Source organism: Spinacia oleracea, chromosome 3 (assembly GCF_020520425.1).
Source record: "Spinacia oleracea cultivar Varoflay chromosome 3, BTI_SOV_V1, whole genome shotgun sequence".
NCBI lineage: Eukaryota > Viridiplantae > Streptophyta > Magnoliopsida > Caryophyllales > Amaranthaceae > Spinacia > Spinacia oleracea.
In genome coordinates this window covers 17,893,844-17,965,932 of record NC_079489.1, presented here as the reverse complement: position 1 = coordinate 17,965,932, position 72,089 = coordinate 17,893,844, and the positions used below count along the sequence as shown (strand labels likewise).

Genomic DNA, 72,089 nt, shown 5'->3' with positions numbered 1-72,089 from the left:
ATGTTGTCGCACTTGTTGGTGACAAAAGTGATAACATCCCAGGTTGGTTTGGAATGTTCTAGAGTCTTCTCATAACGTCATGAATGGATTTGTTTTTAGTTTGGAGGTTGATTTGTAATGAGATTCTTAAATTTTGAGTACTTCTAATACAGGGGTAACTGGAATAGGGGAAGTCAATGCTGTTCAGTTGATAACAGAATTTGGTTCTTTGGAAGAATTGTTGTCTAATGTTGATAAAATGCAACAAGGCCATATAAAAGAGGTACAAGTTCTCTTGACTGCTATGATAAAGGCAAGTAAATCTGATATATGTATGTTGATTGGCTAGTTTAAAGCAGAATGCAGGAGGTGATTAGACTGCTTCTGGCAGCATTCATTCATCCATACGTGGACATTGTATTTGCTCTTCCTGTATAAGACAAAATAATATTCTTGATTTAATCATAGATATATCGTGTAATTACTGGTTTGATGAGTTCTTGAGGGAGGTGGCGTGTGGAGGTATCAAAAGACAATATGTAGATAATCTTGGGTGGTGGAATCAGAGACTGTGTAAAACATTAATTCTGGAAAAAGAAAATCAAAACTGCTACTAGTGTCTTGTTAATCGTTGTTTGAAGTTCCATCCACTAATAGGATATGAAAGTAAGGAAGTCGGTGATCAAGGAACTATTTTGGGGTGTTTCAAATCAAGTGTAGGATGAAAGAAGACATCTAGAATATGAATCTGCAAATACTTTTGCCATTGGTGTGTAGTTAAGACAATTTTTTGCAAATCCTTCACGAGACAAGATTTTTTAGGAGATGGATAATCTTTCTCATCTGCTTCTGTCACTTGCTTATTTTGTTTCTTTAGTAGTCATTCTTTATAGTTATTAGACTCCAATGCATTCCTATGTTGGTGCTGTTCCCATGTTCTGCGTCTGTAAGGTTTTTATGTTGTTGCGGAGGAGGATAGTTTATGCTTTGTTTCTTTAGTAGTGGCTGGGACACAACGAGAACCTTCATGGTTTTATGTGTGTTGACAAAAAATTGAGGACGGAACTTGGAAAGGATAAGAGGAAATCAGACAAAACTATTTTAAGAATTATGTATGGTGTTTAGAATGCTGTAGTTTCAGAGAGTCAAGTAATATCATCCTCAGTTGAAAATCATATTTTAAAATCCCTTTTGGTCTCACTCGTGGAAATGTTTAGCAGGGATTAGATTAGAGAACTGGTGCCCTGGTGTATTCAGTAGGTACTTATTTAATAATCTAGATGGCGGTGCACACAGATGATGTTTAGACGGTCCGCTATAAAGACTATTGGTCCCTTTATTGAATTTGTGTACTGAAAGCTAATGTATGCAGGCCTCTAAAATCAACAGATGTGAAATGTAACTCTGTGCTGGTTTGTGCTGTATATATATTAGTGAGTCAGTGAGCCTATTGATGGATACAAGGATGTCTTGTTTTTTCTTTTTCTTCTTCTGAGTTCTGATATTGAAGGCGTATAATGAAGGGCTTGTTTTCCTTGATATTGATTGTATTTTACTTGGTTTCTATTCATGCATCTTTAAGTATTCATTTCATTCCTGTTTTGACTGTGCAGGCACTGATATCAAGTGCTGATCTCGCTCGGTTGAGTAAAAATTTGGTAATTCTTTTCATCCAAGCTTTCTTTATATTGAATAGCTCCATGTGTGGGGATAATCTTCGTTCTCAACTGATGATAAATTTCTCCCTTCTATCTTGTTCAGAGAACTAATGGGAAATAACACTTTGTACATGCCGTATAACTTAGATTGTTTCTTCTTTTGGATGTCCTTTACTTTTTGTTTACAAACCTTCTGTTATCGCAAGTGTAAGGATATGTATACTTTGACCCCTTCCGCTCAAGGTGGGAGCTTCTTTAGAGGCATTTACGGCAATGTTCTGTTGCATGCATTAAATTTTACATTTTTCTGTTCTGACAACTTTATATATTAAAACACTGTTTTTGGGGCATGTATATATGTATAATTTAATGCCAGTGTCTTAGCATGAATGCCGATTTCTGCTGAGTTACTTTTAATCTTTCTGAATAAGGAAAATCTAGAAAAACTCGTGAAAGTATGATTTGAATTATATGCATATGATGATTTTCCTCTATTGACATAAGTTTCGTCTTGCAGGCAATGCTGCGTTCTGATCTTCCTGAGTACCTTGTTCCATTTGCTACCTCTGATCTGATATTTCAAAAGCCAGAGGTTTGTATAACATCATCAATGAGGTTATCTGTTTTGCAACTATAGCTGTCTTTAGCAAACTAAACTCTGTCAAGTAGTTGCTAATTGAATCATAATTGGTGCATCTAATTGATGGTTAGATTGACCTCGGTGAACACCTGTATGTGTTAAATTTGCAGAATGCATCTGGGAAATATCAGGTTTAACATGTAGGGAGGATTTGCTAGCACTTGAATGATTTCTTTGTTTAGTACTGATTTTTACTGTATAACATCGCCACGTATGAGTTTAAGCTTGTTAGATTTGTTTATTTCTGAGAAGAAATTAGCTGTTTAGTCATGGTTGAGTGTCCTAATATTTATTGCATAAATACAGGATGATGGTGAGAAATTTACAACCCTGTTAAATGCAATCAGTGCTTATGCTGAAGGTTTTTCAGCAGATCCTATCATCAGAAGGGCGTTCTACTTGTGGAAGAAGCTGGAGAACCAGTAACCAAAATATCTGTTTGTTTCAAGTTTTTGCAAAGTTGAGAAGTTGCAGATACATGATTTCAAGAATGATCATAGTTTACAGATTTTTTTGGCAAATTCAAATGGAACTTTTCTTTGTAAATACACATCTAATCAAATATTCTCACTATTATCAGTGTGCAGTGTAAATACATCATTGTATGACCTGCTGAACATTTACTTAATTTGAACCCTCAAGATTTGAGGACTTTTTAGGAAGATGTGGGCGCAGCTTTCGGATATGAATCTCTGTTTTTTAACCGGAAGGAAAACCCATGCAGTGATTAACTTCTTGCTTTCAAGCATGTTTCATGATGTTTTATCAAGCTCTCAGAGACTTGCTAGTTTGTTGCAAAGAAATAACTACTGAGTTTTGTTAAGTGATAACCATTAGTCTACTAGCCTTAATACACACAACCTTAATACTAATCATTAGTCTATTACCTTTCAAAATAAAAATAAAAATAAAAATCATAAGTCTACTAACCTTAATAAACACAACATAATGAAAGGAAGAAGAAGAGGCTAGAGAAGCTATATCATGGACTATGTGCTGGATACGAATATCAGCTGAACAAGGATTTCTAAGCGCATCGATCGCCTCTTGACAGTCAGTCTTCATAATAATGTTGGTAGCATGGTGAAAATCCCCTTTCAGGCCTTCATATATTGCAATACACTAGGCTTGTAAGGGGGCAATGAAGCACACACTCGCTTCCACCCTTGGATATGAGATTCTATATGACGTTCACCCTTCCAAGCTATCGCCACACCCCATTCCTTTCCCCTCCTCTTCCTGATCTTCTTCCAACCTGCATCAACCAGAGACACAAACGTACCTTGAGAAGGAACACCCGTTGCCCACACAAAAGGCTCCGGGACACCATTACTCACGCTCGAACTTGCCGCCACCAACTATTTTATCTTACTTGTCAATTACAATCGCCAAATATAAAGTAACACAATTGATCAATTGCACATACGAAGCTGCAAATATCATAAATCGACCTTTTAAATTTAAAATACAAATATATGCTTTCCAATTAAGACAACAAAATCAACAATAAGATGGGTTATAGATCTGAAGAGTGAAGTATTGACGGCTGCTCCACAACAACAAAGAGTGTGAGGGGTTTGAGTATTTGATAATGAGTTTGTGGGCTTACAAACACGCATTGGACCTTTGAAAGAAATGAGAAAAGAAAGTGAAAGTTTGATATTTTGACTAATATTGAAATATGTGTCAACCACGTATCCAGTCCGTGTCCCGTGTCCAAATATTTTAAAAAAGCCGGACACTTAATTTCGGGTGTCGTACACATATTTTTACATGTGCATGGAGTATCTGTGTCCAATACATATCCAACATGGGACGCGTGTCCGTACTTTCTTAGTTTATCGTCCTTCACACGTCTCCAGTGTAAAATACGAAGAGATAATATAAACTAAAGCGAACATGTCATATAAGCCGCATAAACTCAGTTTTCGGCTACTTTTCTGGAAGAACTAGTAATATACAAATTCCTTTATACTTTCGCCCGGAGGAACCAGTAATATATAGCCACCAAATGGCCAATATGGGCGGTCACCTTTCGAATTCTTCCATTATCCAGTTTTCAAATACCACCATGAACTCACCCAACCTTGATCTTACTTCAACCCAGAAAAAGAGTAATAATGGAGAGAAAACCACAATACCCCCGACTAAGAAAACAAAGAGCATCCAGGCGATCATCTCGAACTCGCCAACTAGAAAATACACTCCCACCAATCCTTCGCACCTCATCACCACCATCTCCACCACCATTTCCCAGCCCTCCACCTTCCCCTCTGCATGCGGAGACTCCACCAAGTTCACCACCACCAGCTCCATGTTTCAACAAAACCCTCCAACAGTAGATGGTGAGCAGCTTGAGGAGGTCTCTAACACCATATCCCCTTCACAAACCACAACCTGCTCAAACATCACATCTGGATCCTTCGACTAACCCAATGTCGGGGAGACTAATGCAGAACCCTCTCCTATGGGCGTCGCTCGAAACTCCACCAACTCCCCAGAAGATAGCCTTGATGCACAACTCACTCCTTCAGCTGCAAGAATACCAGAATTTGCAGTCTGAACTTTTACCAGGCTCACTCCAATCTCCCTCTCCCTTCACCACCATTCCCGTCTCCAATACCCTTATTTCCTCTTCTACCTCCACCAAGAAACTTAACAAGCTTTGCTTTGTCAAAGACAATATAGCTCGATTTAGAGCTGCTATCAAACCATACGACAATATACACAATAGTAAAAAGTGTGGTGGGACTTCAACTGTAATTCAGGATTTGGGGCGGCGGGAAGAAGGAGATTCAGGCGAGGCTTCGGTCGATAACAATGAAGGATATCTTCCAGCTGGACCAAATGAAGAATTGGAAGGACTGAGAGAGTTTCTGTCCATGGATTCCTGTCAATGAGCTAAAAGAAACATGTTACTCTCCAATTCCCTTTCCAGATATTAATATGAAATTAGTATTGTGGAATGTTAGAGGATCCTCTAAGAATGATTTCATTCTTTATGCTTGGGATATAATTAGCAATCACAAGCCATCTATTTTCATCATTCTCGAAACAAAAAATGGTGAGGATAAAAGCCTCTATTGTGGCGAAATATTTAAGTTTTGATAAATTTCTGGGTGTCCCTGCTGAAGGCCGCAGGGGAGGGGTTTGGATGTTCTACAAGCCAAATTCTGGCTCATTGATTTTACATACATACTGAAAAAACTCCAAATTACTTTCACGCTCTTTTTAAGCTAAACCCTTCACAACCTGAAGTTCATATCACTAGTATTTATGCACCAAGTACAACTACCAAAAGATATGAACTTTGATCTCCTTCTACCCCTTGGTTGGTTTTGGGAGATTTGAATGAGGTGACTAATCAATCTGAGAATTGGGGGAAAAAAGATATGAAATTCAACAATGCGTTGATCTTAACATGCTTGCCGATGTTGCCTCCTTGGTTGATTTGGGCTTCCATGGAAATCCTTACACTTTGACCAATGCTAGTTTTCTGTTTTTGCTAAGCTATGGCAGATTGGCAGCACTTTTGTGTACCTCCATGACCATTAGCTTCTTTTGCTAATTTTTGTATGATACTCCGTCTTTTCTAGGTCCTAGTCCTAATATATACATCTCCTATTTTGTGTTTAAAAAAAGTAATATATACAGAGTACGAATTACAAAGCATTATTTCCTCCACAGACTTGTTTTAATCTTTAGATAAATATAATACTCAAACTACAATTATGAATATCAACCCATTGATTCAAGTTCAATAATTAAGGAAATTTGCAATAGTATTTCAATTGAATACTACCTCAAACATCTTGAGGTTCTAGAGCCATAATCACCTGACGCTAAATAATCTGATAGAAATCTTTATCAAGATTAACTCAAATAGAATAAAAATCCGACTTGACTCAGCCAATTTAAGAATAGGGGAATGCCATTATCTAAACAAGGAACATGATGGCTTGTCATTAGAGATGACTAGTGGGTGGGGTCCGACCCAGCCCACTATGATACAACCCATAATGTGTCATGTGGGTCGGATTCACGTATGACCCACGACACAACCCACCCAACCCGGATATTTTTCTTGATGTGTCGTGGGGTCGACTTTTTTTTAACACAACCCATTTCGACCCACTCCGGCCATCGGACCTGACACAACCCACCACGGTACACCCGACCCATCCTACCCAACAAACAAACCCAACCCACCTAACCATGTGACCCATCAGACCCACCACCCTAATTTAAACTATTTTGTATGTTTAAAATGCTAATAAATTTTAATTTTATTGTTTAAATGTACATTAACTATATTTGTATGAGTATGGAATAACATAAAACTTAATTAATTTAAGTTCATATAAAATTATAACTTATTGACGCCTAACTGCTTAAGTAATCATCCAAACCCACCTAACCCAAATAAGCTTATAAAACTCGTTTAAACCCACCTAACCCACCTGACAAATCGGAGTCACACCAAGCCCCAAAATATGTCGTGACCCACCAAACACATCGGACCCACTTGACCCGCACAACCCACCACGACCCACGACTCACGTAACCCACCCCATCATGTATTGTGTCCATATTTTCCGATACAACCCACGACTCGACCCACCTTAAATTAACTGAGGTGGATCGTGTGTCAATTATCCCCGACCCACGATCCACGACTCACCAACCCACCCATGACCCATCCAAGCCACCATATCGACCATATCTGATAGGGATGTCAATGACATCCGAATCCGAATGAAGTCCGACCCGATCCGGACGAAAATATCCGATCCGAATTCGAGAAAAAAAAGTCTGTACCGGAATCTGATTAAAAACATCCGAATCCGAATGGATATGGATAGGATATGGAGTATGCAGAGACTCCGACCCGAATCCGAATCCGACCAGAGTCCGAATCTGAGTCAAAATCCGGCTCGAAATTATTTCAAAGTGTATTATTTTTCGTACATAACTTTTTTTTAAAGGAATTTCCCGATTTAATCAAATATATTTAATTAAAGCGCATATATTTGTAATTAATTAATTTATTAGAAACTCATTAGATTTTGGTAAATGAGAAATATGATTTCTAATTTATTTTAAAATTAAGAAGTACAAGTTCTATGTAAGTAAGGATTTGGATATGGATATGGATTCGGATTTTTATATGGATTCGAATTAGGATATGGATGCAATTGTGGAGTCCGAATTTTAAATGGATATGGATATGGATATGGATGCAATTTTGGAGTCCGGAATTTAAATGGATATGGATATGGATATGGATGTCATTATAGAGTCTGAATTTTAAATGGATCGGATTTGAAGTTTACTACATCTGACCCGAATCCGATCCATTGCCATCCCTAATCTCTGATCGTCATTGTGAAAGTATGAAGTAAAACGTCACGTGGAAAGCACGTGAATGAAAAGCTCATCATATAAATACCCTGACCTAAGCCAATCGACGGAGACCTTCACTCCCTGTTTTTCTCTTTCTCCGGTCTCCCACAGTCAATCTTTCAAGACATTTCCACCGCAGCACCGCCGCGATGCCGCCGGCGCAACCTCGCAATCGAGCCTCCTCAGCCACAACACCCTCCTCTTCCGCATCCTCTGTCAAGGTACTCTTCTCTTCCCACACTCTTCTCCGAATTTCGCTCTCACACCAATGCCACATCTTCTTGATCTAGAAATCATCGAATAATTGTACAAAAATCTAAATTTGCAATTTTCGTATTTGAGTGGTGAATCATGTATTTCGTTGTTTGAATTTCGAATTTACAGTCCCCATTAAATTCGGACTCGTTTTTGAATGAATTGACGTCCATGTTCGAGCGAAGTACCGAGAAGGGTTCAGTTTGGGTTACTCTCAAGCGATGTATGTCCTCCTTTTCTTGTCCTTTCGTTTTTTTGAGTAAAAATTTGGTGTATTGTAGTTTGATTTTGATGCCGCTTTATGTGATTATAGCCTCCATGAAATCCAAGGTGCAGAGGAATAAGCTGAGTACGGCTGGGGAAGCTATTGATTACCGATGCCTGATTCGAGCAACCGATGGCAAGAAAACAATTTCAACCACGGTACAATTTCACAAGTTTCTGTTGTTTTAAATTGTTTTATCTATTGTGATGCCCTTGGAATTTGATAATTTTGAATGGACAGTATGTTGGAATTTGTTAATTACAGTGTTGGGTGTTATAGTGTTAAATTGCTTGTGAGGATATTTGTGCTGATCAATTACAGATACTATGGAACTGTGTGGTGGCGGTGGAATTTCGGTAGTGTAGGTATAACTAGCTAAGTTACGTGGATTCAATTGTGGTCTTGCAATCGTTTCCAATTTCAATATAGGAATTAGGATTATTATTGGAGGGTTGATTCTTTTTTACTTCAACTGAAATAGAAATGACATTGCTTGATCTTCTGTTTAGATATCTTTGGAGTTCATTTGATTTTTCTTAAATTCTTCATTTCATCCTCATTTCCTTTAGTTTCATGACGGTTTCTAGCAGTAGTAAATAGAGACCGTGATACTCCATATATAATCCCTAAACAACATGGCTAAAGGAAAATCGTAGATTATGTCAACAAAGAGTCTTGATGAAGTGCTTCATATTGTTTTCCTTTGCAAGAAGACTTAACTGCAAAGTGAAAAATTCCCTTGCTCATAGTTTTTTTGGGTCTAATGATCTGAGGACAATATCATTGGTAGATTTGGATGTTTGGAGGTTCTGATTTTGGTGACGTATCCTTCTCTTTTCCAGTAAGTTTGTTAATAATTTAAATGTAAATTATCAATGACCCAATGCCGTTATTTAAGGATGGTTCACCAGTAACCAATGAAGCCTTTACTTGGCATACTGGACTAAGGTTTATGGTTCCAATTTTACTTCAAACTAACTTTGGCGACACCGTATGTCCCACATCCTGCTGTGAAAGCAAGGTTTTCAATCTGCTTTGTTTCAAGGTTTGATTTGGTAAATTTTCGACAATGCAATAAAGATACCTTTATTTATGTTGGATGAGGGCCAAAAGCCTGAAATGTGTTTGACCCATTTTGTACAAGAAGTAAATGGGGAAAAACTTGGATAAAGGGAGAGGTATGAAGAGGTTTGACACTTGTTTTGCCTTAATAGTTAATACCCCATTGTATAGGTTAGCTTAATATTCATTGCTGATGATTTATGGTAAGGTAGCATTGAAGCTTCTATGTGCTTATTTCTTTGACTTGTTGCCTTGGCCTTTTGACTGGACATGTTTCTTTTTCCGAAGCTAGTTTTCTTGACATAGTGTGAACCAAAAAACCCTAAAGTTTCACTAGGACTAAAGCTTTAACATGTTATACACATATACAATTAACAGTACACTGTAATGCTGCATCATCACTTTATTGTGCATTTGTGCACTTAGAATGCATCATCATTCATTGTGCATTTGTGCACTTAAAATTACTATTTTAATTGTATCAGTTTATTACAAATTACTTCTTGGATTTTTTAATAACATACTCCTAGTTTTTAGTCATAGGTGTCATTTTCTTAATTTGTAAATTTAATACAAATCATAGACAGTAAGGTCAAAACATACTTTCTAGCCCGATTTACTTGGCACGTGTATCTAGCTGTATGATACGGCACAAACAGAGCCACTGGGTTGTACCCGAGCAAGACCCCGACACGAATTGAAGGCATGTTTGCCTTATCATCAATGTGTCTTTACTATTTTGAGTGTCTTAGTTCATTGTAAGGATGTTGCCCTTATGACACTTGATTTAATGAGAATATTTTCACCAATTAAAAGCAAGATTTGAAACTTTTTCAGTTGCGTTAGAAGATTTTGGTTGTTATACTTCATGTGGAGGTTTATACCACTTTAAAGGTACTCCAATAGATCTACTTTCATTAGTTTATCGTACCAAATACTTTTCACCTAAGGGTTCACATTGAGCCACTGACAGAAACTTGGTCAAGCAGCCTTAAATTGATGTATATACTTTCAGCTGAAAGCTACTGTGCTAATAATCCTTTTTGTGGGGATAAGGAATCAAGAAATACACATTTAGGGTTTACAATAAGGACTAGGGAATTTTTTTTTAAGATGTATGATTTCAACCAGCTTCTTATAATAATTGGATTGTAGGTGCAATCAAGTTTATAGTTGGGATGCAAATATTAGCTTATTGGGGATTTTGGCTTGGAGCTAGTGATATATGTTCTATAAACTTTAAAAGGATCACTAAAAGTGGCTAAAATTGAAATGTATATTCTGCTGTGGTATCCAGTTTACAGTTGGGATGTCAAGGTTAGCTTATGGGGAACTTTTCATTCATTTTCATCGACTTTACGAGATGCTCTCCTGGCTATTTTTGCTATAATTAAAGGATATCCCAGTAATGTTTGTGAATTGTAGCTCGGAGGCATAACACTTCTACTGAGCTTGGTAATCAGTTTGTCTCTTTCATATAGAAAATGAAATGGAATGTGGAAACGGTCTTCAATAACCATTCTTGGGCCTTTGATCATATCATGCCTTAGAAATACATTTGAGATAGTGTACAAAGTGGAGACAAGGGAAGGTTCTTCTACGAGGTGGGCAAGTCTTATTTGTGGTTCAACATCTGTTTAATGACAGAGGCACACCTTATGGATAGTTAATCAGACTTGTATGTCAAAAGCTGTGGTGCTACTGTCCTAGTCTCCTAGAGAAGCAGTTCACCCAGTGAAGTTGATGGGTCATTTTGGAAAGTATCCATTTGTTTTCGATGGCTAAAAGTAGAACTATAAATTAATGTTTGGCTTTCTCGTACAAGGTCTGCAGGTATAAAAAAATATCTTTCACAATTTAGGTAAGTTTTTAGATGTTATATGGATAGTTACTTTGCCAAGAGTATCTGTTTAGCAATGTCAAGTGCAGGCATCTTTCATTATGATAATCTAGTAGTACGAGGAAATGCGTGGTCATAGGATTTTGTGCCTTTTGGTCTCACAAACCTTCACAGTCACCAAGCCCAATACTGAAGTGTTTTTGGCTGTGTGTGCTATTCACAATCTCACTGATGACAATTAGAGGGCATATTGTATGTCTTAGTGAAATGTAAGTGCTTGGTGAGATGTAAGATGTTATTCTTGTGATTGAACCCTTCTTCATGGTCTTTATTTCTTTTTGCTTCAGTTCCATGTTGATTGTAATTGTTAAATGATGGATGTACGACAATCAAGTGAACTTGGTTTCTTTGTGCTGCTTTTTCTCCAACTGTAGTATGAGGAGCAGTGAATTTTAGGAGCAAGACAAACATTGTCTTTGCAGTTTTAGTGAATGAAAGATGTATGCTGGACGCATTACGCTCTGAAATATTGCTGGTTTCAAAGTTAAACTAGTGTAATTGCTTTTTGACCCTGGGCCCCTTCAAATGATTATGTTTGCAATATCTCAATACGTTTATATTTCGACGATTTTGTTGGATCTTGTAATGTCTAGCACATTATGATTTCTCTATTTCTCATATTGGCTGCTCTTAGTAATAAAAAAACTCGTAGTCCTTGCAGTATTTACGCATTGCTATGTGGATTTCTAGTCGCCTATGCTATATTTATGCATCAACCTTTGTCACTGTTGCTGGATGAAATATGAAATCAACATGTACCTCTCGAATGGAGAATGGGACAGTTTAGGGGGAAATTCCCTACAGTGTTTTATGTGTATGACATCTGTTAATCTAAGAAAACGGGTATATCAAGTTCCAAATTAACATGGATTTTATATCAAATGCCAGACTCACTTCCAAATTAACATGGATTTTATATCAAGTTTGGCATACATTTGTTCAGCAATTCTTTTTGTAATATGGATAGTCCTGTGATGTGCAAATCTTTTGGGTTTGTCCGTCGCTTAATTATAAACGTTTAACTATGGCAACGAATTTTTATGGTGCTTTGTTGTTAGAGAAGTTTCGGTGTCTGAGTTCTGCAAGTGCTTTTGAATTTGAGAGGATATTTCTTGTTAAAAGACCTGTAAAGCCTTCTTGCATAATTCATGAATGTGTTGATTAATTTTTCAACTTTGATTTTCGATTAGATGGGTCCCAAAGAACACCAGCGTTTTCAAGCTTCATATGCAACCATTCTGAAAGCACACATGACTTCTCTAAAGAAACGGGAAAGGAAGGACAAACGAAAGGCTGCTGATTTAGACAAGAAAGCAGGAGGTACGAAGAAGGTGGCTTCTTCTAAGTGATTTTCTTGCTCTTTTGGATACGTCTGGGTTTTGCTTCCCCTAATTTACAGCTCGAAATTTTTGATAAGAGAAGATATGTTAATTATTTCTGGAATTTGCTCCATCCCTTTAAATCATGTATACCTTATTTTGGTGAGCTAGATCGAGTTTGTTTTTAATGACATGGGGTTAAAGTCTGACATCTTTTCGAGTCATCTTAACATGCTTGCAAGTTGAGTTTTGATTATGATAACTTTATCGTTTCGTTAATTTCTTTTAAGGCTAAATCATATGGCTAACCTAAATCATTTTCCTTCTCAGAACGATGAAAGAAACTCAACACTCGTTTAGCATATTGCTAATCTTTGCCATTTTGAATTCATTGTTAGCTTTTCAATTTGCGCGATTTAGGCTCGTTTCTAGAACTAGTTACAGATAAAGAAGAATGAAATATCTGCATAGGAATTGAAATTAGGCATATTCTTTGGAAGATGATAAATTTACCCAATTTCTTGACTAGTGTGAAGCGTATTCGAAGGAATATGTGTGTTTATACCTTTGCTCGTAGGGAAGAAAAGTTAAATTTGACAATTTAGTTTTAGGTTGTTTTCGTGCAGGAATTGTTCAGAAAGAGAAGAATCTATAAAGGGTCCTTGATTTTGACTGCATGTTTCTAAAATGTAACAGATTTTGGTTTTTGTTTAGACTATCTTCTTTGCATTTTGTGCTGAAATAGAAAAATAGACCCAGATTTAAGCAACGTAGCAGCCTAAGTAACGTGTTTGCATTCTTATTATTTCTTAGCAGCCCAATTATTCAAAATCGCTTATACAGATGCAACCTTCATGATAACATTGTACTGGGATTTGGTTATGTTTCAGTAGCCTAGTAGCTATATATTCCCTGTAAATTTTCCGATTACTGATGTTTTAAATAGTTTCTACCGAAGAAAAATGTGAGAGGATAACAATGTCACGCGGGGTTACTGCTGTAACGTAACAGGGAGAAAAGACTCACCATGAATTATTACTTTATTATTGATGAATGACGAAAAGGTTAGTGTCGTGTCATGTTCTTCGTTCAGCTCAATGTATGTGAATGTGACACTCCACAGTTCTTCCTTGAAAAAGAAGGGACTCGTAAGAAAGAATTCGTCAATCTAAACAGCTGTTAGGCAAACGTAGACTATCCTGATTTAATGAGTCAAAGATTAGTAAACATCTATTAATTTATATTAAAACAGACATTAGGAATGACACATGTCATTTCCTAGTGTAAAATTTCCTAGTGTAAAATATTTCCGCCTAAAACATTTTCCTAAAACAAATATTACATACTATATGTTATTTTTATTCTCTACCATTTTATGAAATATCTATGTATGTAAAAATTATTAGTTTATAAATTATGGAAATAATAGATACCACGTAATAATAACTTTGATAAATACTTTTTGATAATGTTTTAGTCAAATCAATATATTAATAATAGAAAATAAAGTTACTGGATATGTCGGTCAAATTAGCTTTACACATATATAATATGCATATTAGATGAATAAATTTAAATAACTTATGTTAAAAAAAAATTATAATTATGCAGTAGTGTAGGGATATTTAGTTAAATATTTTGTAAAATAATGATCAAAGATCTAATCCAGTATGATAAATTTATAACATGAGAGAAAAATGAACCACTGCCGTGTTCAATCAACCAGCATCAGGTCAAAAGCGTACCTTTCAAATGAACTCTTAGACTTTTCTACACATAATTCAACTATAAATACCCTTGTGCAATCACTTAATCTTCTCATCATCAAAACAAAACTGCATAACACAAAATGGCATTCCTTTTGAAAAACACCTTGTGTTTGGCTCTAATCATCACTACATTTTCGTTGTTACAAACTAGTTTATTTGCTCAAAACTGCGGGTGTTCTCCTGACATGTGCTGCAGCAATTTTGGGTTCTGTGGCAATGGGGACCCGTATTGCGGTCCTGGTAACTGTCAATCTGGACCTTGTCAGAGCACCCCGACTCCAAGTACGCCAACTACTCCGAGTACTGGTGGTGGTGGTGGTTCATCCGTGTCTGATATTGTGACTCAGGCATTCTTTGATGGGATTATTGGCCAAGCTGATGCATCTTGTCCCGGGAAAAACTTCTATACTCGCGCTTCCTTTCTTAATGCTGTTGGTGCTTTCCCTCAGTTTGCTACCTCAGGCTCCAGCGATGACAACAAGAAGGAAATGGCTGCTTTCTTTGCTCATGTTTCACATGAGACTACCAGTGAGTTGTTCATGTCTTAGTTTAGTTTTATGCAGTTGATTAATTAATTATCCTGAATTTGAAAGTTGAAACAAAACATGGTTTGTTGTTTATAGATTTCTGCCACATAGAGGAGAAGGATGGAAACCTCCAAGACACTTACTGCGATACAGACAACGAAGCACAATACCCTTGTACAGCAGGGAAGCAGTACTACGGCAGAGGACCTCTTCAACTGTCATGGAACTACAATTATGGTGCTGCAGGAATCGCGATTGGATTTGATGGATTAAACAACCCTGAAATGGTGGCTACTGATGTGGATACATCCTTCAAATCTGCAATGTGGTTTTGGATGACTAATGTTCACTCTGTTATGAACCAAGGTTTCGGCGCTACCACCAAAGCCATCAATGGTGCTCTTGAATGCAATGGCCAAAACCAGGATCAAGCTAATGACCGTATTCAGTTTTATCAGAAGTATTGTGCTGATTTTGGAGTTGCTCCTGGTGATAATCTTTCATGCTGATTCGACAAGTGACTCAACTTAGTTTATGATATTATTGATATATTTATCAATGTGTAATGCAGTAATTTGTATAATTACTTGCTGAATAAAACATAAAGATAGCATAATAAGAAATTTCCAAATAGAGGCTTATAGTTTTTGTATTTGATTATCATGGATGTTAATATTTTGAAATTCATACTTCCTCCGTTCCGGAAATATCGCACCATTTGTTTTTTACACTATTCACACTACGACTTTGGCCATTTTTTGTGATTCGTACGTATGGAAATTTTAGTCATGTGGAGTAATGTTAGATTCGTATTGATATATATTTTCTAAATATTAATTTTTTATAATTTTTACTTACACACAATTTGAGGTTTTAAGAGTCAAAGTAATGTTTAAATGAGTAAAAGTCAACCATGGTGCGATATTTCCGGAACAACTTTGTAGAACAGTGGACTTAGGTTTATATTAATCAAGCACGGTCATCTCTTATCATTCAACTCAACTCTACTCTACTCTACTCTAATCTCTCATCATAGATTTTATATCCCTGTGAATATATTATCGGTATTGTAATTGTAGTGTGCAAATATGCCAAGACCTCAGCATCTTCAGCTACTATCCTCAGACGAACATCCCATGTCAGAAGATGTACCTTTTGTTCATCATGTAAATGGTCATACAATGTACCATTTCTTATGAATTCATAAACGAGGAAAGGTACCTCCGTCTCCAAGCAACAATTATATATTGGGCATTAAAGTTTAAATACAATGTTTTTGTAAGGTAGTTTTTCACAAAAAACTCAATTTTATAAGGTAGTTTTTGACAATTGTCTTATTCAAATATATATTGGGCATTAAAGTTTTAATACGAATCCTAACGCTTATAAAAGCAAGGACTTCCCTTTACTATTCATAATGTAATATTGTATTTACCATTCAGCCCTGCTTCGTGGGCTTGTGCGTGAAGCTGGCCGGTTGAGGCCTTGTGCCTTGGCCGGTCATGTTATAACCTTTAGGGTTATAACACTTCACCTCTCACATTATGTTTGTACACACAACTAATTCACGTACATCAGTTTTAACCTAAAAGAGAACCCCTATTCTCTTTTTGCCTCCGTAAATTGTTCTTCCCTAAAAGCTAAAATATCTTGAGTGACGTCTAAGCTATAAATCTCAAGACGGATCTGAACGTGTCGGTGAACCAAGGATAGAAACGACATTTGGAGTTCTTGTTCGTGTTCGTGATTTGTTGAACTAGGGAAAACACGCTACAAACGTAAGTCTGCTTAATCTGTACTTTATACATGCTTCCTGACTTTGGGGATTATTCCGTTGCGTTAATATGTATTTAACTGTATTCTCCAACAGTTTTGCAGTTGTACACATTCAGAATTATGATGTTTTATCATATCGCTAACGATAAAGGGATCTTTTATTCACCTTAAGAATTCAACTTACACAAAGTAAATTATGAAATTACATGAAAAAGAATAGCCTCATTTGCACCACATAGCCATACTCAATGTTCTACTCATATTAGAAAAATAACTACCTTCCGATGAGATCAAAAGGAAGGAGCTTGACCGAGTGTTTCCTGTAAATTTGTTCCTCAAATATCATCTTAGTAGTCACATGGTATTTCACCTTAAATCCGGGCTAACTCTGTTCGGCGTTAGCCTCAGGGGTAGAGCGAATTCTGTCATATGTCATGTTCAATCGTAAAGGTCGTCCTTCCAGTTCCTATAAACCAAAAGTTGCAAAATCAAAGCATATCCAGTTATTATTATTCAAATTCAACAACCTTAATACTGAAAATCCAAGAAACAAATTTCAAATAGTGCTTACCACTCCATTCATGGAAGTGAGAACAGAATTTGCAGCCTCAGCAGTTGAGAAAGTGACGAAGCCAAAACCCCGTGATATTCCACTTGCTCTCTTGTATATCACTTTGGCACTTAGAAAACCTTCTAGGTTAACAAAGGCTTCTCGGAGCTCTTGTGTTGTAACTCCTCATCCGAGGTTACCAGCATAGATCTTGTGAGGAGTATCCACGTAACTTTGGTTGTTGTTTCGGATAGTTGGCCCCATCACTTTCCTCTCACCACCTCTTGGCATTTCTGGGAAGTTTGCCCTCACAATTCGGCCTCCAACTTGCTGCCCAATGTAATTACATGTAGATTAAGTCATTAAATTTGTAACTATCATTTGTCTATCTTTAGGACCAAAGTCTTAAGAACTCCAGTCTATTCTAAATGATTCCATAATGTCATTATCCATTTATGCATTCCACAAAACAGAAAACTAGAAAGAAGTTAACCAATTGAAAATCCATTATACGATTATTACTACTCCGTAAATATTTTTATGTAATACTTTTAATAATTTAATAATCATTTACGGAAAAGTAAATAAATTAAAATATATTTTCATTCTACACCAGCTGAAAGGGTTAATCCAACCAGACCCTTAGGTATGAACCCTAAAATTGAATTCCCTAAGTTTGATGGTAGTAATGCAAACATGTGGGTTAAAAAGTGTTTCAAGTATTTTAGCTTGTGCAAGATACCTATAGAACAGTGGGTTGACCTGGCTTCCCTCAATATGATAAATAAAGCAGAAACGTGGGTTATGAATTATCTAGATGTTAGGAAGAACTTTGTGGTGGATTGGAACGATTTTGTGACTGATTTGAAGGCAAGATTCAAAGAAAATATTGGGAACATAGTAGAGCAGTTTAATAAGTTGCAACAAGTAGGTACTCTTGAAGATTATATTGATAATTTTGAAAATATCCGGTCTGTAATGATGAGTACTCATGCTTTACCTGAGAAGTATGTGCTAGATAGTTTCATAAGTGGCCTTACACCATTTGTGAAACCATTTGTCAAAGCTCTCAAACCTACAACTATTTCCGAAGCAATTGATATTGCTAGACTGCAGGAAGAAGCATTAACCCATTCTTCTGCAAACCATTTTTCAACCCATAAGTCTCAGAAACTGCCATATAAATCCTTGAATTCTTTTTCTAACCACTCTTCCTCAAACTGAGTTTATCAACATCAAATGATTTAATTTTCCCTAAATAAATAATTAAAAAAAAAAAGTCTTTTCAGACATTTTAACACACAAATAAGTTAAGTTTATTTCAGTCAAAATAAGGTTTTTTTCAGATAAAATAAGTTTGTGATAATATAAGTTCAGACAAAATAAGTCGAATAAAACAAAGTCGTAGGTTGACTAAATTTATCTAAACTTTTATTCCTTGAAATAAGTGTACCTGATATTTATTTTCAATATAAGGTAACAATTTACCAAAAAAAAATTATTTCAGTTCTTTATAAAAAGTTTCTCATATTTACTCTTTTCGCAACTTTTTCTTTTCCCCATTTTCACCCCTATTCCAGGTTATTTCTTTACATAAATTATTAATTTTATTACGTTTTTTTTTAACATACGACATTTTAAGTCATTATTAAATTAATATAATACAAAGAAGTTTAAAATATTGTTAAAAAGTTTTGAAATTTTTTTCTTTTTTAAGTTCATCAATACGGAGTACTTTTTTTTGAAATAATAATTTATATAATACATATGAGAGATATGGACTACAATTAACTTTCTACAATAAGAATTGATAGCTACGGCAAATTATTTTCTCCATTTTTGTAAGTTTTATTAATAAATATTTTTTAAATTAAAAAATAAAATATAAAAACTTAAATACTCATCAGGAGATGACACGTGTCTAGGGATGTCAATGGGGCGGGGCGGATGCGGATGTACGTCCCTCCATCCCCATCCCCGCCCCTTCACCCATGGCGGGTAAAAAATTCATCCCATCCCCGCCCCAACGGATGTAAGCTAAAATCCATCCCCGCCCACCACCCAACTGGGTATCCATCCCCATCTTATCCCCGCTTCATACCCGCACTAATACCCGCCTAATTTTTCTTATTTAGCAAACATTTGTCATATATACAGAGTAATGAAAGTTAACTATTGAAAAAAAAACCTTATGACTAAAGTAACAATATAATCGAAAATAATACTCGTCATAACAAAAAAATCCAAACAAAATACTTAAAAATCTCACTTAAGTTCATATTATCACCTAAAGATGCAAATAAATCCAAACTCACCCCATCACTCATGGCGGGTGTGAAGCGGGGCGAGTGGGGATGGGCGGGGCGGGGATGGGGCGGGTTCAACACAAAATCCGCACCCGCCCCATCACCCATGACGGATACGATTTTTATACCCATCGCTGCCCCATCACCCGCCAAACCTACCTCCATCCCCGCCTACTTGGGGCGGATGCGGGGCGGGTCTCCTGCGAAACCCGCCCCACTGACATTATTCAAATATGATTTTAATTTGAATTATACGTCATTTTATGGTTGAATTTGACTAAATATAAACTTTCGTAGAAAAATTTGTTAATTTGTGCCAATATTTTGTATATTTATCACCTAAATTAATGAAAATATAATGTGCGTATTAAAATCTCTCAACCCGTTGGGTCGACCCGAACCCGTAAGTTCTGGGTCTTGAACAAGCATTTGTAAACCCGAACCCGAAAGTGACCGACACGATTCAACCCGAACCCGAAAGTGTTTTTTTACAACCCGACCCAACCGACCCAACAAGCTAGTCTATTTACTAGGGAGGCAAGATTCAAGCTTCTATTAAAGAGGCTTTTATCTCAAAATTTAAAGATTAATATTTCAAAGTTTTGTGTTGGAAAGAATGTTGGAGACTATAATATAATATCTTTTACACAACTAGAGGATTTGCAGTAAGTGTATTTTCGATATTTTTTTAAGGAAAATACAATTATGATTTTTGTACTAACTTTTTTGTGTTATCAATATCAGGAAAAAATTATTGAGTTAGGAATGGAAAAAAAATCATAGTTTATTTTTATTTTACTCAAGTCGTAGAAGTGGTTGGATCGACCATTCCTATACATGGTTTTGATTTTAAGTCTTATAAAGCACTAAAAGATCTAGACAACAGTGTGTTAATTGGTATAAAAATCAACTTAGTTTTTAAGTATTATATTTATTTTAGATATATTATTTACAGTTATTATCGGTTGTTTGTAAAAACAGATTGTATTGGATATCTTTCTGGAATATTATCAACTGAACAATTTATTACAGATGGTAACCCTCAAAAAAATGCTCAATATTATCAACTGGTCAATTTTTTTGCAGTAAGTGTATTTTCAATCTTTTTTAAGGGAAATACAATTATGATTTTTGTACTAACTTTGATGTGTTGTCAATATCAGGAAAATTTTATTGAGTTGCACTTTGTGGAATCAATTTGCTGATCAATTGACATCTAATCATCCACATTGTTAAGTTTTATTGCCATCGAGTATGCAAAAAATCAAGACTTTTCATGGTATATATTATTTGAGTTGAATTAAATCCTTATTGTTATTTTATGCATTGATGGGGTTTTTCTTTCTTATACGTTTATCTTTCTTACGCATTAGTGTTGTTGGAATATCGAGTTCGCTACTTGTGACTAGACTCCATATAAATACTGATATTGCAGAGATAAATGATTTTAAAGAGAGGTATGTGTATTTTATTTTTTTTGTCTTACTACTATTTTTTTTTCTTATCTAAATACACTTTTTTAATAACGTATACTTGAAAAAATATTGTCATGCAGATTTGGAAGTGAAGGAAAGACTTCTTCAGAAATGGTGGCACAAATAAGTAGTCACATCTCTTAGAAAAATGAAAACGATTTCTTGAAAATATCGAAGAGGAAATTAACATGTTGATGAGATTAGTGAAACGCAGGAAGTGAGTACATCAATTCTATTTTTTGGTGCTTATATATATAGACATTAAATACTCCGTAGTATTCCTAACATATAATTGTTTTTTTTCTATTGAGTTTGTTGTTAAATTAAAAAAACATTACATTGAAGATACTAGCTAATTTAGGATTTTTATGGCATAGGTTTGCAACTGTGTGACATTGGACACAATCGACTCTATTGAGCTTGAGAATTGTTGGTTCTACCTTGCATGTAAGAAAGACTACAAGAAAGTTCGAGATCAAAAAACTGATGAGCTAACGAAGTTTTGGTGCGAAATTAAAAGTGCAATAATTATGTAGATCATGTTCCAAGGTTCAATCTTCAAGTAAGCACTAGAGGAAAAAACCTCAAGTGCGGGCTCATTTTAAGGGGTTTAGTGCGGGCTTTTACATGTGCATCACATGGCCTGCCCGCACTTGATGTTTCTCAAGTGTTGATGTTTCAAGTGCTGCCAATTTTAGAATATGAACCCGCACTTGATATATTTGGTGCTGCCAATTTTGAAAATGAGCCCGCACTTGACATATTTGGTGCTGCCAATATTGAAAATGAGCCCGCAATTGAAATATGTTGTGCTGCCAAATTTGAAAATGAGCCCGCACTTGACATAGAAATGGGCAGCACAAGCATAAAAATGAGCCGCACTTGGCCTATAAATGAGCCGCACTTGATCTAGATTTGTTGTATAACCGATTTCCCTGCTACATATTACAATTGGACTACGCCACTAATTAACCTCCATACGTCATATAAAAAGTATCCAATTATAGACATAATTAAATTAAATAGTATATAATTTTAAATATAAAAGTCGATTAAATTACAATCATGTGAAAAACTAGCTAGCATCCATAATTTAAGATTCAGTACAAGAAAATATCAAAGACAATCACTGGTAATGAAGTTTGCCAACATTTCTCGAACTTCATCTATCTCCTCAAAGGTGAAAGGCCGCTCCCTCGGAGTATTGAATACCTTAAAAAGATCGACCATCAAAAAATATATATACACACTAGTGGAAAAAGGCTTATTTGCATCCCCGCATTTGCCACGCCATTCTGAACATGTGACGCAAATGACAAATTTTAGCATAAAATTTAGTCATTTGCGTCGCAGCTTTGTTAAACTGCGACGCAAATGACTCTAGGATGCCCCCCAGAGTCATTTGCGACGCAGATTAGTAAAACTGCGACGCAATTAACTCAATCAAGTGCGTCGCAGATTTACTAATCTGCGACGCAAATGACTCTGGGGGGCATCCTAGAGTCATTTGCGTCGCAGTTTAACAAAGCTGCGACGCAAATGTGTTTTGATTTTTTTTTTTTCGAATTCGCGCTCACGCTTAATTGCTTTCAAGCTTCATTCTGACTTAGGTTTTGCTCGACAAACAACCAACACTGCTTCACTCCCAAACGAAACCAACACCAACACTGCTAGAGTCTCACCGGCGGCTTCACCCTGTTCACTGCCGTCGTTGCTTCACTGCCGCCTTCCGTGCCTTCCGCCGTTTCTTCACTGCGTTGCCCCTTCACTGCGCTGCACTTCACTGCTTCACTCCTTCTTGCTGTACTCCCTTTTTAGAGCCGCCGCCCACGGCCAAGGAAGTCGTCCACGCTGCCGCCCACTCACTCCTTCACGTCGCCGCCCACTCAGCCGCCCATGTTCATTGTAGTCTCTCCTCTCTTAGGTATTGAATTTTAATTTTGATATTTATTGAATTTTAATTGTGCATTTTAATTTTAATTGTGGACATTATAATTGAATTTTAATTATGCATTATAATTGAATTTTAATGGTTGATATTATTTGTTGAATTTTAATTGGGTACATTTTAGGATTTAGGTTTTGTTGAATTTTAGTTGTAGGTTTTGTTGAATTTTAATTGAATTTTAATTGGGTACATTTTAGGATTTAGGTTTTGTTGAATTTTAGTTGTTAGGTTTTGTTGAATTAAAAGTTATGAAATGAAGTTTTGGGTATGAAATGAATTTAGGTGATATATGAAATCATGTTTTGGGTTTGCTACAAAATTTTGGATTTATAATGATATGAATAGCCTAGTTTATATTCTAACCTTTGACAAAATTTGGTCTAGTGGTTGAAAATGGATCGGAGTTGGATGTATGGTAGTAAACGATTTTCTACAAGGTTCTTACAAGGGATTCAAGAGTTCATTAAGGTTGCCTTGAAACATCAATCAGAACATGAATCAAGTTTAATTCTGTGTCCTTGTTGTGATTGCAATAATTCAAGGGGGTATCGGGATATTGATGATATTGTTGATCACATAGTTCGTCGCGGTTTTAAGGGTAACTACACGACGTGGACATGGCATGGTGAGAGCATAGATCATGGGGCAAGTTCTAGTATGCCGAGCTCGAGTCAGCATAATCATTGTGATAATGGTGATGATAATGAAATTGAGGATGATATTGGTGTTGAAAGTGAGGAAGAAGAGGAGAAAGATAGGATAGATGATATGATGCATGATGTGGAAGACCATCATTTCGTTGAGCGTCCCCATATGTATGATAGTATAATCAAAGCTTCCGCAACACCATTATATCCTGGTTCTACACAAACTGTACTTGGTGCCGTCATCGAATATTTCAACTTAAAGGTTGAAAACGGTTGGACCAACAAGAGTTTTTCACAGTTTTTGGAGGCCACGTCTGGTAATCTTCCTGAAGGAAACAAACTTCCAAGGTCTAACTATGAGGCCCAGAAGCTTATGTGTCCTTTGGGTATGGATTATGAGAAGATACACGCGTGTCCAAATGATTGCGTGTTGTATCGAAAGCAGTTTGAAAGTATGCATATGAAAATGCCATTTTTGCCTAAATTTTTGCCTTAGGTTCTTTAGTTCAAAGTTGGGTTCGAAAACATCATTTTTGCCTAAAAATGACCTAGGACGACCCAATTAGCCTTAAATGTGAAATAATAGATTGTAAAGGGACTTAGAAAGTTATAACTATGCATATGAGACGTGTAATAAGTTTGAAAACATTCCTTAGGTTCTTTGGTTCAAAGTTGGGTTCGAAAACATCATTTTTGCCTAAAAATGACCTAGGACGACCCAAATAGCCTTAAATGTGAAATAATAGATTGTAAAGGGACTTAGAAAGTTATAACTATGCATATGAGACGTGTAATAAGTTTGAAAACATTCCTTAGGTTCTTTGGTTCAAAGTTGGGTTCGAAAACATCATTTTTGCCTAAAAATGACCTAGGACGACCCAAATAGCCTTAAATGTGAAATAATAGATTGTAAAGGGCCTTACAAAGTTATAACTATGCATATGAGACGTGTAATAAGTTTGAAAACATTCCTTAGGTTCTTTGGTTCAAAGTTGGGTTCGAAAACATCATTTTTGCCTAAAAATGACCTAGGACGACCCAAATAGCCTTAAATGTGAAATAATAGATTGTAAAGGGCCTTACAAAGTTATAACTATGCATATGAGACGTGTAATAAGTTTGAAAACATTCCTTAGGTTCTTTGGTTCAAAGTTGGGTTCGAAAACATCATTTTTGCCTAAAAATGACCTAGGACGACCCAAATAGCCTTAAATGTGAAATAATAGATTGTAAAGGGCCTTACAAAGTTATAACTATGCATATGAGACGTGTAATAAGTTTGAAAACATTCCTTAGGTTCTTTGGTTCAAAGTTGGGTTCGAAAACATCATTTTTGCCTAAAAATGACCTAGGACGACCCAAATAGCCTTAAATGTGAAATAATAGATTGTAAAGGGCCTTACAAAGTTATAACTATGCATATGAGACGTGTAATAAGTTTGAAAACATTCCTTAGGTTCTTTGGTTCAAAGTTGGGTTCGAAAACATCATTTTTGCCTAAAAATGACCTAGGACGACCCAAATAGCCTTAAATGTGAAATAATAGATTGTAAAGGGACTTAGGAAGTTATAACTATGCATATGAGACGTGTAATAAGTTTGAAAATATTCCTTAGGTTCTTTGGTTCAAAGTTGGGTTCGAAAACATCATTTTTGCCTAAAAATGACCTAGGACGACCCAATTAGCCTTAAATGTGAAATAATAGATTGTAAAGGGACTTAGGAAGTTATAACTATGCATATGAGACGTGTAATAAGTTTGAAAATATTCCTTAGGTTCTTTGGTTCAAAGTTGGGTTCGAAAACATCATTTTTGCCTAAAAATGACCTAGAACGTACGACCCAATTAGCCTTAAATGTGACTACTACGTATATAATTGCATTTACATGTGTAAACAAAGTATATAATTGCAATTACATGTAAAATATTCTTTGCATTTACATGTGTAAACAAAGTATATATAATTGCATATTTTATCGAATGTGTAGTGCTTTTCGGAGTTACAAGAGACTAGGTGGACAATCTAAGGGAACTAAATTAACATGGATTCCAGCACAGGTATATATATATATAATTAGTTTATTATTTACCTAAGAAATAAGTTTTTCAAAATTATAACATACAATGTGATAGAAATTTTACTTGTGTTATTTATTTTAATGCATTTAGTGTGCTCAACAACCGGGATCACTAGATTGTGGCTACTACGTCATGCGTTTTATGTACGACATAATAATGAATCATGGTAATAGTCATGATCTTACTAAGGTATGTTCTCATAAACTACGTACTTTATATAATAAATTGAAGTACACAAAACTATTATATTGATCAATCGTTGATAAATTGAATTATTTACACTTTTTTAGGATTTTTCAAGAACATTGCCTTATTCACCGGAGGAGATTAATGAGGTGAAAGATTTTTGGGCAGATTACTTCATGAACAATGTCGAATTTTTAGCTTAATTTGTAATATGAACTTGATCTCTAGCTAGCTACGTACCTTTGTTGTAATAATTTTATGTTTGTTGTAACATGTTGGTTGATCGATCTATGACGAATTTAATTGCCTTTTATTGGGAACGTTAATTACGTTGTAAACTTTTGTGACAGGTGTTAATTATAAATGTATTCCCGGTATTGGGAATGAACCGTCTAATTTCAAAGACGATCATGTCGGAATTTCCAACTAAAATATTAAAAAACGAATATTTTTTTTAAAAAAAATAAGTCATTTGCAACGCACGTTAGCTCAATGTGCGAGGCAAATGACTTAATTTTTTGGCGCTAAAATTGTCATTTGCGTCGCACATTAAGCTATTGTGCGTGGCAAATGACTTTTTTTTTTTGCGCCTAAAAGTCATTTGCGTCGCACATTTATCTAATGTGCGTGGCAAATAACTTTTCAACATGGTGCCTGAAAAGTCATTTGCAACGCACATTAGCTAAATGTGCGACGCAAATGAACCTTATTTGCGTCGCACATTTAGCTAATGTGCGTTGCAAATGACTTTTCAGGCATCATGTTGAAAAGTTATTTGCGTCGCACATTTGCTAATTGTGCGACGCAAATAAGGTTATTTGCGTCGCACAAATGTGCGACGCAAATGACTTTTAGTCATTTGCGTCGAGAGCTTTTGCCACGCACGATGTGCGACGCAAATATGCTTAAAAGTGCGATGCAAATGACCCTTTTTCCACTAGTGACACTTTAGTTATATTATAAATATTGAATCGTACAATAAATTAAGACTTCATTTGTTCATAACAAATAAATAACGAACCGTATAATAATAAAATTGGTTAATTTCGGTCCCAACTTTCATCTAATGAACTTAAATAAATAATTTTAAAGTCCTTCCATGTATAATAAACTTAGTTTTATGTTTCAAAGACTCATTCTCACCCCATTTTGGTGAAGTTATGCACATTTAAGCCTCGTTAGTTCATTATCGGTCACATTTTGACTAAAATGGCTAATTTCGGTCCCAACTTTCAACTAATGAACTTAAATGAGTATTTTAAAGTCTTTTCATGTTTAATACAGTTATTTTTATGTTTCATAGACTCATTCTCACCCATTTTGGTGAAATTATGCACATTTAAGCCTCGTTAGTTCATTATCGGTCACATTTTAACTAAAATGGCTAATTTTGGTCCCAACTTTGAACTAATGAACTTATATGAGAAGTTTTCCCATGTTTGATACACTTAGTTTTATGTTTCAAAAACTCATTCTCACCCATTTTGGTGAAATTATGCACATTTAAGCAAGTTCATTATCGGTCACATTTTGACTAAAATGGCTAATTTCGGCCCCAACTTTCATCTAATGAACTTAAATGAGTAATTTAAAGTCTTTCCATGTTTAAATGAGCCGCACTTGAAGGAAAGCACATGACGATTTTTCCTCTAGTGAAGGGTGATGGATGAATCAAGAAGCGCTTCATTTGTTATTTTTGATCGCGAGGTGGTACAAATCTTAGGGAAGTCTGCATTACGTATAAGAGAATGCCAATTAAAGGTATACTTAGTTTATCTATGGTTATTTTACAATTCTTATCAGAACATTGTTCCAATCTATTACTATATACTAAAAGTATTACATACGTAGTATTACCGTAAATCTTTTGACCAATTTTTAATCTTGATGCATGATGGAAATAAGGATGGCAATGACGATTCAGTGCCTAAAGATTTAAAAGAACTATTGGACCGGAAGTATGTATAACATGGAACTACTGGTACGGAAAATTAGATGGATACGAATTATTTTTCTACAAAAACATGTATAAGATGTCAATAATTTTGGATTACCGTGCATGACACCGGTCCTATGCTAGTATTAGACTAATTTTATAGCCATATGATTCTTTTCTAATAAGTATGTTCTACTTAATTTTCTTACTCTCAAAGAAAGAGAACTATTACTTTTTTTAATTAAAATAAATTATAAACTAATTTATAAATCACGTTTCATTTTTCTTTTAAGGGAAAATCACGTTTCTCTTTAGAATAACGTGATTTAAAATAAATTATATATTAGTTTTCATTAAAATACTACATTAATGTGTTTAAAAAAGAAAGAATTCGTTCATTTGTTTAATAAAATGGTTAAGTATTCTTCTTAAAATTACATTTTTGTTTTTATTTTAAAGGAAAAATACAATTTTATGAATTAAGTCGTTTATTATAACATATGTTAAATATTTAATTAAAAAGGTAATAAATATATATTCAGGGTTAGTTTTGTCTTTCCGTCACAAATTAGTTGAGTTCTTCAATTAATTTTAATAGAATAATTCAAAGCTTCAAAGAACATCAATGGAGACTTTAAAAAATCGACATCTAACAATATTATGCTAATATAATTTATAAGATTTATAAGGTACATCAGTTTCAGAATGCATAAACTTAAAAGTGCATTTAAATTTATGTATTATGATAAACAAATTTATATTGATATTTAAAAGTGTTAGGTTATGATACATATGACAATACATAAATCATGCGGAAAAACCATTTAGCCAGGAATACATATTATTTACACATAATCATATAGCATAGTTTAGATGCATACTCTTTGTTGCGTGCCTTCCCGAACCGAACAAGAACAAGTCTTTAGGACTCCAAGTGTCGTCCCTCCGTAGATAGTCCACAGCACGTCCGGATCCGCCTTAAGATTGACCAACTAGAATCGCCCTTAAGGTACTAATAATTTTCGGCACTTTTAGGCAAGATATGTGACTGAATTTTTCTCTAAAAAACTCACTTTGAATATTTGAAAACTCGTTATAAATTGTGAACCCAGGCCACATATTTATAGGGGTATGGAAAGAGAATTGGAATCCTACTAGGATACGAATTAATTAAATTAGAATCCTAGTGAAACTCTTATTTAATTAATTTATCATTTAGGATTAGGAATTTAATCATTAAACGAATCCTGTACGTTTTAGGTTTCGTATGTGAACACAAACACACACGCACGCACAGCAGCCCACGAGGGGCGCCATGCGCGCGCGCGCACAGCCCAAGCAACGCAGCCCACGACTGACGCAGCCTTGGGCGCGCGCTGGGCCTGCCTTGCAGTGGGCCTGGTGCAGCCTTGGGCTGGCGTGTTGTGGCGCGCGTTTCCCTTGCTGGACGTGGGCCTGGCTTCGTGCTTGGCCTTCGTCTAGCAAGCTCGTCCGATGCTAATTCGTACGACGCGCTTCCGATTAATTTTCCGATTCCGGAATTCATTTCCGATACGAACAATATTTAACATTTCCGATTCCGGAATTAATTTCCGTTTCGAACAAATATTTAATATTTCCGTTTCCGGAATTATTTTCCGATTCCGATAATATTTCCGATTCAGACAATATTTCCGTTTCCGGCAATATTTCCGATTCGGCAATATTTCTATTTCCGATAATATTTTCCGATACGTACCATGTTTCTGTTTCCGGCAACATCTACGACTTGGATAATATTTATATTTCCGATACGATCCATATTTCCGTTTCCGGCAATATCATCGTTTCCGGAGTATTCATTTCTTGCCTGTGACGATCTCAGCTCCCACTGAAACCAAGATCCGTCGATTCCGAATATCTATAGATGGAGTATTTAATGCCATTAAATACTTGATCCGTTTACGTACTATTTGTGTGACCCTACGGGTTCAGTCAAGAGTAAGCTGTGGATTAATATCATTAATTCCACCTGAACTGAAGCGGCCTCTAGCTAGGCATTCAGCTCACTTGATCTCACTGAATTATTAACTTGTTAATTAATACTGAACCGCATTTATTAGACTTAACATTGAATGCATACTTGGACCAAGGGCATTATTTCCTTCAGTCTCCCACTTGTCCTTAGGGACAAGTGTGCATTTCCTAATTCCTTTGTCGCTCGATGCTTGCTCTTGAACATAAGGTAAGAGTTGTCATCCTTATTATGTCCAGAGGTGTTCCTCGGTTTCAGAGTTCAACTGATCAAATAAACAGATAATCATAGCCTATGATTCATCCGAGCACGGCCATGCATTTCACAGTTTCTAGCTCTCCGAGTGGCCTTGTACAACTTTTAAGCATCTCATCCCGATTTATGGGAGGACAATCCCAATCTTGCGATCTTGAGATTAGACTTCGCTTGATAGGTGATTACCTGAGCGTTGCCTTTATAGCCTCCTTTTACGGTGCGACGGTTGGTCAACGTCAAAGTAACCAGTTCTCAAACAAGTAATCTCAAATCACTCAGGTATTGAGGATTTAGTGTCTAATAATTTTAATGAAATTTACTTATGACAGATTTTCATCTCTTACAGTAAAGTTTCATAGGTCTTGTCCGATACTAGTCTTCACAAAGTAAGTATCTATGCAAATGATTATGACATTGCCATGTCCACATAGTTCAAGAAACAGAACTACTAGTCATCTTGCATTCTAATCGTCTAACGTTTTCTATGCGTCCAATTTTATAGAAAACTCCGACTAGGGACCATTTTCAACCTTTGACATTCAAGTTCACTTGATAGACATTTCTTAGTCACAGGACTGGTCCTGACAGTCTATCTTGAATATATCGTCAAATTGAAGGGACTCATCATTTAATAAACCACAAATTAAATGGAAAAAATGAATTCTTTTCATTTATTGTGAATGATTAACCAATAATGTTTTACAAAGATTTAAACTCTAAAACTTTAAAACATTAAACAGAGACATCAAAGCCATTCTCCAATATGCTTGATTCCCATAGCTGCAGTGTGCGAGTTGTGCTTCGCCTGCGGCAGAGGTTTAGTCAATGGATCTGATATGTTGTCATCAGTTCCAATTTTGCTTATCTCGACTTCTTTTCTTTCAACGAACTCTCGTAGAAGGTGAAATCTACGAAGTACATGCTTGACTCTCTGGTGGTGTCTAGGCTCCTTTGCCTGTGCAATAGCTCCGTTATTATCACAATACAGGGCTACTGGTCCTTTAATGGAGGGGACTACACCAAGTTCACCTATGAACTTCCTTAGCCATATAGCTTCCTTTGCTGCTTCATGTGCAGCAATGTACTCCGCTTCAGTTGTAGAATCCGCAATGGTGCTTTGCTTAGCACTTTTCCAGCTTACTGCTCCTCCGTTGAGGCAGAAGACAAACCTAGACTGTGATCTGAAATCATCTTTGTCGGTTTGGAAACTTGCGTCCGTATAGCCTTTAACAATTAATTCATCATCTCCACCATAGACCAGGAAGTCATCTTTGTGCCTTTTAAGGTACTTCAGAATATTCTTGGCAGCAGTCCAATGCGCCTCTCCTGGGTCTGACTGGTATCTGCTCGTAGCACTGAGTGCGTACGCAACATCCGGGCGTGTACATATCATAGCATAAATTATTGAACCAATCAATGATGCATATGGAATCCCATTCATTCGTCTACGCTCATCAAGTGTTTTTGGGCACTGATTCTTGCTTAGAGTCATTCCATGAGACATGGGTAGGTAGCCTCGCTTGGAGTCCGCTATCTTGAACCTATCAAGAACCTTATTGATATAAGTGCTTTGACTAAGTCCAATCATCTTTTTAGATCTATCTCTGTAAATCTTGATGCCCAATATGTACTGTGCTTCTCCTAGATCTTTCATCGAAAAACATTTCCCAAGCCAAATCTTGACATAGTTCAACATAGGAATGTCATTTCCGATAAGTAATATGTCGTCGACATATAATACTAGGAAAGCAATTTTGCTCCCACTGACCTTCTTGTATACACAAGATTCGTCTGCGTTCTTGATGAAACCAAAGTCACTGACTGCTTCATCAAAACGTATATTCCAGCTCCTGGATGCCTGCTTCAATCCGTAGATTGACTTCTTTAGCTTGCATAACTTTTTAGCATTCTTTGGATCCTCAAAACCTTCAGGCTGTGTCATAAACACAGTTTCTGTTAAAACGCCGTTTAAGAAAGCAGTTTTGACATCCATCTGCCATATTTCGTAATCGTAATATGCAGCGATTGCTAACATTATCCGAATAGACTTTAGCATTGCAACTGGTGAAAAGGTTTCATCGTAATCCACACCGTGGACTTGCCTGTAACCTTTTGCAACCAATCTAGCTTTGAAAACTTCAAGTTTCCCATCCTTGTCCTTTTTTAGTTTGAAAACCCATTTTCTTCCAATGGCTTGGTAGCCATCTGGCAAATCGACCAAATCCCATACTTGGTTTTCAGACATGGAGTCTAATTCAGATTGCATGGCTTCTTGCCATTGCTTGGAGCTAGGGCTCGTCATAGCTTGTTTGTAAGTCGCAGGTTCATCACTTTCAAGTAATAGAACGTCATAGCTCTCGTTCGTCAAAATACCTAAGTACCTTTCCGGTTGAGATCTATATCTTTGCGATCTACGCGGGGTAACATTTCTAGTTTGACCATGATTCTCACCAGATTCTTCTAAAGATCTCTGAGTTTCATCCTGAATGTCATCTTGAGCATTCTCTAGAGTTTGTTGTTCGACTCGAATTTCTTCGAGGTCTACTTTTCTCCCACTCGTCATTTTGGAAATGTGATCTTTCTCCAAAAAGACACCATCTCGAGCAACAAACACCTTGTTCTCAGATGTATTGTAGAAGTAATACCCCTTTGTTTCCTTTGGATAGCCCACAAGGATACATTTGTCAGATTTTGGATGAAGTTTGTCTGAAATTAATCGTTTAACGTTTACTTCACATCCCCAAATCTTAAGAAAAGACACATTTGGAGACTTTCCAAACCATAATTCATATGGAGTCTTTTCGACAGCTTTAGACGGAGCTCTATTTATAGTGAGTACAGCTGTATTTAGTGCATGTCCCCAAAATTCTAATGGAAGTTTGGCCTGACCCATCATTGACCTGACCATGTCTAGCAAGGTTCTGTTCCTCCGTTCCGACACACCGTTCCATTGTGGTGTTCCTGGAGGAGTCAATTCTGATAGAATTCCACATTCTTTCAGATGGTCATCAAATTCATAGCTCAGATATTCACCGCCTCTATCAGACCGCAGTGCCTTAATCTTCTTGCCTAATTGATTCTCTACTTCACTCTGAAATTCCTTGAATTTGTCAAAGGATTCAGACTTATGCTTCATTAAGTAGACATAACCATATCTACTGAAGTCATCAGTGAAAGTGATATAGTAGTTGAAACCACCTCTAGCATTTGTACTCATTGGTCCACATACATCTGTATGGATTAAACCCAATAGTTCATTTTCTCTTTCTCCAACTTTAGAGAAAGGTTGCTTTGTCATTTTGCCCAGTAAACATGATTCGCATTTACCATAATCCTCTAAGTCAAATGGTTCTAGAATTCCTTCCTTTTGAAGTCTTTCTAAGCGTTTCAAGTTTATATGGCCTAATCGACAATGCCACAGATAGGTGAGATCTGAATCATCCTTTTTGGCCTTTTTGGTATTTATGTTATATACTTGTCTGTCGTGATCTAATAAATAAAGTCCATTGACTAATCTAGCAGATCCATAAAACATCTCTTTAAAATAAAACGAACAACTATTGTCTTTTATTAAAAAGGAAAATCCCTTAGCGTCTAAGCAAGAAACTGAAATGATGTTTTTAGTAAGACTTGGAACATGGAAACATTCTTCCAGTTCCAAAACTAGCCCGGAGGGCAACGACAAATAGTAAGTTCCTACAGCTAATGCAGCAATCCGTGCTCCATTTCCCACTCGTAGGTCGACTTCACCCTTGCTTAACTTTCTACTTCTTCTTAGTCCCTGTGGATTGGAACATAAGTGTGAGCCACAACCTGTATCTAATACCCAAGAAGTTGAATTAGCAAGTATACAGTCTATAACGAAAATACCTGAAGATGGAACGACTGTTCCGTTCTTCTGATCTTCCTTTAGCTTCAAGCAATCTCTCTTCCAATGCCCCTTCTTCTTGCAGTAGAAGCATTCGGATTCAGAAGTGGGTTGACTGACCTTCCTCTTTACAGATTTGGCGCCAGTTTGCTTAGTTGGGCTGGCCTTGTTGCCACCTTTCTTAGCATTTCTCTTCTTTCCAGATTTCTTGAACTTGCCCCCACGCACCATAAGCACATCCTGCTTATCACTTTTGAGCGTCTTTTCAGCGGTCTTCAGCATACCGTGAAGCTCAGTGAGCGTTTTGTCCAGACTATTCATACTGTAGTTCAGTTTGAACTGATCATACCCGCTATGAAGAGAATGGAGGATGGTGTCTATAGCCATTTCCTGAGAAAATTGCTGATCCAGCCGACTCATATTCTCAATGAGTCCAATCATTTTGAGAACATGTGGACTTACGGGCTCGCCTTTCTTAAGCTTGGTCTCAAGAATTTGCCTATGAGTCTCGAATCTTTCGACTCGAGCCAGATCTTGGAACATGTTCTTCAACTCACTGATGATTGTGAAAGCATCTGAGTTGATGAACGTTTTCTGCAGATCCGCACTCATGGTGGCGAGCATTAGACATTTCACATCCTTGTTGGCATCAATCCAACGATTGAGGGCTGCCTGAGTGACCCCGTCGCCTGCGGCTTCGGGCATCGCCTCTTCTAGGACATACTCCTTTTCTTCCTGCATAAGAACTATTTGCAAGTTCCTTTGCCAGTCAAGGAAGTTTTTCCCGTTCAACTTCTCCTTTGAGAATTGATCGAATGTTGAATGAATTGTTGTTTGCCATATTAAAAACTACAATTGAAAAGAATAAACAAATAAATAACCATTCACAGTTTCTCTTAATAAACTTAAATTCTAGCATACATGCATAATTCAATATTTATTAAGCATTTTATTCAAGTTATGTGTTCCGGCAGGTGTGAATAAAATGATTCCAAGATCCTAAAATCATTGAAGAACTAAGCACAGTTTGTCGACTTAATCCTAAAACATCTTAGGTAAGCAAAAGCCTTTTGCTAATAGTCTAGAAACTATTCTTGGTTGATAGGTACGTCTAAGAACTTATTAGGTAAACCTATCGATTTTGCCACGACATAAAAGGACTCCTTACTTATATCGTTGAGTTTCACCAAAACTAACATGTACTCACAATTATTTGTGTACCTTGCCCCTTTAGGACCAATAAGTAACACCTCGCTGAGCGAAAACTATTACTAGATTGATGTAAAGGATATCCAAGCAAGTGTATATTTTGGCATGGCACCTTTTAACTCAATTTTTTTTTTTCAGTTTGGAACTTAAGGCTCTTACTATGTTGGTTAGATTTTAAGTGAACTAAAATCCTTAATCATGCAACATAATCAAGCTTTTAATCTCATGCATTTTAAGACATATTTAAAAGCAATAAATAACTTAAAACATGCATAAGATAAATGTGATCTAGTATGGCCCGACTTCATCTTGAAGCTTTAACTTCAAAGTTCGTCTTGAAAATCTCCGTGGGAGGCACCATTTTCTTCAAATAGGATAAGCTATAATTAAAACTAATTACAACTATTTGATGGTACGCAGACCATATTTGAATTGAAAAACAACTTTGGTACTTTAGACCAATTACATTCAAATTAATGGTACGCAGACCATATTTTCTATCCTATTTGGGCCATACTAGTCACTTCATAACCTGCAAAACAGTACATATACAATATATACCATTCACCCATTCATTATCATGAATGGCCCACATAGCTAGTTAGTAAAACACATTATGCATCACGTAAACATTTGCAGCAATTAATCAAGGGCACCAATAATCTACCAATTATTCAGTCCTTATTAATTCTAATCAAGTTGTTTTAACCTTAAGGTTTTGTAGACCTAATCAAGAGTTTATGACTAAAAGCGCTCCCACTTAAACCAATAAATTCATATGCTTTACTAATTTTAAACATAAAAATGTATTTCTAGTCTAACCGGAAACATACAAATTTAATTAAAATTTAAAGCTCATATAAATTTATAATTGAATCCAAAAAGTTTAATTTAATTTCAGTCGTATTTAAATTAATTCATGATTTTAATTTTAGTAAAATAATTAGAATAAATAAAATTTATTATAATTACAATATTCAAAATTAAAATCCAAGAAAATAATTTAAATTATTAATTTTAAAATTAATTAAAATTACGTAAACTGAAAATTTCAAATTAAAATTTCAAAACGATCTAATCGCAACGCAAACACCTCACGCATCACACGCCCATGGGCCACACGCACACAGCCATCGCTGGCCATGTGCGCGCAGCCCATGCTCTGCGTCGCATAGCTGCTGCTTTTACCCTTCGCAAGCCATCGCGCGAGCTGGTGCTCGCTGCGCGCGCGCCAGCGCTCGATGCACGCGAGCATGTGCTCGCTGGGCGCGCGTCAGCGCTCGATGCAAGCGAGCCAGCGCTCGCTTCGTGCACTCGCCAGCGCATGTTGTGCGCGCTCGCTAGCGCTCGCTTGGTGCGAGCCAGCGCTCGCTGCGCGCAGCATCGACGCTGGGCGCAGCACTCGTGGCACGCGAGCTTGCCCTCGCTGCGCGCGAGGCTGCGCGCGCTTGCGCGAGGCAGTGCGCGTTGTGGCGCAGCTCGCTTGCTGCCCACACGCGACTGCCGTGCCTTGCCTTCGCCCATGCCCATTCGTCCATTGCTCACAGCCCACGACACAAGGCAGGGCTGCTGCCTTGTGCTCGTGCACCATGGCCTTGCTCATTGCATTCGTGCCGCATGGGCGACGAGCTCCCTTGCTCGTCGTCACATGCCCGCACTATACAACACCCCTTAAGGGTAACACGTAGCGTCCATTGCTTTGTGCGTGCAAGTTATATGAACGAATCGCATAAAATTTGAAAATTTATATTTAAAATTAATGACAAATTAATAAATAATATTAATTTCATAATTTTAGGGCGAAAAAATCGAAAATTTATTATTCAATTGATTTCCGATTATCATGGATTCAAGCCTAGGTCATAAAAATTTAAAATTTATCATAAATTTACAGTTTTTATGGTGGTTTTTAATCATAGGTATCTAATTAAATTATAATTAATTATGAAAATCAAATTAATTCTAAATTATTCTAATTTTCAACAAATTAATCATAATTACAAATTAGATTGCATAATTAACAAGGCTAGGCATTCAAACTTGTTAAACATATACAGTAGGTCAATCAAAAATTCAAGATTTATCAACAAGAACCGCAAATATTTAATTTAACATCTTAAATTTACGAAATTTTGCATTCGAAAAACTAAAACCTTCGAAAAGTCATAGTTAGGCTTAGAATTTGAGAATTCTGGGTTCGGCAGAAAAATACTGTTTTTGTCAAAATTTTAGAATGCCTTTTACATGCGGAATTGACACAAAAATCACTCGATTTGGATGAGTAACGAAGAAACTGCCGAAAAACTGCGTACGTATAATTAAATAAACGCAATTTGCAATTAATTAACAATTACGAAAATTAATCACCCCTTTTAATTCTTGCAAATTTGTAATATTTAACCATGTTCATGCAATTTAGATTATGAAAATAATAAGAGGCTCGTGATACCACTGTTAGGTTATGATACATATGACAATACATAAATCATGCGGAAAAACCATTTAGCCAGGAATACATATTATTTACACATAATCATATAGCATAGTTTAGATGCATACTATTTGTTGCGTGCCTTCCCTAGCTGCGCCCGAACCGAACAAGAACAAGTCTTTAGGACTCCAAGTGTCGTCCCTCCGTAGATAGTCCACAGCACGTCCGGATCCGCCTTAAGATTGACCAACTAGAATCGCCCTTAAGGTACTAATAATTTTCGGCACTTTTAGGCAAGATATGTGACTGAATTTTTCTCTCAAAAACTCACTTTGAATACTTGAAAACTCGTTATAAATTGTGAACCCAGGCCACATATTTATAGGGGTATGGAAAGAGAATTGGAATCCTACTAGGATACGAATTAATTAAATTAGAATCCTAGTGAAACTCTTATTTAATTAATTTATCATTTAGGATTAGGAATTTAATCATTAAACGAATCCTGTACGTTTTAGGTTTTGTATGTGAACACAAACACACACGCACGCACAGCAGCCCACGAGGGGCGCCATGCGCGCGCGCGCACAGCCCGAGCAACGCAGCCCACGACCGCCGCAGCCTTGGGCGCGCGCTGGGCCTGCCTTATGGTGGGCCTGGCGCAGCCTTGGGCTGGCGTGTTGTGGCGCGCGTTTCCCTTGCTGGACGTGGGCCTGGCTTCGTGCTGGGCCTTCGTCTAGCAAGCTCGTCCGATGCTAATTCGTACGACGCGCTTCCGATTAATTTTCCGATTCCAGAATTCATTTCCGATACGAACAATATTTAACATTTCCGATTCCACAATTAATTTCCGTTTCGAACAAATATTTAATATTTTCGTTTCCGGATTTATTTTCCGATTCCGATAATATTTCCGATTCAGACAATATTTCCGTTTCCGGCAATATTTCCGATTCGGCAATATTTCTATTTCCGATAATATTTTCCGATACGTACCATGTTTCCGTTTCCGGCAACATCTACGACTTGGATAATATTTATATTTCGGATACGATCCATATTTCCGTTTCCGGCAATATCATCGTTTCCGGAGTATTTATTTCTTGCCTGTGACGATCTCAGCTCCCACTGAAACCAAGATCCGTCGATTCCGAATATCTATAGATGGAGTATTTAATGCCATTAAATACTTGATCCGTTTACGTACTATTTGTGTGACCCTACGGGTTCAGTCAAGAGTAAGCTGTGGATTAATATCATTAATTCCACCTGAACTGAAGCGGCCTCTAGCTAGGCATTCAGCTCACTTGATCTCACTGAATTATTAACTTGTTAATTAATACTGAACCGCATTTATTAGACTTAACATTGAATGCATACTTGGACCAAGGGCATTATTTCCTTCAAAAGACCGTTATTATAATTTGATATTATAAAATCGTTAGTGTGAATGTGAATCATTAATTTGTAATTGAAAATCAATGATGGTTGAGGAAGAAATAATGATTCATGGTTGAGGAAGAAGATAATGATTCATGGTTGAGGAAGAAGAAGGTAAATGAATATACATGTTGACGATTGTTTTTGTTCTATTAAGATTATCAATGATTTCCATAAAAAACATTATTAATGATGATGGACAATTTTGAGAGTGAGGAGAGCAAAAGAACTGCTCCTCACAAACCTAAAATACACAACCCAGATTCGCATCCACCGGCCCAACACTCATTCTACACCTAATCATACTACTCCGTACCTTCTTCCCTCATCCTAGGAGCCAACATACTACCTACAAGGGTAATATTAGACACTGGATCCTTACCACAAATGAAAGAGACTGACACTATTGTATTTGGGGAGCTGTCTTCAGAAGATGATCGAATATCATAATTAGAGATGATGGTTGATGATGATCGTCCATAATGATGGTTTAATTGTAGATTAATTCATTTTGATGGGAATAAGATTTATATGCAATTTATAATAATTAAAAGTTATAAAAATATACTTCATTCCTCCCTATTTATTGTAACCAAACAAGACTGTAAAAGGCTTTTTAGATGGATTTACTACGATTTAATCAACATAGTCTAACAGTCCAAATTTATCTAAAGTTTTGAAGTCGTCATAGGTCGACGACCTTCACATAATTTTTAGCACTTAGAAATTAACCACATAAATCTATTGGCGGTATCGTCATTGGACTTTAGGGGAGACACAAATTAGGTGTCTATTGGGTCATTGGGTAAATTAGAGATATTATTTAATTAGATGGTGTAGTTGAAAAGTTACTAAAAATGGTAAGTGTGTCTCCTATTTAAATACGGTCAGAAATGGTAAGTGTGTCTCCTATTTTAATACGGAGGGGTACCACTAATATTACTCTCTTTGTTCCATAATATATGTTTTCTATTTTAATTGGGTGTACCAAAATATTGTGCCTAGTTTGGCAATTTTTTAAGTATTTTATTAATTGATTTTAGCCTACTATATCATTATCAAACAAATTAAATTAAATACTCGAATTGTCCTACTTTTACCTACAAAACATGTGCCGTAAACTTTGTACCATGCAAAATTGTATTGTTCATTTTATTTCCACCAATTTCCTCTCACTCCTCCATAACTTTATTGTTTTTTTTGTTTTAAATAATAAAATTATGTATTTTTCTAGTAAAACACAACAACAATAATAAACGGACACTATATTATGTGACTGAAGAAGTAGAATAAATAAAAATGCCGATCTGATAATCAAGAATCTTAAATCTGTAATCTTCCTCACTTCATCTCTCATCATTCGAAGGCACCAATCGCACAACTCTACTTTGGCTTCTCAATGGGGGAAAACATGCGTCTTACCAAGAAGATATTCACTTTCTTCTTCAAGTAGTACGCCATTTTTTGACGACCATATTCTATCGATCCTATCGATTTCTCTTGCAACCTCCTTCATGGTAGGGCGATCTTCCCCTTTCAATTCAAGGCACCTCTTAGCAAGATACACAACTTGCATAAGCTGCCCGATTGCTCTATCATTCACTACTTTGTCATCAAGGATTTCAAACAAACGAGTTTCCTTAAGCTTTCTTAGAAAGCATACTGCAAGGTTTCTCTCATTCTCGGGCTTTGCATATGAAATAGCCTTCTCACTAGTTAGTAACTCGACAAGAACAACACCAAAGCTATAAACATCGCTCTTATCAGTTAGCTCACCAGTTTGCATGTACTCTGGATCAAGATAACCGCATGTTCCTTGAACCATTGTTCCTAACTGCTCTTCATCTACCGGGACTAGCTTAGAAGCTCCAAAATCCGCGACTTTTGCTATGTATTTATCATCCAAAAGTATATTTGCAGACTTAATATCCCTGTGAATTATCGGTATAGAAATTGTAGTGTGCAAATAGGCCAACACCTCTGCAACTTCTGCTGCAATTCTAAGCCGAATATCCCAACTAAAAACATGCAATTTTTCATCTCTGTGCAAATGGTCATGTAACGTACCATTACTTATGAATTCATAAACGAGTAACGGTACCTCTGTTTCCAAGCAACAACCCAAGAGTTTCACCACATTTTTGTTGTTGATTTGAGACAAGGCAACAATTTCATTGATAAATTGATCAACTTGACCTGGATCCACTTTGACAGACCTTTTGATGGCAACTACTTGGTTGTTTGGTAATAATCCTTTGTAAACCATCCCAAAACCTCCTCGACCAATGATGCTATTCTCGCTATAATTATCAGTCGCCTTCTTCAGTTCTTCAACTGCAAACATTTTAACCGTGTTGCCAACTGATACATCGCGTTCTGATAGTTTTTTATGCAATATATGACCACCATTTTCAACAAAGAATGTCTCTTTCATTTTTCGGAGCTTTTTATTTCCATGTTGCCAATTAAACCAAAATACAACCAACAAAGAAACAATGATGCCGCTACAAACACCTAAATCATGAAAACAATCATCAACGAGGTTGATTTGAAAATGACCTTGGCTTAATTTAAGCTAAAAAATATATAATTTGGCCATTATTTTATCTCTATTTTGACAACCAATGCTAAATTGGTTAGTATTTCCTATTAATATATGATAGAGATAGAAATCTACTAGGATTTAATCTTTTAGGATATTCGATGTAGACTTTTAGTCATATTTGTGTTCCTCATTCTACACTTCAGTTCAATGAGTTTCTCATAATCAAGCATGATATCACAGCGGTTATAGGTTTAGTTTCCACAAAAATTATTTGTCAATATTGAAGTTATTAATGGGATTTTCTTGAGTAGAAAGAGAGAACTCTAACGGCTTCAATGACTTCGTCTTTTTTTTTTTTGATAAATTCAATGACTTCGTCTTGGTAATTGGTTATTGTACTGTTGTGTCTAGTAATATATTTTTAGATAGTCCATCTTTTTTCATTTTCATTTTTTTCTTCTGAAAACCCGATAAAAAATAACACGTGACAATTTATGGAATATTCTTGCGTGGACCTGGTCCACAATAATATTAGTGTGAACCCAAAATCAGTAATTTTCACTAGCATATTTTTACACTCATAATGACCTTTATTGTTTATATAGTAACTATAATAAATTAAACACCAACATTTTTAGAAATCGTAACTATTTTTTGAAACATAGTAACGCTATGTTTTTAAAAGCGAATTATGACTTAAAATCACATTATTCAAGCACAACATGTATCAACGACACAAATTAGATATTTTTTCCCATAATAATCCTAATAAAATGCCAAAATAAATTAGGTATAAGTTGTTAACTTTATTTTAAGACATGATTCACAATAAATTTAGTGTGAACCAAGTCCATTTAAGAATTATACACAATTTATACCTGTTTAGTAGGTTATTTCCGGTTTTGGCCCATTAAAAGAGAATCCCTAATGTTTGGAATATAAAAAAAATTTAGTCCGATTAATAAAAGCAAATCGGTCAAAATTGGGATCATTATAATCAACTTTTCCAAAAAAAATTAGTAAGATGTTAAAAAGATAAAAGCTATTTTTTTCATGGGCTTAAAATACAAAAAATCACAAGTTTAATTCTTGTATGAACTTTGACTTTGAGTAGTAGTATCACTAGTTTGTGTATTTTTTTTTTTTTTGGAGTAGTAATGCGTATTACGTAAGTCGGATGGGGATGGAAGATAAATAGTGACTGCTGGAGTATAAGTTTTCGACATGTGTGAAGACGAGGTTTTCTCGACGTTAAGTAGTCTTTGACCAAATTGGATAAATAGATACAAGTAATCAGTACGAGACTTCCTCGTGTGAAAACTGAAAACTATCATCATATTAAATTGAATGAGAAAAAAAGCAAATTTGTTGACCCGATTGTTGTTGATTAATTAGGATAACATCAGCATAGAATTGCAGAAAAATCAACATAAAAGGTAAAATGAAGATTAATATAAGGTGGTGTTCCGGGTGTGGAATGAGAACAGCTGACTGTGGGATACTGGATTCCTGTTGAGAGTGCCGGTTGGTATCTGCACAACAGAATGGATTAACTAGCCTCGGGGGTGGTTCGAAGATCCCCCTCCGATGCTTAAGTAAGATTACTGAGAGATTAAGAGATGATCAAGAGATGATTAGAGAGTAAGAAAGAAGTGTGTTTAAGTGTTTGTGTGTACCCCATAGCAATAAATGAGGTGCTCCTTATATAGACCAATCTCAGGGTACGATCAGGTGGGTCCCTTGTGTTTAGATAGCGACCTGTTCATAGTGACCCATGGTTGGTTATCTTCATGATAGTGCCGGTAGGGGGTCTTTCCAATATTGCCGGTAGCCCTTCTGTTCCTTATATGACCAGATTACCTGCAGGTTAAGTTTACCTACGGGGAGTTCTGCCGGTACCACGTGGTGCCGGTAGGACACCCCGTACAACTAGCCCCCTCAGAGTAAGCGCATATATGACAATTGCTGCGCTTGCTCTGATTAAACCGGAAAAAATAAGTACTATTTTGATACCTGGTGGTACAACTAGCCCCCTCAGAGTGAAGTGCGGGCGTAGACTGTGTTGCTGGTGTTTTTTGAGGAAAGACCGTGAACAGTTTGCCGACTGCCTTCGCTCTGAATGAAGAATTACATTGCTAGGTCCTTTGGAAAAAACATTCGGGCGACAAGCCCCCTAATTAAGAAAAAATATTTGGACGACTAGCCCCTCTGGAAAAAAAACATTTGGATGACTAGCCCCCTTGAGAAAGAATATTTGGACGATTAGCCCCCTTAGATAACATTTGGAAGACTAGCCCCTTTAGAAAAATTTTGGCAACTAGCCCCCTTGATTAAAGATTTGGACGGCTGGCCACCTTGAAGATGCTGTGGGTGACTAGGCATTATTTGAATTTTTATCTTGCAAGTGGCGGGAGATTGTTACTCACGTTCTCCCACGTGGCCTTCATCCCGAGCGTTATTTGGTGCGCTTAATCTGGGTCGTTGATTTTGAGTGTAACTGACCTTTTAACTGCTTGACTTACGGGTCGTGACGTTTTGCATACCCCCCTTTGACCCATAAAAGCCCTTAACCTCTTCGAGATTTTTTTATTTCACCCACTTTTTTCTTGAACTTCCGACCTTTCTCTCTCTCTTCCCCTGGGGTTTTTCGCTGAACTTTGTTGCTGTTTGATTCTCAAGCTTTTGCTGTTGTTGTGGTTTGAATTTTCCAAGGTTTATTAGCCTCCCTTTTCGTTGTTGCTGAATTTCGGGTTTTTCTTCCTCTCTTTTATTTTTGTGCTTGATTTTCTTTCGTTTCTGTGTTTTTTGTAGGTTCTCCCTGTTTTTCTCTTTCGCGTGCTTCATTTGTATTTCAAACTCCAGAAAAACAGTAGGTACCCCCTCCTCTATTTTGCTACTCTTTGCTATACATATATTTTTGTTTTTGCTTTTCTGTGGTGTCAAATTTTTTAATTATCCGCCGCCTTAAAAACAAAATGACCAAAAATTTGGGTGGGGACAACCCTTCTTCTCAGCCTTCTGGGTTTACCGGTTGGAGTGTTCCTCAAGAGAGTAATTGTAGTTGGGCCCGGGAGGAGCCGTACTCTCAATCTAATTTAAGACGGACTGCCATTCGTGAGGTTTATGACGAGGGTTTGAATCAGGCTGAGAGAGAGCGTTGTTATGCCCTACATCATCTGCGGGCTCGAATGATACGGGAAATGAGGTCTCATGAGCATCCTATTCCGGCATCTGAGCCTGCTTTAGATGTTTCTCCCCTTTCGGTGCGGTATTATATTCGTGATTACCGGGAATTCTTGGATTCCGCCGGCAGTGGCCACGGGCAGTATGGAACTAATAATGGCAACTTTGGTGTTTCTTTTGGTCAGGCTGATAGGATGGCTTCCGAACAACCGGCTAGCACTAGTGGCCGCAGCCCTGGTAAAGAGCCTGTTAATGATGATATTGATATGGCTCGAGGATCCCCCCTCCGATGCTTAAGTAAGATTACTGAGAGATTAAGAGATGATTAAGAGATGATTAGAGAGTAAGAAAGAAGTGTGTTTAAGTGTTCGTGTGTACCCCATTGCAATAAATGGGGTGCTCCTTATATAGACCAATCCCAGGGTACGATCAGGTGGGTCCCTTGTGTTTAGATAGCGACCTGTTGATAGTGACCCATGGTTGGTTATTTTCATGATAATGCCGGTAGGGGTCTTTCCAATATTGCCGGTAGCCCTTCTGTTCCTGATATGACCAGATTACCTGCAGGTTAAGTTTACCTACGAGGAGTTCTGCCGGTACCACGTGGTGCCGGTAGGACACCCCGTACAGGTGGAATTCCAGACTCACCGACGATGGTTTTAATTGCCAGCACCAATTTCTTCCTGCTTGCTGTATGGCCTTCAATCATACAAGGATCGTCTTTGGTGGCCGACCCATAGTAGCCGGTTGGGCATGTACACTTATAACTTCCATGGCTGTTGACACAATACTCCTGTTTTTCGCACGAATTCAGGCTATTGTCTGCGCATTCTGTTCCGGGTGTGGAATGAGAACAGCTGACTGTGGGATACTGGATTCCTGTCGAGATTGCCGGTTGATATCTGCACAACAGAATGGATTAACTAGCCTCGGGGGTGGTTCGAGGATCCCCCCTCCGATGCTTAAGTAAGATTACTGAGAGATTAAGAGATGATTAGGGAGTAAGAAAGAAGTGTGTTTAAGTGTTTGTGTCCCTCATAGCAATAAATGAGGTGCTCCTTATATAGACCAATCCAAGGGTACGATCTGGTAGGTCCCTTGTGGTTAGATAGCGACCTGTTGATAGTGACCCTTGGTTGGTTGTCTTCATGATAATGCCGGTAGGTTGTCTTGCAAATAATGCCGGTAGAGGATATTTACCTAAGATGACCAGATTACCTGCAGGTTAAGTTTACATACGGGGAGTTCTGCCGGTACCCGGTGGTGCCGGTAGGACACCCCGTACAACTAGCCCCCTCAGAGTAAGCGCATATATGACAATTGTTGCGCTTGCTCTGAGTTTAATGGGAAAAAATAAGTATTATTTTGCTACCTGGTGGTACAACTAGCCCCCTCAGAGTGAAGCGCGGGCGCTGACTGTATTGCGAGTATTTCTGAGAAAAGACCGCGAACAGTTTGTCGACCGCCTTCTCTCTGAATGAAGAAATCCGTTGCTAGGTCCTTTGGAAAAAAGATTTGGACTACTAGCCCCCTTGAAAAAGGTTTTGACGACTATCCCCCTTGAAAAAAGATTTGGACGATAGCCCCCTTGAAAAAGGTTTGGACGACTAGCCCCCTTGAAAAAATATTTTGACGACTAGCCCCCTTGAAAAAGGTTTGGACGACTAGCCCCCTTGAAGAAGGTTTGGACGACTAGCCCCCTTGAAGATGCTGTGGGTGACTAGGCATTATTTTTGAATTTTTGTCGTGCAAGTGGCGGGAGATTGTTACCCACGTTCTCCCACGTGGCCTTCATCTCGAGCGTTATTTGGTGTGCTTAATCTGGGTCGTTGATTCTGAATGTAACTGACCTTTTAACTGCTTGACTTACGGGTCGTGACGTTTTGTATACCCCCCTTTGACCAATAAAAGGCCTTAACCTCTTCGAGATTTTTCATTTCACCCACTTTATTCTTGAACTTCCGACCTTTCTCTCTCTCTTCCCCTGGGTTTTTCGCTGAAATTTGTTGCTGTTTGATTCTCAAGCTTTTGCTGTTGTTGTGGTTTGAATTTTCCAAGGTTTATTAGCCTCCTTTTTCGTTGTTACCGAATTTCGGGTTTTTCTTCCTCTCTTATTTTTGTGCTTGATTTTCTTTCGTTTCTGTGTTTTTTGTAGGTTCTCCCTGTTTTTCTCTTTCGCGTGCTTCATTTGTATTTCAAACTCCAGAAAAAACAGTAGGTACCCACCCCTCTATTTTGCTACTCTTTGCTATACATATATTTTTGTTTTTGCATTTCTGTGGTGTCAAATTTTTTCTTGTTTTTAATTATCCGCCGCCTTAAAAACAAAATGACCAAAAATGTGGGTGGGGACAACCCTTCTTCTCAGCCTTCTGGGTTTACCGGTTGGAGTGTTCCTCAAGAGAGTAATTGTAGTTGGGCCCGGGAGGAGCCGGACTGCCATTCGTGAGGTTTATGACGAGGGTTTGAATCAGGCTGAGAGAGAGCGTTGTTATGCCCTACATCATCTGCGGGCTCGAATGATACGGGAAATGAGGTCTCGCGAGCATCCTATTCCGGCTTCTGAGCCTGCTTTAGATGTTTCTCCCCTTTCGGTGCGGTATTATATTCGTGATTACCGGGAATTCTTGAATTCCACCGGCAGTGGCCACGGGCAGTATGGAACTAATACTGGCAACTTCGGTGTTTCTTTTGGTCAGGCTGATAGGATGGCTTCCGAACAACCGGCTAGCACTAGTGGCCGCCGCCCTGGTAAAGAGCCTGTTAATGATGATATTGATATGGCTACCGGCGAATACTCCGATGGTGATTCCATCTTTGAGGATTCCGCCGGCAAGGATGTTGATGCTCATAGGGGTGATGATGGTGAAGATGCTGGCGTTTCTGGTAGGGATGACGCAGACATTGGAGACGACGGTATTGGTTCAGATGATGACGATCCGGCCGACGTGATAGTCGCTGAAGTTCTTGCGGATGAGGCTAAAGAACAGCCTTATTTTACCGACGACTCCACGGATGTTCATAGGAAAGAAGAACTCCCTCCCTTAAAAAGTCTTCCTCGTACAACCGCGATTTTGACGTCTTGGCGCGATCTGATCATAAAGAAGAATCATGTGGTTCATGGAGGGACTTTTCTTGGATTGTCGGCTGAGTATAAGCTGGTAGTGCCGGATGAAGGTGCAACTATATTCGACTGTCCTCCCGGCCATATTGCTGTGTATGCGAAGCATTTCGATTTTGGGCTTCGCTTTCCTCTGCACCCCTTTGTTGAGAAAATATTCCGGGCTTGGAACGTCTGCTTGGCCCAAGTTACCCCTACTACCATCAGAACTGTTATCTCATATGTCTGGTTGTGTTTGTTTAAACAATGGCCGCTGACGTTGAATTTGTTCAAGCGGCTGTTATGGTTGAAGAAGGATGGAGAGACGGGGTGGATGTCGGCGTATAGCGCAACGAAGAGAAAGACTGTGCATCCTCCTTTGTCGAGCTGTAAAGATTGGCAGGATCGCTTTTACTTCGTTCAAGTTCCTGACGGCTTTTTGCTCCGACGGACATTTTCTAAACCCCGGCCTCGAATGGAGCAGTATGACCAGCGTGGCTTGGGCCGGCGGGAGAGAAAGGCTTTTGATTATTTGGCGTGTGACATTTTAGATGTCGGCCTCAGCAAAAAACAGGCTGTTAATCGAAATTGGCTCCCTAATGCCTATTATATTTTGGGTAATCAGCCCTTGTCCGCTGTCGGCCTTTGCAACACCCACTGCTTTGGTAAACATATTTTCAGCCGAATGGGATGTACTTATTATTGCTATTTTATAGCTTTGTGTATTGCATAAGTTTTTTTCCGGTTTTAATTGAGTCGTTGTCTTTGCAGGTACTAAAACATTGGATAGAGAAATTCTCGGATTTGACGAGAATTGGCGACCTGTGTGTACGCAGCCTCCGCCGCCTAAGGGAAAGTACGACACCATATCAACGTATTCCACACGTGCCTCCTCCCGTCGCTCAACTGCTACTGTTGCGAAGAATCGTGTTGCCGGCGGTTCTAAAACAAAATCTTCGTCTGTCTCTATTCCAAAAACTGTGCAACCGCCCACTATGCAATCTAATCCAACCGGCCGTGGTGGGAGGACTCGGAAGAGGTCGTCACTTACTAGTGGGCGTTCTGACCCCACTAAGAAGTCTAAGGCCGCTGGCGGCGATGATGTTTCGGCTGCTGTTGATCAGTACGAAATCCATGCTGACGATGCTTTCAAAAAGACGGCTGATTCTGCTGTTGCGGTTCACCCGTCTCCGCAGCCGTCCATTGAGATTTTGGACGAGGAAGATCGTGGCGGCGAGAATGAGGCTCCGTTTCAGCACTGTGCCATGTCGGCCGCAGTGACAGGGGGTAATTCTAGTATGCCTCCTGTTAGTCGTAGCGAGAATCGATCTGGTGATTCTCGACTAAATTATCATCTGCCGCTTCGTACCGGCAGTTGGATTGAGGATACCCCCTTTAAGATCCCGGAAGCAATGAAATCATGGTTCGGGTCTTCTGGCGGCGAACCCACCGATCAGTTCTACCCAAACATTGATCTGCTGTGTGGGGAGTCGGTGGCGACGGATTCTGCTAAGGATGGTGGGGATTTGGGCTACCGTGCTTTTCGGGATCTGATTACTCCTGCTGACAGGCCACAGGGTCAGATTGACGCCCCTGCTGCTCAGCATTTCAACGATTTATACAAGGTATTTCTTGCTTAGCTTGCTACAACTTTCTATCCGGCTTTTTTTTGATTACTCATTTGTACAACAATTTTTTTTGTTTCTTAGGCTGTTCAATCCAGCATGGATTTGTACTATGTCTATCGTTGGAACCAGATGCAGCTGACGCAGAATAGCATTGATATTGCCGAGCTGAAGAAGCGGGCTGAGGCGGCTGAATCTGCTTTGAAGATTAATGAGAAGAAGTTGGAGAGTGCTTCTTCGAATTTGGAGGCGGCGAACCGAAGGCTGGAAGAGGTTGAGCCGAAGCTGAAGGCTGAAACTGAGAGGGCAGACGGTCTGACTGAGGAGCTGACTGGTCTTAACCAGAGTTTGCCTGTGGTGAAGAAGACTGCCGCCAAGAGAGCTGTTGATAAGCTTCTCCAGTCTGACTGGTTTAATGATATTCTTACTCTGCGCCATAACGGTGGTTGGTGCGCTGCTCATCGGGTCGTTTGCCATGTGAAGAAGCTGGATGAGGATGGGTGGCAAGAATTTGAGGCTGGGTATGAGGAGAAGGAGCTGTACAAGGTTGCTACCGGCTTTGAGCCTCAGGAGCTACCCGAGGCTGTGATTTGCAATGCCAATCAAAGAACCTTGCCCCCCTTGCAAGTTCCAGAAGATGCCTACTGGTCTGGTGATGAGCGTGCCGTTTGACGGTCTTGGCAGTCATCACCCTCCTCTTCTTGCGGATCCTCTACTTTTCCCAGCCGGCCTCATACATGTTAGGGTTTTTTAGTTTAGCCGGTTGGCTTTTGACTTTTTGCCAGATGCTGTTAGGGCACTTATTGTTGATGTAACATATCTTAGAACATCGTTTTATTGTAGGGGTGTCGGTTTTTAACCGACATCTTTTGTGCCTTGTGATCAGCTAATCACTTCGCAAGATTTTTTGGTGATGGCTGTCGGTTTTTAGTGTTTTTTCTGCTGTAATCATGCATTTATAACAAGTAGTTTTTGATTGTATGTTTACTTCGATGATACACTTCGAAATGATTGTTATGTTTCGAAATGGAGTGCATCTTAACATCGTTTATTTTCTCTAACACTTTTAATTACAACAAATTATTATGGATTGCTACGCTTCGCAGTACAAGTGCCCAAACGGCATTTATTTTCTGTACGGCTACTAGTCACACCATACAATTCGTTGAATGCTACGCTTCACAATGGAGTGCGCCTTAACGGCATTTATTTTCTCCAAAGCTACTAATCACAACAACTTTATTATGGACTGCTACGCTTCGCAGTAAAGTGCCCAAACGGCATTTATTTTCTTTACTGTTACTGATCACATCCATACACTTCGTTGAATGCTACGCTTCACAATGGAGTGCCCCTTAACGGCATTTATTTTCTCCAAAGCTAATAATCACAACAACTTTATTATGGACTGCTACGCTTTGCAGTAAAGTGCCCAAACGGCATTTATTTTCTTTACTGTTACTGATCACATCCATACACTTCGTTGAATGCTACGCTTCACAATGGAGTGCCCCTTAACGGCATTTATTTTCTCCAAAGCTACTAATCACAACAACTTTATTATGGACTACTACGCTTCGCAGTAAAGTGCCCAAACGGCATTTATTTTCTTTACTGTTACTGATCACATCCATACACTTCGTTGAATGCTACGCTTCACAATGGAGTGCCCCTTAACGGCATTTATTTTCTCCAAAGCTACTAATCACAACAACTTTATTATGGACTGCTACGCTTCGCAGTAAAGTGCCCAAACGGCATTTATTTTCTTTACTGTTACTGATCACATCCATACACTTCGTTGAATGCTACGCTTCACAATGGAGTGCCCCTTAACGGCATTTATTTTCTCCAAAGCTACTAATCACAACAACTTTATTATGGACTGCTACGCTTCGCAGTAAAGTGCCCAAACGGCATTTATTTTCTTTACTATTACTGATCACATCCATACACTTCGTTGAATGCTACGCTTCACAATGGAGTGCCCCTTAACGGCATTTATTTTCTCCAAAGCTACTAATCACAACAACTTTATTATGGACTGCTACGCTTCGCAGTAAAGTGCCCAAACGGCATTTATTTTCTTTACTGCTACTGATCACATCCATACATTACCTTTGCGTGTTGATTTATGCAGCGTTTGTTTTTTGCTTTTTTCTTCCTTCATTTATGGACTGGTCGTATTTGAGGACCGCCCTAATTATACATAACAGCAAAATGCAGACTGCTATTGCAATCAGCCTGCTCATACATCATCATTACAGTTTTTTTCAAACATAGTACTTTCTCAGAGTACTCGCGTTCCAGGAGTTTTTGAGCGCGGTACCATCCATTTGCATTAACCGGTATGATCCAGGAACTATTTCCTCCCATATCTGGTATGGTCCTTCCCAATTGGCTGTCAGCTTTCCTTGAGCATTTCCTTTTCCTGTTGCCGCCGTTCTCCGCAGTACCAGGTCTCCTACTCCTAGAGGCCGATGCTTCACTTTCTTGTTGTATGCTCTGCTCATTCTGCTTTTGTATGCTGCCGAACTTACTTCTGCTTTCATGCGGATTTCTGGCATGAAATCCAACTGATGTCGCAGCAGCTGATCGTTTCTCTCCTCATCGTAATGCTGGATTCGCATGGTTGGCAGAGCCATTTCTGCCGGTATAACAGCCTCAGACCCGAAGCTTAATTTGAACGGACTCTCGCCGGTAGCCTCCTTGATAGCAGTTCTGTTGCACCACAGAATCTCTGGCATAAGATCTGCCCATTTGCCTTTACAGTATTCTAGCTTCTTTTTCAGTGCAGCCAGGATTTGCTTATTCGCCGCCTCTGCTTGCCCATTGCTCTGTGGGTGACATACTGACGAGTGAGCTAACTTTACTCTGTATAATCCCAGGAAGCATTGTATGGGTGCACAATCAAACTGTGCTCCATGGTCAAAAACTATTGCCTGCGGCAGCCCAAATCTTGTTATTATATTTTTCCATATGAATTTTTTCACCTGGTTTGCCGTTATTTTTGCTACCGGCTCTGCTTCTATCCACTTGGTGAAGTAGTCCACTGCTACTATTAAGAACTTGCGCCCTCCAGCCGCCATTGGGAATGGTCCAACAATATCCATTCCCCATTGTGCGAATGGGATTGGGTTCAGAATGGGCATCAAATCATTGGCCGGCAAGTTTATCACAGCTGAAAACTTTTGACATTTCTCGCACTTTTTTACATAAGCTCGACAATCTTCTAACATTGTTGGCCAGTAATAGCCTTGCCTTTGACAGATGATGGCAAGGGGTTTTCCACCGGCATGGTTCCCACATGTTCCTTCGTGCATCTCTTCGATCAGCCTTGCTGACTCGAATGCTGTTAGGCACCTTAAGAATGGCAGGCTAAATGACTTTTTGTACAACCGTCCCCACAGGATGATGTACCAAACCGAGTCCCTTCTTGTCTTTTTGGCCTCTGCAAAATCTGCTGGTAGCGCTCCAGTCTGTATGTATGTTTGGATATTATCGTACCATTCTGAGGTAGTTGTGATGGCCATGACCCGTATTACCTCCGACTCCGTACTTCGCTTATTCATGACTTCCATCATGACTGTTCTTTTCAAGTCGGCGACATTTGAACTTGCTAACTTTGATAGGGCGTCTGCCAGTGTGTTCTCTGCTCGGGGTACCAGATTAATGCTGAATTTCTCTAGCTGAGCCGACACCGACCTCAACTTCTCCAGGTATTTGACCATCGAAGGTTCTTTGGCCTCATATTCTCCGCTGAATTGACTTGCTACCAGCTGGGAGTCTGTTGTCAGTATTACTCTTTTGGCATCTGCTGCGAGGCACATTTGGATGCCGGCAATTGCTGCCTCGTATTCTGCCTCGTTATTTGACGCGTTGAACGTAAACTTTATAGCATACTCAAAAATGTCTCCTGCTGGCGATTTCATGATTATTCCAGCCCCACTGCCTGTCTGTGCAGCTGATCCATCCACTGACACATCCCATACTTCAGCTTGTACTTCATCTTCTTGGTATGACGCTTCAACTATGAAGTCCGCCAATGCCTGGGCTTTGATTGCAGTTCTTGGCCGGAATTCCAAGTCAAACTCGGACAACTCTATTGCCCATTTTAGCAACCGGCCTGATGTATCTAGCTTGCTGATGGCTTTTTCGAGAGGAAAGTTTGTTAGCACTTCGATTGTATGCGCATCAAAGTATGGTCTTAACTTTCTAGCCGCGATGAGGACTGCATATGCCATTTTTTCCACCAACGTGTACCTTGTTTCTGGGCCGTTTAGCACATGGCTCACAAAATATACCGGCTGCTGCCCTTTGTTCTCTGCTTCGGCTACCAGTACTGCTGCAACAGTCTTTGGCGACGCCGATATGTATAGTTGTAATTTGCCGCCCTCTTTTGCCCTTGCTATTGTTGGCAGGTTCTTTAAGTGACTTTTTAGAGCTTCAAAGGCCTCTTGCTCTGCCGGCCCCCATTTGAACTTCTTGTTTTGCCTCAGGGTTGTGAAGAAGGGCATTTGCTTATCTGCCGACTTGCTCACAAATCTGTTTAAGGCGGCCATTTTTCCTGTCAGCCGATGTATGTCTTTTACGCTCTTGGGTTGCGGCAGACTGATGATTGCTTCTACTTTTTCAGGGTTGGCGTCTATGCCACGCTCGCTGACCAAGAAACCCAGGAATTTTCCGGACCTTACTCCGAAGACGCATTTTTTTGGGTTTAATTTCATCCTGTATTTTCTCAAAGTTTCAAAAGTTTCTCGGAGGTCGCTAACATGATCCTCCTCCTTCCGGCTTTTTACGATAGAGTCATCTACATAGACCTCCACGTTTCTGCCTTTTTGGTCGGCGAACACCTTGTCAACCAGCCTTTGATATGTTTCCCCTGCATTTTTCAACCCGAACGGCATCGCCTTATAACAGAAAACTCCTGCATCTGTGATAAAGGCCGCCTTCTTCCTGTCTGATTTATGCAGGCTGACCTGATGATACCCTGAGAAAGCATCTAGGAAACTGAGCATTGCGTGACCGCTAGTGGAGTCTACCAGCCTATCAATCCGTGGCAGGGGGTAGAAATCTTTCGGACATGCTCTGTTAAGGTTGGTGAAATCTACGCACATTCTCCATGACCCACTTGACTTTTTTACCATTACCACGTTTGCCAACCATTCGGGGTAGTCACATGGCTCAATGAAACCTGCCGCCAGAAGTTTATCCACCTCTTCTTGTATTGCTGTCATTTTTTCCGTGGAGAAATTACGTTTTTTCTGCCGTACAGGCCTAACATTTCTGTCGGCGTTTAATCGGTGAACCATTATCTCTGGATCGATACCAGGCATCTCATCCGCCGAGAATGCGAAGATGTCCGCGTGCTCTCTCAGCAAGCTTATGAGGTTGACCTTCATGTCACTCCCCATTTCCGTACCGATCACGACTGTTCTATCCATGTTTCCAGCCTCCAGCTCAAAATTTTCTGTCAGACCATCTGGCATTGGTCTTGGTGCTGATACCGGCCTTTCATCAAAGTGTTCCATGTTTAGGTCGGTTCGACCCCTTTTTGTGCAGCTCTTCCTTTTTGACAGTTGTTCTTGTCTTGCCGGCTTAGTAGTCAAGTGTATCTCTTGCCTTGCCGGCTCAGTAGTCAAGTTCACTTCTGGGACCATTCTTCCCGGTGTTCTCAAAGCAGTCAAGTAACAGGACCTTGCCGCCAACTGACTTCCCCTTATCTTTGCCGGCCTTTCCAGGTTCGACATATATATCATTGTCAAGTGATAGGTGGAGACTACCGCCTGCACGTCATGTATGAATGGGCGACCGATGATCACATTGTAGGCCGCTGGCACTTTAATGATTAGGAAATCCACCATGAGATCTCGCATTTCGGATCCTTCTCCGATTTTCACCGGCAGCCTTATACTACCCTCTGGGTACACTGTAGATCCTGAGAAACCGATTACTGGGTAGTTTACCCTTTGAAGTTCGTCCTCTGGTATGTGCAATTGTTTGAAAGCTTCCCAGAAGATGATGTTTGCTGAGCTGCCGCTGTCTACCAGTACTCTGTTCACATCGGCATTTGCTATATCAATTGTAAGAACTAGTGGGTCATCATGCGGGAAAATGATGCCTCTGCAATCCGATTCCGAGAATGTCATCACTGGTATGCTGGGTGGGTTAGGCCACACTCTTGTGTTATGAAAGTTTACCATGTGCCTGTGTTCCTCCAAGCTTCTACTGGCGCCGCTTATTGTCCCTCCGTGGACTGGGCCGCCAGAAATTACATACACGGGTGGTTTTTTCCCGCCATCCCTCTGTTCTGCTCTGGCACTGGTTTCCGGCTGTTTTTGCTCGATTCTAGGCGGCTGATATGGTTGCTCGATTCTAGGGTATTGTTGTTGATTTTGCTGTTGTGGCCGGTATGAATTGGTAGGGTTTCCTCCCACCGAGTTGTTGTTACCATTTCCCTGCCTTGCCCTATACTGTGAGAAATACCCCTTTCTGACCATATCCTCAATGTTGTCTTTGAGGTCTCTGCAGTCCTCTGTTAGGTGGCCGTGCTCATTATGGAAGTCACAGAATTTCTTGACATTCCTTTCCCTACTCTGCATTGGTGGCGGCCTTCTCCAGCCATCCATCTTGTTGTTTATGTTATAAATTGCCGTCCGCGGTGTGTTCAGCGGAGTGTAGTTATCAAAGAGTCCTCTGGACTCCCTTCTGTCTTGCCGGCTTCTCTGCCCTTGTGGATTGGCATTTCTGTTATTCTGGTTTCTCTGGCCTGCCCCTTGCTGATTATTGCTCTGATGAAAATTGTTTCCTCCTTTTCCCGTCTGTGGGTTATAGCCTGGATTGTACCCGACATTTCCGCCGGTTGCCACTACCACATTGGAGATCTTCATCATTTCATCCCCCCTGATGTACTCGTTGGCCTTGTGCAGGACGTCACCCAGATTGGTGTATGACTTCCGGCTGAGATATTTCTTGAATTCGCACTCTTGCATTCCCCTCATAAGAGCCAGAACAGCAACCTCCTGCTGCAAATTGGGAATAGTGATTGACTCGTTGTTAAAGCGGGTGAGATAATCCCTTAACGGCTCTCTATCTCTTTGAGCGAACGACATCAACTCTCCCGATGATTTCTTTCTCTTCTGTTTGCTCACAAATCGTGACAAAAACGACGCCTGCAGCTGTCGGAAACTGTATATGGAGTGTGCCTCTATGCCCTTATACCAGCTCGCTGCTACTCCTAGGAGTGTGGATGGGAATACTTTGCACCACATGGCATCAGAATCAGTGTACAGCATCATGTGTTGTTCGAATGTGGTGCAGTGATCCTCCGGATCTGTCGTCCCATCGTATCTTCCTGTCGGGATTTTTATCCTTTCCATCCTTTCTTCTAGGATTTCTCGGCACAGGGGAGAATCCTTTGGCTGGATTGTCTGCCGTCTAGCTATCTGTAGAACCGGCGCTCTTCGTTCATATTCCGCGGTGGGGACTTGCTCTGTTTCAGGCCATTCTGTTTCCGCCGGATCCGAGCGCTTTCTTTTTTCTGGGGTGTTTTCTTGATTCAGGGCGGTTAGGAGATCCCTAACAGGTAACTGGGGAACCGCCGACCTGGTCTTTCTTAGACTGCCGACTGACCCTGGCTGCTGCGAAGCTGGTAGCTCTGACAAAGCGGCCATCACCGCTGACAGTGTTTTCAATTGCTCTCCCGTGAATACTTCCGACAGGGGAGACAGGCGCTCCTGCAGCGTCTGCTCCAGCGGAGTTTTCGGTTGCTCTCTGGCAGGGCTTTCTATTTCTAACTCATCATCATCCTCCACTGTGAATTCCCTTTGTGCCGGTATCGAGGTGTTTTTTTTTATTGGGCTGATAACTGATTGTGCTTGTGACGGATGGACGGGGTTTAGAAGTGAGGGTTGAAACTTGGAGGTTGTCGCCGGTTGTGGGGTTGTTGCTTTTTCTTGACTTTTCTTTGATTTTTTACCGTCTTTCTGTGAGAAATCCATGCTGACTGTTCTACCGTTTCAAGGGATAAGTTCCCCTCCTTCTAGCGCCAATTGTTCCGGGTGTGGAATGAGAACAGCTGACTGTGGGATACTGGATTCCTGTCGAGATTGCCGGTTGATATCTGCACAACAGAATGGATTAACTAGCCTCGGGGGTGGTTCGAGGATCCCCCTCCGATGATTAAGTAAGATTACTGAGAGATTAAGAGATGATTAGGGAGTAAGAAAGAAGTGTGTTTAAGTGTTTGTGTCCCTCATAGCAATAAATGAGGTGCTCCTTATATAGACCAATCCAAGGGTACGATCTGGTAGGTCCCTTGTGGTTAGATAGCGACCTGTTGATAGTGACCCTTGGTTGGTTGTCTTCATGATAATGCCGGTAGGTTGTCTTGCAAATAATGCCGGTAGAGGATATTTACCTAAGATGACCAGATTACCTGCAGGTTAAGTTTACATACGGGGAGTTCTGCCAGTACCCGGTGGTGCCGGTAGGACACCCCGTACACATTCATCAATATCTGGATTTTAACGGAACAATGAATTAGCTACAAACCCTACAATCTCATCCAACATTACCTAATAGATTAGATCTCTTTGAGAATTATCACCCTTTACTTGTTTTTTTTTTTCTTTTTGGTATTTTACCACCTTAATTTGACTAACTTGTTAAATCTCACCACCACTCATTACTCATCCACTCAACACGTACACTTAAGGATGTATTTTATTCACATGATCGATTTTCACTTATTTTTCCTGAACTTATCTGAACATAACTTAGCTTATTATGGACTTCTTAGACCTTATCAAAACTTATTTTAGTTACTCTGACGTCAGTTATTCCATCCGGAATGGAGGCTAAGCAGCATCCTGTACCCGAACATTTATTACCCACACCAGTTTGATTAGAGCAACCAGTCAAACACCCAGACTGAAATTTACTTCTAGAGTTCTAGTAATAATACTCGTGCTCCCCGTACCAGAGAACGATCCAAAGGTGTCGCAACCAATAGCACCAGCAATATTTTGGGTAGTCGAAAGAGCAAATGTTGATATTCCAATCCAATTCCAATAATCATTGGTAAGGTTACCGAACCTATCATAACAAACATAGGAATTTTGGTTAAGTATTCGAAATTCACCATCTAAGGTGATATTCACTATCTCAATGTCTGGACCGTATGTTGGAACCGGTGGGACTTTACTATAGTCGCAAGTGATATTGTAGAATAAACCGTCTACAGGGTGATCATAGTAGCACCCATCCCCTATACCGAAAGGGTAAGGGATGGCCACATCGCCGCATTTTTCAGGGCAATTTGGGAGGGCTATTTGTGAGATACTAGTGCCAGAAGCAACTTCTTCGCCTACGCCCATTAATATTGCGGCAACAATCAGTACGAGTGTTCGATCACCCCAACCAAACTTCTCTATCCGCATTTTGGGATTTATTTCATGTGTTTTGTTAGGTAACCCAAGGAAGACAAATGAAAATTCTAAATATATAAATGACTAATAAATCTAGAACAAGATGACTAAACAAAAGTATATAAATAACAAAATCTATAAAATGTCCCTAAATATCTTTTTTACATAGCTAAAAGTCTAAAATTAATAATCCACGCTCATTTTACCAAGCATATTTATAAACCAATAAACAGTTAATAAAAGAAGTCAACTTAAACAATGTGTTAAATCAATCGAGTAAAACAGTCAACAGTCAATAGCCAAATTGAGTTATTATATAAAGGATTTTTTGTCATTTAACACCTTAAAAAAACTAGTTTTTGTAATTTAACACCTTACTTATTTTTTATTGTTTTTAAACACCTTAAAAAGCAAAAAAATTTAGAAATCAACACCACTTGACAATTTTTGTTAGAAAACCATTAGTTTTTAACTATGCTAAAGTTCCCAAGGCATGAAATGGTGGTAAACAACTCCTTCTACCATCAAATTATGCTTTGGAAGTTATAGCGTGATTAAAAATCAACGTTTTTTTCTTATGGAAATCGTTAAGCGGTGTTGATTTATAAATTTTTAGATTTTTAAGGTGTTTAAATATAATAAAAAAATAAGTAAGGTGTTTAATTACAAAAACTAATTTTTTTAAGGTGTTAAATGACAAAAAATCCTTATATAAATATATAATTATAGTGCTTTTACCAAGTCTTCGACCCATAAAAAATATCTAAATAATGATAAGTGGATAACTATATACGTTATCTATATCATACCTCCAACGGGCCAACTATAAGTGTCAATTGTATCAATGTCTTTGATAGCGAATTTTTTAAATACATGCAAGTTGATGTTTTTGTGTAAACAGATTCTTTTTAAAGGTGTTTGTAGAATAAATATTTTACATTACATTACAATAAAATCAAAATGTTTCAAAGTTACCCAGATATTGAAAATTTTACAGTAAACAACATGTACCGTTATTTACCACTAGTTTAATAAATGACGTGTACCGCTATGTACCACAATGTACCTAATTAACAATTTAATTAAAATTCGTGGAAGAATTTTCACTAACAATCAATCTCAACCGTTTAAATTTATTGACCAATCTAATCCTTTGGATTGTATGACCATTACTATAAAGTTTAATTGATTTTTTTTTTTTTAAAAACAATAAGGCCTCCCCTAGTATATCACATAAAGTTACGATTGTATTCGTATCGTGATGCGAAAGCGACTAAGTACGTGTAGAGTCTATTTTAGGAAACTTTCTATTTATGGAAGTTACTATATTTAACAGGTTCTGCTCCGGATGGTCTCTTCAGTCAGTCGAGGGTCGTTCTTCAGCTAATCAGAGTGCATTGTTGACAAGTGGGTTATAGTTTCATCATTAAACACACCGCTTCAGGCCTAGGGACAAATGTATGCATCTACAAGATCATATCCAGATCAAAACTGATATGTCCAAATTATAACCGATCTATCTAGATCATGTCCAGGTCTTTCTAATATAAGGAATAGTTAAATCATGAGCAAAGTCAAATAACTAATAACAATATTATAAATTTTTGTAACATTTATTTTACACGTAAGTCATTTAGTATTAGTAAATGTAATTTTGTAAAATCAGATCAGAATAGATCAGAAAAATAAGTTCAGAAGATCAGATCATGAGAAATAAGGTGAACTAAATGGGGACTAAGTTAACTATGCAAATTCTTAATTACACATGGTGTATAATGAATATTTAAAAGGGAATGAAAAGTTACCCTAACATACTTAAGAGTTACCCCAATCACTAGTGGAAAAACAGTCATTTGCGTCGGTCATTTAAGCTCATTTGCGTCGCACATTGGTGCGACGCAACTGGCTGCGACGCAAATGAAAAAAGTCATTTGCGTCGCACATTTGGGCGACGCAAATAAGAGTCAAATGACTTTTCAATATGTTAAAAAAAAAAGTCATTTGCGTCGCAGATTAGCTAAACAGCGACGCAAATGACTTTTCAATATGTTAAAAAAAAGTCATTTGCGTCGCAGATTAGCTAAAGTGCGACACAAATGACTGTTCATCATGTTAAAAAAAAAAGGTCATTTACGTCGCAGTTTTTGCTAATCTGCGACGCAAATGACTTTTGGATATTCTAATAAAAATGAGCAGCTGATTTTATTTAATCCATAGATTAAATAAAATAAGCAGCTTACAGTACTAGTATAAAAATAAAAGTAAACTAGGTTAAAATTTCGGCAATATTTCCTTTGTAATTTGACCCTCCCCAATACCGGGAATGTTATAATACATTAATAGATACCAGTCAAAACAGTTTACAACCCAATAAAAGGCAAATTCACCATAAATCAACCAACATGTTGATAACCTAACTACACTTTTAACATAAAATTTTAAGTGAAGCATAAACGAATGAGGCCCAAGATATCATTCAAGCAGATGAAAAAGAAAGTGGAGATGGAAACACTAGCCATGAGATGAGTAACTTGATTCTGGAGCTGAGTAAAAACAGCAACAATCTCTAGGAAGTTGATGACCAAGTTGCAAAGACAGAGAAACTTGGACTGCAACAGACTGCAGCCATAAAGTTAGTACAAGAAGCACTTAATGCAATCCTACAATATGATGCAGAGTCATTTCATCAACAGCCAAATCAAGTCCAAGAAATGGCTAATAGTTCTGTCAGAGAGAGAATTTCAACTCCTACAACCTCCATCGAAGAAAATTGCAGCTAAGGTGGTGAAATAGATGGAAAAGTGACTGGTAGATCAGCAGAAAAGCAACAGCAAACAGGTAAAAGATCTTACAAAAAGAACCAGATGAACAGAAGAGTTCATGAAAACAAATGTCCAAGAGTTTCAGCAAGCTCAAAAAATTGTTTGTGCCTGCAAAATTCATCAAGGCGATGGAAAAACTGAAGAAAATAAACCCACGCAAACCACAATACTTATCTGTTGTACCAACCTCAGAGAACGAGAGCATATATATAAGGCATCTAAGAATGAAAGAAAGGAAAAATACGGAAGAATGGATGCTCGACAATGCGCTTAGACAAGTGATTTTTAGGCAGGATCCTGATCAGCAAAGAAGAGTGACCCAACTTGTTGAAGCATTTGAAATATTTACCCCAGAGCAGAAAGAGAAGAGCAACAGGGTCGTGACACATGTGCGTGCTCCTGGGAGCAAGTTAGCTATCCCTGTGATAGTAGAGCAAGTTACCTTGACATCATACAGGTCAACATTGACAAATTGTAGCAGCTTCACGTTCAGTAAGTTCTCCACCTAATAAGGCCAAAAGACAAAATCAACACTTATGGGGTCAACAATACAAAAAACAGCTTGCCATAGGTTTGCTATACATATATGGGAATAAACTCCTTGATTGACAGGAAGATATAGTGAGCAGTCAATCATGGCTAAAATTTAGCCAACAATGTCTCTCAATTTGTTTCAATTTAATTATATTAAATTAAAATTATAAACTTGAGATTGTTTACTCATATGCTTCAGGTGCTTTTTCTTTCACATTTTGAGAGAAAAGTCCCAGCAGGGAGAAACTCCTCATTAGTCAATCTCGAGAGTTCAAAGATACAACAGGAGAAGAAAAGTAAGACATCCAATAACTTATACCAACATCCTACCCACAGTTGGACACTTGGACATGAGCAAACTAATGAGATACTTTATGTTTTCTCTCCCACAAAAGACCAAGTGATAGACTAAAAAAAACTCTAGAAAACACTAAGATACCACAAACAAAAAAATTGAATGAGCTCAAACCCTGTTCTTAGTCACAAATGGCATTAATCATGGTTTGATAGAGTATAATTTTGAGACCCTTGAGCTCAGCCCTCTGTTGGCTCACTAGTTGCAAAGACTTTGAAAAACATTATTTAGTTAACCAGCCATATGCGTTCTCGTCAGAATTTCCTGTTATTGTAGAATTCTGGGCTCCATGGTGCGGGCCTTGTCGAATAGTCCAACCAGTAATCGATGAGCTATCGAAGGAGTTTGCTGGGAGGCTTAAGGTGTTCAAAGTTAACACTGATGATAGTGCGAACATCAGTCAGTACTGAGGATTCCAACTGTTTTAGTGTTTCTTTTATCATTAGGTGGGTATATGGTCATGCTGTGCTAAAACAATAAACTTCATGTGGTCCTGTATAGTTGATGCCATTGTATTTGGATTCCTCAGAAGATTCGGGTTGAAGTTTCGTAGATGTGTCTGTTTTTAATGTGATAAGGTAATAGCTTTCTAAATTTCCATGTTAGATAACCTTTGTTAGAAGCTATATTGCATCTGATTTTCTCAAGGCTTTAACAAGCTTTCCAGCAATTGCTATGACTTAACCAAGTTCGTTCTGGACTCTACTCAGTACTAACTGATGTTCTAGCCTTTTTACTATAACTTTAAGCAAGTTGGTTCTGGAGTCTTGACCGACCAGTCTATGGTCAAATTGGTCGCCATTAACTGATACTATTAAGAGGACATTGTATATCACTGCACCTTATTCCCCTTCCTCATGACACATTTCTAGTCTACTTCAGAAATTAAACCAAAAATTCTCAACTTTCCAACAAAACTCTAAAAGCGCTAACCAGATCAATAACCAACCATTATTCTCAACTATAACACTAACTAACCAATCCAAATCAATAAAAACATCTATGAAATCAACAAGAAATATACCAGGAAATTAAGGGGGGAAAGAGTAAAAAATCTAGCAAAGAAATCAAAATATATCACAACAATCAATCATTCTAAAACAAACAATGCAAATTTCGGATGAAAACTAAAATTAAGAAGAAGAAAAAAAGGAAACAAAGAGAATTATTCAAAGTCAGTAAGTAAAGAAGAAAGATACAAACTTCTATCTGAATTCATACAACTTCAAGCTGATTAACATTTGCAAGCCAAAATGTATAGCTTAATCAAGAACAAACAACAATAATTCAAAGTCTTACTATAGTCTCATACATTTTGGAAACATGAGGAATGAAACTTACCATCGGAGTAAATCTTCTTACTCCCACACGAGACTCAATTTAGCCAAACCACTGCAACAGAACATTCAAATGAACACAATGTCAGAACAAAAAAATCTGCGCAAAATTAACAAAAACAAATTCATAATCCCTAACAAAATATTACGCACACTCACCCCCTAATTGTTCTAATTTATTGGAAATTAGTGACCTAATTCACGTAATTTCTCACCAAATCCCAAACCCAAAAAAAGAAACCCTAAATCTTTCAAATTAAACAAAAAAGTAACCACAAAATTCAATGAAAGTGTACCTGATTGAGTAAATAAGGGAATCAATTGAAGAATTAGGGTGAAGAAGATGGAAATTGAGGGTAAGTAAGTGTACCTGATGGAGACAGGGATCAATTCCTATTCAGTGGGCATTCTCCAATGGAGGCGGCGGCGGCGGCGGTGGCCTACGGTTCCAGCGAAACTCTCTCTAAATGTAGCTGCGCCTGGTGTAGGGTGAAGAAGATCGATGGAGGATGAGGGTGAAGAAGATCGAAGATCGATGGAGGATGAGGGTGAAGTCGTGAAGGTAGCTGCGCCTGTTTGTTTTGTTCTTCGACAAATTAGGGTGCAGTACGCGTGTATGGTTAATTTATTCGCGTGGGTGAGGAATAATTAAAAACTTCCGAATTTTTTTTACCTCCTCTGCGTCGCAGAATTACTAATCTCCGGCGCAGGTGACTTAAAGAGTCATATGCGTCGCAGATTAGTAATTCTGCGACGCAAAGGAGGTAATATTTTGCGTCGCATTATTACTAATCTGCGACGCAAATGACTCTGAGAACATTTTAGAGTCATTTGCGTCGCAGATTAATAATTCTGCGACGCAAATGCCTAATTTTAATGCTTAGAACTGTCAATTGTGTCACATGTTTAAATGTGCGAGGCAAATGTGGTGATGCAAATGATTGTTTTTCCACTAGTGAATGTAAGTAAATGGTATTTATTTAAAAGTCAATTAAAAAAAATTAAAATGAAAATCATCCCTTCAAAATCATTTATAATGGATAAATGTAACCATTTAGGCTCTGTTTGGCACGCCATTTCAGGCATCTTAAATGATAAGGTGTTGAAAGTTTAAGTCACCTTAAATTATTAGAGTTATTTGTCAAGCACCTTAAATAGAATATAAGGTTTTGAAATTGACTTAAATTGAGACGGTACTCAAAGTAACGTTTCAATTTAAGGTCCTTAAATTTTCATGTATTTTAGCTTCAAAATTTTATTTAAAATAATTATTTTATAAATTTCAGCTCTTTAAACCCTTAATTCTACCAAACAACTCATCTAATCAAGTACCTTATTAGTTTCAGCACCTTATTAGTTTTAGTTACAGGCTCTATTTGGTAAGCACTTTCAGTCACCTTAAATGATTAGGTGCTAATATAATAAGTCGCCTTAAATGATTAATAGTGTTTGGTAGGTAGCTAAAATAAAATATAAGGTAGAAAAATCGACTAATTTTGAAACGTGATCCAGACTAACGTGATATTTCTACCTTATATTTTGACAGCTGCTGAAATTATATTTACGAATGAAATATTGTAGCAACAACTAATCATTTGATAATGCTTATCTCTCACATCTGCCTAGGATTACCTCAGATCACTGCCCGATTCTACTAAGTCTAGATAATCCTTTGCCTACATTAGGCTCGAAGCCTTTTCGTTTCGAACCAATGTGGTTCATGGAACCATCATTTGAAGGGGTGGTTAGGGGTGCTTGGGGTAGAATGTGTGATAATTTAGGATCAAAGCTAACTCAGGTAGGAGAGGAGATTGAAGACTGGAACCACAATGAATTTGGTAACCTGTATAAAAAGAAAAAACATGTGTTGGCTAGGCTAAAAGGAACCCAAAATAGTCTCCAGAAATATCCATCCTCACCGTTCCTTTTCAACCTCGAACTCTCCCTCCAAACTAACCTCCTTCAAATCCTAGAGCAGGAACAATGTCTATGGCTAATGAAAAGTAGGACAGATTGGCTCTCTAAAGGAGAAAGGAATACGGCTTTCTTTCATAAATCGGTTATCATTGGTAGGCAAAGCAATAGGATCAGGTCTCTGTCGAATAGTGTAGGGCAAGTATTTACAACTCAGGGGGAGATTAGGACTCTTATTGACTCCTTTTTCGCTGATCTGTATACCACAGAAAAGCCCAACATCAACCCTAGGTTCCAGTCAAGCTCTAGTACTATAAACATTGGGCACATCCCAACGGATTTGGAAATTAAAAACGCTCTTTTCTCCATGAAACCAATTAAAGCCCCAGGTCCGGATGGGTTTCACCCAATTTTCTTTCAAAAAACGTGGGGAATTGTGGGTCATGAAGTTTGTCAACATATAAAAGCTTGGTTTAAGGAAGGGAGGGTACCTAAAGACATATGCCACGCTCTAATCTGCCTAATACCAAAACAAAAAAAATCCTGAGCTTGTTAAACACTTTAGACCAATTAGTCTGTGCAATACGGTGTACAAGGTGGTAACCAAGATCATAGTGAATAGGTTGAAACCCCACCTGCCTACTTGGATTTCTAGCAACCAGAATAGTTTCATTAAAGGTAGGGGGCCTGATATTAACCTAGTGGTGGCATCGGAAATTCTTCATTCTATGCACAAGAAAAAGGGAAAATGGGGTTGGTTTGCTTTGAAAGTCGATCTTGAAAAGGCTTATGATAGGCTAGAATGGGGGTTTGTGAGGGAATGTCTAATTAACATTAGTCTTGATCTTGATACAATAAGTCTTATCATGGATTGTGTTTCGAAAGCCTCCTCTTCTATTCTGGTCAATGGTAGGAAATCCACTTCTTTTGAGCATTCGAGAGGGCTAAGGCAGGGAGACCCTATGTCCCCATACCTATTTAACATTTTCCTCCAAACGTTGTCTGCCAGTATAACCCAAGCCTGTAACACTAGCAGTGGACTCCTTTCCTTGTAGGGGCCAAAAGAGTGCCCATCTCACATCTACTCTTTGCTGATGACCTGATCTTGTTTGGTAGAGTAGATGAGTCAACTGCTTTTGCCGTCCGTGACACCCTAGACTTCTTCTGTTCAGTTTCTGGCCAAAAAGATAAATGAAGATAAGAGTAGACTAACCTTCTCTCCAAACACTTGTCAGGAGACAAAACCTCCTCCAGGAGACCTTAAATGTGAGGGAGAGTGACAATCTAGGGATGTATTTAGGGATACCAATCTCTCCCATGAAGCCTAAAAGGAAGGAAGTCCAATTCATTGTTGACAAAGTTAGATCTAGACTTGCAAATTGGAAAGCTAACTTCCTATCGAGAGCAGGTAGACTCTGTTTGATTAAATCCACTCTGAATACTATTCCAACTTACTACATGCAGGCTGCTTTCCTCCCAATTTCAACCCTAAATGATCTAGATAGGATTTGTAACAACTTCTTATGGGGTGAAGTAGAGGGGGAAAACAAAATTCACTTAGTAGGCAAAGAGACTACCTTTAGGCCAAAGGAAAATGGGGGGTTGGGAATAAGAAGCCATAACATTATGAATACCATAGCCATGGCCAAGTTAGGCTGGAAGATGTGTAGAGGACCTACCAATTTAGCAGTCCAGTGTATCCACTCCAAATATGTGCACAACAATTATGTTACTAGTTTCAAGAAAGGATCCACTCTCTGGAAAAGCATTGGCAAAGGGTGGGATTTTCTAAGTTCAAATAGCTTATGGCATATAGGCAGAGGGGATAGTATCTCGTTATGGAATGATAATTGGATAGGAAGTGGGACTCTTAGAAGTCTAATTTATGGCCCTATCACAGAGGACGAAGAACACAGACTATTGAGCACTTGTATTGTAGAAGGACATTGGACTTTTGATCACCTGGCTATCATCATCCCTACTGAGATATTGCATCGAATACACTCACTTCCCAAACCAAATCAAACTCAAATTGACACTCCCATCTCCCCCTTTGTCATTGAAGGGAAGTTCTCCTCATCTCTAGCCTATACAGCAACCACCATGAACTCAAACCAGCCAAACCTTGACTGGATCTGGAAAACTAAAGTACCTCCCAAACTTCAATTTTTTCTTTGGCTCCTTTGGTGGGATAGAATCCCACAATGTCATCTCTTGCACATAAGAGGCATTGTAAATGATCCACATTGTTTACCCTGTGGCCACGAGGTGGAAAACTCCATCCATATCATGCGTGATTGTGTAGTGGCTAAGGGGGTGTGGGATGATCTGAATATGGACCTTAACATGCGCCAGGGGGACATTAGGTCATGGATTAGAACGAACTTAGGCCTTAATCATAGGAGAGGAGGGATTAGTTGGAATATCTTGTTTGTCTTTGTGTGTTTTGAGCTGTGGAAACAGAGGAACAACCTGGTGTTTTCGAACAAAGAAAGCCAATCACCCCAAATACTCATAGACAAAGCTGTTAGGTTAGCTCAGAAATTCATAGCTATTAGGAAACCCATTATAGCCATAGAGAAACTAAGACCCAACCATCAAAGTGGTAACCACTGTCTGGGGTTTGTCCATGTGTATGTAGATGCTTCCTTCATAACTCCTAGATGTATCTCAAGTGTGGCAGGAGTATTACAGGACTTTGCAGGTAACTGGTTGCAGGGATTTCAAAAACAAACCTATACACTCAACCCTCTACAAGCGGAGCTCATTGGGATTAAAGAAGGTGTGCGCTTGAAGGGAAAACTACAACAAGATCATCATCTTCACAGACTGCCAAAAGGCGGTTGATCTGTTCAACAAAACTGATTTTGAAACTGACATGTACTTTGGCATTTTAAATGAATGTAGGGAGTTATACCAATCTTTCCACGAGGCTAGGTTGCTCCACGTTGATCGAGACAGGAACAAGTTGGCAGATGCTCTAGCAAGGAAGGGGAGAAATGCTTCTTTTGATGTTAATGTAACTAGATATTTGGCTATTCCTCCTAGTTATTATTTAAATTTAGTCCTTTCGGATTGTAATAGGCGTAACGCCGAAACGTCAACTCCTTTTGGTCATGCTGTTTTCACCACACAAAAAAACAACTAATCATTTGATGGGTATTAATCTGCATGTGTATCCTTTAAGTTCCACATGTCCCTGTTTTTAGCCAATAATGTAACCCGTATCCACAATACTCCCTCACATATAAGTATATAATTCAGCTCCTTCATTTTATTCTCTTTCACATTGTAGATTGTATGTAGTATTAGGTAAAAAAAAAAGTTACAAAGAATAAAAGTTTACTACTAGTTAGCATATATATACATCTTATTAGAATTATCGTTAATAATATATAGCGACATTTTTAAAATCATAATCTGTATATATGACAAAAATAAACCGATTGAATTAGTTTGTTGATAAATAAGGCAAATAATAAAAGAATATTTTCTTAACAGGCGTCCAGGGACTCTCGTTAGCAATTAATTGCATTATTCTTATAAAGAAAATAGTTATAAATGTTAAAATATATACTTTGTATATAGAATGCTAATTAAAAATTTCAGGTACTTAAGAAACTAGTTCTCCCAAACATGTAACACAAACAGATACCTTATCAGTTTCAGTACCTTATCAGCTTCAGGTGCTAACTTATCAGTTTCAGCTACCTTATCAGTTTCAGATCAATTTTAGCTAGTGTTGCCAAACAGACCTACAACCTTTTCAGTTTCAGCTAACTTATCAGTTTCAGCTCTATTTCAGTTAGATTTGCCAAACATAGCCTTAACCTTTAACCATCAAAATTACTTCGTAATACAAAGAGTTAATCAAAACATGTTAAAAGTTATCAAAAATTAAGCAAACGTTACCTTGATTTATTATAAACTAGCTTTTGAGCCCGTTCATAAAACGGGGGGTTGTATAGTGGTTGTTCAGATGTCTTTTGAAGTTTTAATTAGTGAGTACTTGTGATTTTTGGTAATATATGAATTAAATAGAGGTGTAATTTGAAGGTTGGAAAAATATAAAAATTATATGTTGAATAAATATTGGGTGTTAAAGGGGTGGAGTGGAAGACACTAATGAGTATATTAGACTATTAATAACTTGATGTTGAATAAGGAAAATGGATTTGAAGAGGCATTAGAAGTTGTAAATCATAGAAACAATAAAGAGATATTGAAAAAAAAATGATGGATGAAATGAGATACGAAGTATGACACATGGCTTCTAATGATGAGATGTCACATGCCTTCTAATAATGTATGGTGTTCCTTTTTAAAGACTAGGTATAAACTAGGTATGGAATTGTAGATGTATTGTAGACCAAGTAGTCAAGTACATATAAGACCTCTTAATTTCACTAATAATAATTATTTTTAAAGTTTTTATGAAAATCGAATTTTAACTATTTTCTGGATTTGAGGTGTATTAATTCCCCATTCTCGAATAATTTTGTGAAACACTACTTTAATGTTTGGACGTTTTGTGAATTACTACCTTATAAAAAAAAATTTATATTTTCCTACCTTAAAAGTTTGATATGTTTGAGTAACACTACCTTGTAACAGAAAACGTTAAATATCTCCGTTTGTGGGCCCCAATCCCAACGACTTTCTTTCATTTCTCTTTCCTCTTTCTTCTTTCTCAGTCTCTGTTCTCTACTCCTCTTCCTCAATGTTTGTCCTCCCATTTCTCATTCTTTGTAGAAGAAGACCCACTCGAATACCCACTAAATCAGTTTTCTACAGCCAAGTAGTGATGCTGAGATCTATCATGCTTTGGTTAAGGTCTTGAAGATTTATAATATTGATGATAAAGTCGTTGCTTGCACACATGATAATAGCGAGAGTGCGATGAATGGATGCCACAAACTAAAAGAAGATATGGATGGGCAAAATGTGGGACCTTTCTGCTATATCCCCTGTTCTGCTCAGACACTGAATAGAGATGAATGCTAAGGTCAGGGAGTTTGTTATAGAGATGAATGCTTCCCCTGCAATCATGGAGGACTTTTTGCAGTTAACAGCGGCTTATCAAGAAAGCATATGAGATTTCCCCTTGACACTTCTGCTCCTTGGAATGGACATTATCAGATGATGGATATTGTCCCCAAGGTGAGAACCTTCTGTAAAATAAGAGAGATTAGTGCTAGCCAAATTGAGAATTTGAGATACCAAATACGAGGTAGAAAGAAAGAGTGCCTGATAGAATTTGCGGCTTCTCTTTAGGGGTTTAGGCAATAGAAAGCACCAAAAATGAATTTGTGAGAAGTTAAATCCAGGAGTCTTATATGACAGGTATGTGTGACATACTTGTGGCTGTTGCGTTAAGGGGCAGAGTTTAGTCAAATGCATGACTTCCTTCTTTTACCTATTTGTTTCTTACTCCGTATCTTGAGTTTGATAAAGCTGAGTTTGCTCTTAAGCCATGTTGTGGGTGATATCTACATTTGTTACATTTTCACCTGCCGAATGTGTGACAGTTTAGTGTCTGGATGAAATATTGATTTTGGTTACTTGAAGCATCAAACGCTTTTTATTCCGCTTGAGGATGATACAAATTTTTTCTGGCTTTTTGGATTTCAATTTGGGAATATCGCTTGACTCAGTAGCAAAGCTGATCTCGCGACTACCTTGCACATAATTAGGATATTTTACATGGGGTATAACTGTGTTTTAAGGGTTTAGAACTTTCTTAAAAACTAGAACAAGATTTTAGGAAACATATTGCTTCTACAAAGATTAAGAAAGAGAATGAGATTGAGAAACGGGAGGACAAACATTGAGAAAGAGGAGTAGAGAACAGAGACTGAGAAAGAAGAAAGAGAAATGAAATAGAGTCGTTGGGATTTGGGCCCACAAACGGAGATATTTAACGTTTTCTGTTACAAGGTAGTGTTACTCAAACATATCAAACTTTTAAGGTAGGAAAATATAAAAAAGTTTTTATAAGTTAGTAATTCACAAAACGTCCAAACATTAAGGTAGTGTTTCACAAAATTTCCTTTTTATAACATTGAAAAATAAAAATAAAAAAAGAAAACTAAGTATAAAATTGTGGGAGTTAAGAATCAAACCTTGTACCTCCAAGGAGCTCTAATTTTTAGGCAAAATTGACAAAAAGTACCTTCTTTTTATCTCACTTTGTGAACTAGTACCTTATTTGTCCAGTTTTGTCAAATAATACCTTGAATTAAAAAGTTGCATTAAAAATGGCACCTTAGAGAAACAATCCGGCCAAATTGTCAACTTTTCGGCCATTGACTCATGCTTCCCTCCAAAATATTGTGCGTGTGAAACAAA

The 72,089-nt window shown here is 38.2% G+C and overlaps 6 protein-coding genes and 1 pseudogene across 8 annotated transcripts in view; 3 read left to right on the top strand and 4 right to left on the bottom strand.

Annotated features, from left to right (window-relative positions):
• Positions 1-2,939, top strand: part of LOC110785426 (uncharacterized) — a 13,962-nt gene extending 11,023 nt beyond the window's left edge. For all 3 annotated transcript variants that reach the window (XM_021989870.2, XM_021989869.2, XM_056839309.1), the window contains 5 exons: positions 1-42; positions 153-262; positions 1,593-1,637; positions 2,155-2,229; positions 2,584-2,939. The exon at positions 1-42 is cut by the window's left edge and continues 68 nt beyond it. In XM_021989870.2, the coding sequence (XP_021845562.2) occupies positions 1-42; positions 153-262; positions 1,593-1,637; positions 2,155-2,229; positions 2,584-2,703 (392 nt within the window). In that variant the 3' untranslated portion in view covers positions 2,704-2,939. The remainder of the gene's footprint in view (positions 43-152; positions 263-1,592; positions 1,638-2,154; positions 2,230-2,583) is intronic.
• A 4,801-nt stretch (positions 2,940-7,740) lies between these two features.
• On the top strand, positions 7,741-12,692 carry LOC110785427 (signal recognition particle 14 kDa protein). Its single transcript, XM_021989871.2, has 4 exons — positions 7,741-7,901; positions 8,065-8,158; positions 8,249-8,358; positions 12,353-12,692. The coding sequence occupies exons 1-4, from the start codon at positions 7,830-7,832 to the stop codon at positions 12,509-12,511; spliced, it is 435 nt and encodes a 144-aa protein (XP_021845563.1). The 5' UTR covers positions 7,741-7,829; the 3' UTR covers positions 12,512-12,692.
• Positions 12,693-14,290: 1,598 nt separating this feature from the next.
• LOC110785389 (acidic endochitinase SP2) lies at positions 14,291-15,464 on the top strand. Its single transcript, XM_021989818.2, has 2 exons — positions 14,291-14,778; positions 14,874-15,464. The coding sequence occupies exons 1-2, from the start codon at positions 14,331-14,333 to the stop codon at positions 15,284-15,286; spliced, it is 861 nt and encodes a 286-aa protein (XP_021845510.2). The 5' UTR covers positions 14,291-14,330; the 3' UTR covers positions 15,287-15,464.
• Positions 15,465-16,868: 1,404 nt separating this feature from the next.
• On the bottom strand, positions 16,869-17,611 carry LOC110785377 (33 kDa ribonucleoprotein, chloroplastic-like; annotated as a pseudogene).
• A 22,416-nt stretch (positions 17,612-40,027) lies between these two features.
• LOC110785378 (wall-associated receptor kinase 3-like) lies at positions 40,028-46,421 on the bottom strand. The gene is made up of 3 exons (XM_056838873.1): positions 46,397-46,421; positions 45,275-45,457; positions 40,028-41,412 (listed from the first exon to the last, which is right to left on the bottom strand). The coding sequence occupies exons 1-3, from the start codon at positions 46,419-46,421 to the stop codon at positions 40,295-40,297; spliced, it is 1,326 nt and encodes a 441-aa protein (XP_056694851.1). The 3' UTR covers positions 40,028-40,294.
• A 5,203-nt stretch (positions 46,422-51,624) lies between these two features.
• On the bottom strand, positions 51,625-57,351 carry LOC110785379 (uncharacterized). The gene has a single exon (XM_021989810.2). It carries the CDS (start codon positions 57,349-57,351, stop codon positions 51,625-51,627), a length of 5,727 nt encoding a protein of 1,908 aa, XP_021845502.2.
• A 918-nt stretch (positions 57,352-58,269) lies between these two features.
• LOC110785428 (wall-associated receptor kinase 4-like) lies at positions 58,270-58,898 on the bottom strand. The gene has a single exon (XM_021989872.2). It carries the CDS (start codon positions 58,789-58,791, stop codon positions 58,270-58,272), a length of 522 nt encoding a protein of 173 aa, XP_021845564.2. The 5' UTR covers positions 58,792-58,898.
• Between the last annotated feature and the right edge of the window lie 13,191 nt (positions 58,899-72,089).

What these genes read in the sequence shown, in the direction of transcription:
- LOC110785389 (XM_021989818.2), top strand. Translation starts at nt 14,331, where the DNA reads ATGGCATTCCTTTTGAAAAACACCTTGTGTTTGGCTCTAATCATCACT. An exon ending in TGTTTCACATGAGACTACCA is followed by an intron (nt 14,779 to 14,873) that starts GTGAGTTGTTCA and finishes TGTTGTTTATAG; the next exon opens with ATTTCTGCCACATAGAGGAG.
- LOC110785378 (XM_056838873.1), bottom strand. Translation starts at nt 46,421, where the DNA reads ATGAAGGCCACGTGGGAGAACGTGG. An exon ending in GGCCACGTGGGAGAACGTGG is followed by an intron (nt 45,458 to 46,396) that starts GTAACAATCTCC and finishes CACCCGGAACAG; the next exon opens with AATGCGCAGACAATAGCCTG. An exon ending in GGCAATTAAAACCATCGTCG is followed by an intron (nt 41,413 to 45,274) that starts GTGAGTCTGGAA and finishes TTCATGATTTAG; the next exon opens with GTGTTTGTAGCGGCATCATT.
- LOC110785379 (XM_021989810.2), bottom strand. Translation starts at nt 57,351, where the DNA reads ATGGATTTCTCACAGAAAGACGGTAAAAAATCAAAGAAAAGTCAAGAA.
- LOC110785427 (XM_021989871.2), top strand. Translation starts at nt 7,830, where the DNA reads ATGCCGCCGGCGCAACCTCGCAATCGAGCCTCCTCAGCCACAACACCC. An exon ending in CTTCCGCATCCTCTGTCAAG is followed by an intron (nt 7,902 to 8,064) that starts GTACTCTTCTCT and finishes TCGAATTTACAG; the next exon opens with TCCCCATTAAATTCGGACTC. An exon ending in AGAAAACAATTTCAACCACG is followed by an intron (nt 8,359 to 12,352) that starts GTACAATTTCAC and finishes ATTTTCGATTAG; the next exon opens with ATGGGTCCCAAAGAACACCA.
- LOC110785428 (XM_021989872.2), bottom strand. Translation starts at nt 58,791, where the DNA reads ATGCGGATAGAGAAGTTTGGTTGGGGTGATCGAACACTCGTACTGATT.